General features: G+C 42.8%; 2 protein-coding genes and 2 long non-coding RNA genes across 4 annotated transcripts; 1 reads left to right on the top strand and 3 right to left on the bottom strand.

Annotated features, from left to right (window-relative positions):
• Positions 1-3,734: 3,734 nt before the first annotated feature.
• LOC135560370 (cilia- and flagella-associated protein 251-like) lies at positions 3,735-8,572 on the top strand. Its single transcript, XM_065002269.1, has 2 exons — positions 3,735-4,054; positions 7,159-8,572. Exon 2 carries the CDS (start codon positions 7,196-7,198, stop codon positions 7,775-7,777), a length of 582 nt encoding a protein of 193 aa, XP_064858341.1. The 5' UTR covers positions 3,735-4,054; positions 7,159-7,195; the 3' UTR covers positions 7,778-8,572.
• Positions 8,573-12,401: 3,829 nt separating this feature from the next.
• On the bottom strand, positions 12,402-19,754 carry LOC135559978 (uncharacterized). Its single transcript, XR_010458621.1, has 2 exons — positions 18,405-19,754; positions 12,402-12,808 (listed from the first exon to the last, which is right to left on the bottom strand). It is a non-coding gene; the product is annotated as an uncharacterized LOC135559978 (long non-coding RNA).
• Positions 19,755-20,867: 1,113 nt separating this feature from the next.
• LOC135559979 (uncharacterized) lies at positions 20,868-24,085 on the bottom strand. The gene is made up of 3 exons (XR_010458622.1): positions 23,839-24,085; positions 21,763-21,899; positions 20,868-20,958 (listed from the first exon to the last, which is right to left on the bottom strand). It is a non-coding gene; the product is annotated as an uncharacterized LOC135559979 (long non-coding RNA).
• A 10,862-nt stretch (positions 24,086-34,947) lies between these two features.
• On the bottom strand, positions 34,948-37,560 carry LOC135559977 (zinc finger protein 135-like). The gene is made up of 2 exons (XM_065000887.1): positions 37,269-37,560; positions 34,948-36,447 (listed from the first exon to the last, which is right to left on the bottom strand). Exon 2 carries the CDS (start codon positions 36,314-36,316, stop codon positions 35,039-35,041), a length of 1,278 nt encoding a protein of 425 aa, XP_064856959.1. The 5' UTR covers positions 36,317-36,447; positions 37,269-37,560; the 3' UTR covers positions 34,948-35,038.
• Positions 37,561-61,242: the final 23,682 nt, after the last annotated feature.

Here is a 61,242-nt window from a genome sequence, read left to right as displayed (position 1 = left end):
GAATACAGAGGTCATAACAGGGTTACTAAGTAGAATATAGAGGCCAACAGGGTTATCGGTAGAATATAGAGGTCATAACAGGGTTACTGTGAATATAGAGGTCATAACAGGGTTACTATAGAATATAGAGGTCATAACAGGGTTACTATGGAATATAGAGGTCATAACAGGGTTACTGTAGAATACAGGACTATAGAATACAGAGGTCATAACAGGTTACTGTAGAATACAGGACTATAGAATACAGAGGTCATAACAGGGTTACTGTAGAATACAGAGGTCAACAGGGTTACTATAGAATATAGAGGTCATAACAGGTTACTGTGGAATAAGCAGGACTATAGAATATAGAGGTGGTAACAGGGTTACTGTAATGCTGTTTTGTCACCTTGCATAAGAGCTACTAAATGACTCAAGTCTAAATTGTAACCCACCCCCTCTCTCACCCCCTCCAGACCCTACAGACCTCTTCTGACCACACTCCCCCACGCCACCCCCTTCCTTCCGCCCCCGGGCCCAGCCCTCACCTCTACCCGGGCCCTAACCCTACCACCCTCCCCAACCCCCACTCCATCCCGCCCCAGTCCTGCCCCCCTCCCTACTCCCCGGACCCCCTCCCCCTGTTAACTACCCCCTCATCAGCCCCTCTACCCACACGGCCAGATGCCCTCCGGGTTAATGCCCCTGGGTTCCTCCCAACACTCCAGCCCCACTTTTGGCCCCCCGCGCCTCACTTCTCCGGACTTCTCTCCAAGGAGGACTTCTACAGACAGAGGAGACCCAACAGGAACAGTGAGTTGCACCTGATTTCATTCATTGTAATGATGCTGTAGTGGGGGGAATGTGGGAATGTTACCCCGGGCTAGTAGTGGGGGGAATGTTACCCGGGCTAGTAGTGGGGGGAAATGTTACCCGGGCTAGTAGTGGGGGGTGTTACCCTGGCTAGTGGGGGGGGCAGTCCCACCCCGGGCTAGTAGTGGGGGGAATGTTTCCCGGCTAGTAGTGGGGGGATGTTACCCGGGCTAGTAGTGGGGAGGGGTATGTTACCCCGGGCCAGTAGTGGGGGAGTTACCCCGGGATGTTACCCCGGGCTAGTAGTGGGGGAATGTTACCCGGCTAGCAGTACCCCGGGTAGTGGGGGATGGGCTAGTAGTGGGGGGAGGGGATGTTACCCGGGCTAGTAGTGGGGGGAATGTGGGAATGTTACCCCAAGTAGTGGGGGAAATGTTACCCTGTGCTAGTAGTGGGGGGTGTTAGCCTTGCTAGTGGGGGAAGAATGTTACCCGGGCTAGGAGGGGGGATGTTACCTTCAGACATGTATTATGGGATGTGACCAGTCCTGTCTCTGTGTTACCAGGGTAACGTCCCAAGCTGGATGAGTTCACTAAAGACTTTGCCAAAGAGCTGATGGAATACAGACCTGCTCCCAAGAGACGGAGACGCTCCTACCCAGGTAACACGATGACATCTCATCATATTTCTGGATTAAACCTCTTGAACTGTTCATAGACATATCTTCTGACAGAGACATATCTAGGACAGAGATGATATGAATTGTGTAGAGATGGTAAACAGACATATCAAGTGTTTTATTTTCCTTTTTTTAGGTCTCGTTCCTACAGTCTCAGTTCCCGTTCAGCCGTTCCCCCTCCCGATCTCCTCGCTCCCGCTCCAGGTCTTACTCGTACACCCCCCGCTCGCGCTCCCGTTCCAGGTCTTACGGACGCTCCCCTTCTCCAGACGCAACGGAGGCCGGGAGGACGCAGCCGCTCCTACGGCCGCTCGCCACGGTCCCGCCACGCTCCCGTTCCTACGGCTACCGCCGCTCCGGCTCTCCTCGCTCCCCTCCGCCTTACCGAGGTGGTGGTGGTGGTGGTGGTGGGGGGCTGGGAAGGAGGAGACGGAGCTGAAGGAGGAGGAGGGGGGTATCGGCCCAGGTCTCGCTCTCCGGGGGGCTACAGGAGGAGCAGGAGTCCTGGAGGGGTTAGAGGTCACCATAAGCCCCCCTCGAGCCGGCTCCTTACGAGCCTAAAGGCGGACCTGACCTGTCTCCGGGGGGCAGGGAGCGCTGGGAGAGAGACAGCTACAGACAGTGGGAGAAAGAGTACAGGGACTGGTACAACAAGTACTACAAAGACTACAGTACCCAGCATGCCTCGGTGCACCACCGCGGTGGCCGGGGAAGCAGAGAGAGGGACCGCCTCACCCCTCCTCCCAGAGACTACTCCCCCCAGGGGCGGGTGAGGAGGGTGAGAGAGGGGACTCCCGGACCCCACAGAACTCACCACGCCTTGTCCGCTCTGCCTCTGTCTCCGTCAGGGGGCGGAAGTAAGGAACGCACGCAGGGGGAACCAAAACGTCAGAGGGCGGAACTAAAACTCTGAAAGGGAAGAAACTGAAGAAAAAGAAGAACGGGGAGGAGCTGGATTCAGCCGACCAATCGTTGGACAGGAGACGCCACACCCGTCAGGGACGAGCCAATGGATGATCTCCACACCCTGACCCCTAGCAAGCCCCACCCACCTCCACCAAGGTCTCGAGCAATAAGGCAGCGCTTCTAACCGGTAAAACCCTCCCACCTCGTCCGGCCAATCAGAGAAGAGCAGGAAGGAGAAGGGGGTAAGGTGAAAGTAAAGACGGAGGGAAAGGTGAAAGGAGAGAAGGTTAAGAGAAAGACTGGAGGAGAGGCGACGGTCACAACCTCTAAGAACAAAGAGTCTTCCGCCGCTAAACCAACCAAAGCATCTAAAGTCAAACCGGACGAGCCAATCAGGGAGAGAGAAGGGCGGAGCACCCCTACTGTTCGAGGAGGTTTGGCTAAACTCCCCTCCCCTGCCCCGCCCCCTCCCCCTCACCCCCACGACCTCCCTAAACACCTGGGCGACGCCCGGGGGAAGGAGAGATCCCATTCACAGTGTCGGGGTACGCCCCTGGTCGCCCCCACCAGCCTGCACCTCCCTCCCCAGCAGAGAAGAGGAGGAGAGTGGAGGAGAGGGAAAGGGGAGGGGATGGGGGCCCCCGCCTAAGCTCCGCCGCGCCGAGGGTCCGTACCCCAGAGAGGACTTCCTGCCAAGCCTTCCCTCCTCCTGAACCTGGCATGCAGAGAGTCGGGTAGAGGAGAGGGTCTGCTCCCCATCCCTGGTTCCTCACAGACAGGGAGGCTAGGACCGTTTTCCATCCCATCTCCATCTCCATCCCTGGTTCCTCCATGGACCTGGGGAGAGAGGGGAGAGGCGATGGCTGCTGCCCACCCCAGGGAGCTCTGAGGCGGGCAGAAGAGAGAGACCCCCTGTCAATCTGGCCTCTCATGGGTCTGCAGGTCAAACCCTTCCCCCAGAGGAGAATCAAACTGAACAGAGACCTGGGGAGGAACAGCAGTATGGCCCGCCCAGAGGAGAGACCAGCTCCAGCTGTTAATATCACCACCACTATCACTGGAGAGAGACCTGCTGGTCCTGAGAGAGGAGGAGCAGAGAGGGATGGAGGGACGGAGAGGGTGGCGGTGATGGTGGAGCCGGAGGTCGCCTGGCGAGAAGTCAGAGGTCAGGTCTGTTAGGTCCGAGAGGCCGTCGTCAGGAGAACGTTTGCCGGAGAGAGGGAGGGAGGAAGGTCAGTCTCTCTAGACCGCATGACCATCGCGGAACGCTCAGCCATCGCTAAGAAACCTGATGTCACCGGGAGAGAACAGAGAGCGAGTACACGCCGCCCGCTGAGAGCGAGAGACCAGCTGAGAGCTCCAAGGAGAGAGAGACCAGCTGAGAGCTCCAAGGAGAGAGAGAGACCAGCATCAGCCAAGACGGACAGGTCATTATCCAGGAGAAGTCAGCCACCAGGGATCAAAAGGAGAGAAGACGTCGTCCTCCGTAGACAGACCTGCCTCTACAGGAGAGCGAGCGGCAGGGTCCCAGAGAGAGACTGTAGCTGAAGACAGAGCAGCGGCGGTGGTGGTGGTGGTGAAGGAGGGTTCTGGTTCTGGAAAGACCAGAAAGATCAGCAGAAAGAGTTCTGAGCCCACGACCCACCACTCATCAGACCACTCTGTCACTTCAACTGGGTGAGTTGCCCTTTCGACCTCTGACCTTCCAACGGTTCTTTATTAGCCCGTGTTGTTAATCAACAATCATCATCAGCGTTCTAGAGCTTTCTCCTTTAGTTGACACTATCAGCGTTCTAGAGCTTTCTCCTTTAGTTAACACTATCAGCGTTCTAGAGCTTTCTCCTTTAGGTAACACAATCAGCATTCTAGAGCTTTCTCCTTTAGGTAACACAATCAGCATTCTAGAGCTTCCTCCTTTAGTTGACACTATCAGCGTTCTAGAGCTTTCTCCTTTAGTTAACACTATCAGCGTTCTAGAGCTTTCTCCTTTAGTTAACACTATCAGCGTTCTAGAGCTTTCTCCTTTAGTTAACACTATCAGCGTTCTAGAGCTTTCTCCTTTAGTTAACGCTATCAGCATTCTAGAGCTTTCTTCTAGAGCTTTCTCCTTTAGTTAACACTATCAGCGTTCTAGAGCTTTCTCCTTTAGTTAACGCTATCAGCATTCTAGAGCTTTCTCCTTTAGTTAACACTATCAGCGTTCTAGAGCTTTCTCCTTTAGTTAACACTATCAGCATTCTAGAGCTTTCTCCTTTAGGTAACACTATCAGCGTTCTAGTGCTTTCTCCTTTAGGTAACACTATCAGCGTTCTAGTGCTTTCTCCTTTAGTTGACACTGTCAGCGTTCTAGAGCTTTCTCCTTTAGGTAACACTATCAGTGTTCTAGAGCTTTCTCCTTTAGTTGACACTGTCAGCGTTCTAGAGCTTCCTCAAGTTAAAACAATCAGCATTCTAGAGCTTCCTCCTTTAGTTAACACTATCAGCGTTCTAGAGCTTTCTCCTTTAGTTGACACTATCAGCGTTCTAGAGCTTTCTCCTTTAGTTGACACTATCAGCGTTCTAGAGCTTTCTCCTTTAGTTGACACTATCAGCGTTCTAGAGCTTTCTCCTTTAGTTAACACTATCAGCGTTCTAGAGCTTCCTCCTTTAGTTGACACTATCAGCGTTCTAGAGCTTTCTCCTTTAGTTGACACTATCAGCGTTCTAGAGCTTTCTCCTTTAGGTAACACAATCAGCATTCTAGAGCTTCCTCCTTTAGTTGACACTATCAGCGTTCTAGAGCTTTCTCCTTTAGTTGACACTATCAGCGTTCTAGAGCTTTCTCCTTTAGTTAACACTATCAGCGTTCTAGAGCTTTCTCCTTTAGTTAACACTATCAGCGTTCTAGAGCTTTCTCCTTTAGTTAACACTATCAGCGTTCTAGAGCTTAAACAGTAAATCAGCCTTTAGTTAACGCTATCAGCATTCTAGAGCTTTCTTCTAGAGCTTTCTCCTTTAGTTAACACTATCAGCGTTCTAGAACTTTCTCCTTTAGTTAACGCTATCAGCATTCTAGAGCTTTCTCCTTTAGTTAACACTATCAGCGTTCTAGAGCTTTCTCCTTTAGTTAACACTATCAGCGTTCTAGAGCTTTCTCCTTTAGTTAACACTATCAGCGTTCTAGAGCTTTCTCCTTTAGGTAACACTATCAGTGTTCTAGAGCTTTCCTTTAGTTGACACTGTCAGCGTTCTAGAGCTTCCTCAAGTTAAAACAATCAGCGTTCTAGAGCTTCCTCCTTTAGTTAACACTATCAGCGTTCTAGAGCTTTCTCCTTTAGTTAACACTATCAGCGTTGCCCTCTACTGTGTGAATTGTGATCGAATATTCTGCACAGACCGGTGCAACAACCAATCAGAGCTGCAGTAGGCCTATATGCAAATAGCCATTGCCATATATGGATCTGTGCCATTCACTGAACAAATAACCACAGTAGCCTACTTGGCCACTGTCAATACTGGAACTTAAAGCAGGTAGGCCCTTCACAGTAAACGGGGTGGGGCCTTCACAGTAAACGGGTGGGGCCTTCACAGTAAACGGGTAGGGCCTTCACAAACGGGCAGGGGCCTTCACAGTAAACGGGTAACGGGGGCCTTCACAGTAAACGGGTAGGGGCTTCACAGTAAACGGGTAGAGCCTTCACAGTAAACGGGCGGGGCCTTCACAGTAAACGGGCGGGGCCTTCACAGTAAACGGGTAAGGGCCTTCACAGTAAACGGGTAAGGGCCTTCACAGTAAACGGGTAGGGCCCTTCACAGTAAACGGGTAGGGCCCTTCACAGTAAACGGGTAAGGCCCTTCACAGTAAACGGGTAAGGCCCTTCACAGTAAACGGGTAAGGCCCTTCACAGTAAACGGGTAAGGCCCTTCACAGTAAATGGGTAAGGCCCTTCACAGTAAACGGGTAGGGCCCTTCACAGTAAACGGGTAGGGGCCTTCACAGTAAACGGGTAGGGGCCTTCACAGTAAACGGGTAGGGGCCTTCACAGTAAACGGGTAGGGGCCTTCACAGTAAACGGGTAGGGGCCTTCACAGTAAACGGGTAGGGGCCTTCACAGTAAACGGGTAGGGGCCTTCACAGTAAACGGGTAGGGGCCTTCACAGTAAACGGGTAGGGCCTTCACAGTAAACGGGTAAGGGCCTTCACAGTAAACGGGTAAGGGCCTTCACAGTAAACGGGTAAGGGCCTTCACAGTAAACGGGTAAGGGCCTTCACAGTAAACGGGTAAGGGCCTTCACAGTAAACGGGTAGGGCCTTCACAGTAAACGGGTAAGGGCCTTCACAGTAAACTGCCGCCGGAAGTTGCACAGTATTTTCACAACATTCAAGTTTGACCTGAAATGTCTCAGTCCCGAAACAAATGAGGGAACATTGGTTAGAATGGTTTCTAACCCCTGATCCTAGATCTGTGGGTAGAATGGTTTCTAACCCCTGGTCCTAGATCTGTGTATATAACATGGGTATAATGGTTTCTAACCCCTGATCCTAGATCTGTGTATATAACATGGGTATAATGGTTTCTAACCCCTGATCCTAGATCTGTGTATATAACATGGGTATAATGGTTCCTAGTTGATGTTCTCTCTAACCCCTGATCCTAGATCTGTGTATATAACATGGGTATAATGGTTCCTAGTTGATGATCTCTCTAACCCCTGATCCTAGATCTGTGTATATAACATGGGTATAATGGTTCCTAGTTGATGATCTCTCTAACCCCTGATCTTGGATCTGTGTGTTCCAGCAGCAGCAGGTCTGACCCGAGCCAGAGCCAGGGTGCTATGTCAAAACCCCGGGACCTCCAGACCCAGAGGAGACCCAGTCCCGTCCAGTTCCCCAGCCCAGGCAGGGAGAGGAGGGACCGTGGGACCGGAGGAGTCCTCATCCAGCCTCCACCCCGGTCCAAGTGGGAGAGAGAGGAGGAGGAGGAGGAAGAGGAGCAGCACTCAGCGTCCAGGGAGAATGGGGCGTTGGCGGTTTCCTCCTCCGTGCCCAGAGACGCTCTGAGGAGAGAAGTCTCACCAGCACCGCCTAGTGGCCAAGGCAGGGAGGTGCAGGGTAGTGTCTCTAAAACAGCCAACACAGAGGGGAGGAGAGGGAGGGAGGAGGGGACTAGAAGGAGGGAGGAAGGCAGAGGGCTTAAAAAGGGGCAGGTGAACTTTAGAAAACCAGCTAAGACCGAATCCAGAGGAGTGAAGGAGGAAGGAAGAGGAGGGGTAGGGAGGGAGGAGAGTCGAGGGGCGGGGCCAGAGCCAAGGCGACAGCGTCTGTGTTCTGACCTGGGTAGAGAGACGGACGAGGCAGCCTTCGTCCCCGACTACAGCGAAGGGGAGGGGTCAGACGGGAGCGGGGCAGTGGCCTGAGCCATAGCCCCTCTCACAACACCCAGAGCCCCGCCTCCCAGAGCCCCGGCGGCTCCCCTAGCAACCACAGCGGCTCCACGGCGACGGACAAGAAGAAGAAGAAGAAACACAAGAAACATAAAAAACACAAGAAGCACAAGAAGCATTCTGCCGACGTTGAGCCTCCGTCGAAGGAAGGAAGGAACACAAACACAAGAACAAGAAGAAGAAGCACAGGAAGACTAAAGAGGAAGAGGGAGGAGGAGGGGAGGCAGAGAGAAGACCGGGCAGGAGTCAGCCACCATCTGAGACCCTGCTAGCTCCGTTAGCATCTAGCTCATGGTTACAACCTGAGTTTTTTTCCTAGTTCATGCTAGCTCTTTTAGCATCTAGCTAAAGACTACAACTGAGACTGCTAGCTCATGCTAGCTCCGTTAGCATCTAGCTAATGGTTACAACCCAATTTTGCTAGTTTATGCTAGCTCCGTTAGCATTTAGCTAAAGGTTAAAACTGGACAAAACCTTCTTGGGGGATACTTTGTCAAATTCTTTTAAATACTTAAGCTGAGCTGGATATTGTTTGTTTATCTATAATGGAACCACTGGAATAAGTGGAGCTCACCTCAGATATTTGTAAGTATTTTATGTTTTCTGTTAATGTGATGCTGTCTCTCTGATGCAGGTTCTCTGTGAATGTGTTTTTGTACAAAGATGATGCTGCATTATATTCAATTACCTGATCTATGACTATAAGGTGTCTGAAACTCTGAAGTGTCCCAAATTTAACCCTGTTCACTATATAGTACACTACGTTTGACCAGAAGTCTAGTCATTAGAGCCCTAGTCATTAGAACCCTAGTCTAATGGGCTAATGGGCCCTAGTCATTAGAGAGCCCTAGTCTAATGGGCCCTAGTCATTAGAGCCCCTAGTCTAATGGGCCTAGTCCAAGTCATTAGAGCCCTAGTCCTAGTCTAATGGGTCATTAGAGCCCTAGTCATTAGAGCCCTAGTCTAATGGGCCCTAGTTTATAGGACTCTAATGGACCCTAGTCATTAGAGCCCCTGGTCCAATGTAGTTCACTATAAAGGGATTAGAGGTTAATTTGGGAGTCATTAGACCTCCTGATGTATAGTAGGTTATATCATCATGTTCATATGAACTGATCTGCAGCCTAGTCATTAACTGATCTGCAGCCCTAGGCTAACTGATCTGTCAGCCCTAGTCTAATGGGCTAACTGATCTGCAGCCGGGCTAACTGATCTGCAGCCGGGCTAACTGATCTGCAGCCGGGCTAACTGAATAACTGTGACTAGTGGAAGTTACTGTTATATACTTTTTTTCCCCTTTAAACTTTCTGACTGTTGTCTTTTCATTTATAGTTTGGTGAATAAAACCTGTCTAATGTTTATTATCAGAATACCACAGTTCTTGTGTTTTATTGACTGTGACACATTTTTCACATGTTTAAATGGTTTATTTTCTAAACTCATAACACTTGTAAAACCTGCATTTATGTCCAGAACCCTTTTGATCAGCCATTCATTGGAGTTCAACACTTCTCTCATTAACGCAACATCAATGTTTTGGGAAACACCATATGTACATTTAGCTGAGTCACCAGTCCGTAATGATAAGCTGGTTAGTCACCAGTCCGTAATGATAAGCTGGTTAGTCACCAGTCCGTAATTTTTATTTTTTTATTTCACCTTTATTTAACCAGGTAGGCTAGTTGAGAACAAGTTCTCATTTGCAACTGCGACCTGGCCAAGATAAAGCATAGCAGTGTGAACAGACAACACAGAGTTACACATGGAGTAAACAATTAACAAGTCAATAACACAGTAGAAAAAAAAATGGGCAGTCTATATACAATGTGTGCAAAAGGCATGAGGAGGTAGGCGAATAATACAATTTTGCAGATTAACACTAGGGTGATAAATGATCAGATGGTCATGTACAGGTAGAGATATTGTGTGCAAAAGAGCAGAAAAGTAAATAAATAAATAAAAAAACAGTATAAAAACAGTATGGGGATGAGGTAGGTGAAATGGGTGGGCTATTTACCAATAGACTATGTACAGCTGCAGCGATCGGTTAGCTGCTCGGATAGCTGATGTTTGAAGTTGGTGAGGGAGATAAAAGTCTCCAACTTCAGCGATTTTGCAGTTCGTTCCAGTCACAGGCAGCAGAGTACTGGAACGAAAGGCGGCCAAATGAGGTGTTGGCTTTAGGGATGGTCAGTGAGATACACCTGCTGGAGCGTGTGCTACGGATGGGTGTTGCCATCGTGACCAGTGAACTGAGATAAGGCGGAGCTTTACCTAGCATGGACTTGTAGGTGACCTATAGCCAGTGGGTCTGGCGACGAATATGTAGCGAGGGCCAGCCGACTAGAGCATACAAGTCGCAGTGGTGGGTGGTATAAGGTGCTTTGGTGACAAAACGGATGGCACTGTGATAGACTGCATCCAGTTTGCTGAGTAGAGTGTTGGAAGCCATTTTGTAGATGACATCGCCTAAATCGAGGATCGGTAGGATAGTCAGTTTTACTAGGGTAAGCTTGGCGGCGTGAGTGAAGGAGGCTTTGTTGCGGAATAGAAAGCCGACTCTTGATTTGATTTTTCGATTGGAGATGTTTGATGTGAGTCTGGAAGGAGAGTTTGCAGTCTAGCCAGACACCTAGGTACTTATAGATGTCCACATATTCAAGGTCGGAACCATCCAGGGTGGTGATGCTAGTCGGGCATGCGGGTGCAGGCAGCGATCGGTTGAAAAGCATGCATTTGGTTTTACTCGCGTTTAAGAGCAGTTGGAGGCCACGGAAGGAGTGCTGTATGGCATTGAAGCTCGTTTGGAGGTTAGATAGCACAGTGTCCAATGACGGGCCGAAAGTATATAGAATGGTGTCGTCTGCGTAGAGGTGGATCAGGGAATCGCCCGCAGCAAGAGCAACATCATTGATATATACAGAGAAAAGAGTCGGCCCGAGAATTGAACCCTGTGGCACCCCCATAGAGACTGCCAGAGGACCGGACAGCATGCCCTCCGATTTGACACACTGAACTCTGTCTGCAAAGTAATTGGTGAACCAGGCAAGGCAGTCATCCGAGAAACCGAGGCTATTGAGTCTGCCGATAAGAATATGGTGATTGACAGAGTCGAAAGTAATGATAAGCTGGTTAGTAACCAGTCCGTAATGATAAGCTGGTTAGTCACCAGTCCGTAATGATAAGCTGGTTAGTCACCAGTCCATAATGATAAGCTGGTTAGTCACCAATCCGTAATGATAAGCTGGTTAGTCACCAATCCGTAATGATAAGCTGGTTAGTAACCAGTCCATAATGATAAGCTGGTTAGTCACCAATCCGTAATGATAAGCTGGTTAGTAACCAGTCCATAATGATAAGCTGGTTAGTCACCAATCTGTAATGATAAACTGGTTAGTCACCAGTCCATCATAAGCTGGTTAGTCACCAATCCGTAATGATAAGATGGTTAGTCACCAATCCGTAATGATAAGCTGGTTAGTCACCAATCTGTAATGATAAGCTGGTTAGTCACCAGTCCGTAATGATAAGCTGGTTAGTCACCAATCCGTAATGATAAACTGGTTAGTCACCAATCCGTAATGATAAGCTGGTTAGTCACCAATCCGTAATGATAAGATGGTTAGTCACCAATCCGTAATGATAAGCTGGTTAGTCACCAATCCGTAATGATAAGCTGGTTAGTCACCAATCCATAATGATAAGATGGTTAGTCACCAATTGATAAAGGAATTTATGTTTAAGATAATGACTAAAGTATTCCAGCCTGAAGCAGTACAAGAGTGAAATGTATTAGAATTATAAGAGTATAATTCTCTACTGTGTGTGTGCATAGGAAGACTAAGACAGTATGTTAGGCTACGTGCCAATGGATGATTTTCAGAACTCTGAAAAATCTCAGAACTCAGAACCTTTTTGCAGAATTCTGAGACTTAGTCTAATTCTTCTATTAGCCAGGGCCTTACAACCTCTGGGGAATTGGTCAAAGCTCATAGTGATTATTATCATCATTGGGATTAGATATTCTCCTGACACCAATCCATAATGATAGGCTCACTGGTTAGTCATTCAGTTTAGTCACCAATCCATAATGATAGGCTCACTGGTTAGTCATTCAGCTTAGTCACCAATCCATAATGATAGATAGGCTCACTGGTTAGTCATTCAGTTTAGTCACCAATCCATAATGTTAGGCTCACTGGTTAGTCATTCAGCTTAGTCACCAATCCATAATGATAGATAGGCTCACTGGTTAGTCATTCAGTTTAGTCACCAATCCATAATGATAGGCTCACTGGTTAGTCATTCAGTTTAGTCACCAATCCATAATGATAGATAGGCTCACTGGTTAGTCATTCAGCTTAGTCACCAATCCATGATAGATAGGCTCACTGGTTAGTCATTCAGTTTAGTCACCAATCCATAATGTTAGGCTCACTGGTTAGTCATTCTGACATTTAGGTGACCATTCAATCAGATCTAACCTGAATAATGGTGTAGATTATGTCAGACTCTGAGGTGTAGATTACACATAATTTAATTAATTAATTACACCGCAACTGTTGTGGAAATTCTAATCAGAAGGAAGAGGCTGCAGTTTCTTAAAACAACGTTTATTATAAGAATGACAATTCTTGAGGGGTTAACAATCACTCAGTGGTGCGGCGATAAGAGCCCCTGAACAGAGTTGGGTCTCAGGTTTAATCAAAAGCTCTTTGTCTACATAGCAGTCAGCAGAAGTGTGAAAGCATAAAAGGGTATATTGATATCAAGCAGGAACAACAAGATTAGCTCAGAGCAGGTGGAGTTTCTGTCTCCAGGTCATATTGCTGTTGCTATACAAAAGTAATATTTCAGTTCTCCTCCAATCAGCTGGAAGACAGGATGTAGCTGCACCCTCAGTGTCTGGAAGACAGGATGGAGCTGCACCCTCAGTGTCTGGAAGACAGGATGTATCTGCACCCTCAGTGTCTGGAAGACAGGATGTAGCTGCACCCTCAGTGTCTGGAAGACAGGATGCAGTATCACAAAGTTACACCCAATCGGCTGTCGGCTTTAAACCCAGAGGCCTACCTGTCGGCTTTAAACCCATAGGCCTACCTGTCGGCTTTAAACCCAGAGGCATACATTTAAACCCAGAGGCCTACCTGTTGGCTTTAAACCCAGAGGCCCACCTGTTGGCTTTAAACCCAGAGGCCCACCTTTAAACCCAGAGGCCCACCTTTAAACCCAGAGGCCCACCTTTAAACCCAGAGGCCCACCTTTAAACCCAGAGGCCCACCTTTAAACCCAGAGGCCTACCTTTAAACCCAGAGGCCTACCTTTAAACCCAGAGGCCTACCTTTAAACCCAGAGGCCTACCTTTAAACCCAGGGGCCTACCTTTAAACCCAGGGGCCTACCTTTAAACCCAGAGGCATACCTTTAAACCCAGAGGCCTACCTTTAAACCCAGAGGCCTACCTGTTGGCTTTAAACCCAGCAGCCTACCTGTTTCTAACTCAAGCCAAAAGACACAGAGTGGAAAAGAGCTGATCCACCTATTCAATGCATAAACAGTATAGAACATAATCTTGTAATTTTGCACCGTACAAGATATCAGGCTAATCGGGGTGTAGATTACAGCATTATATCAGGCTAATCGGGGTGTAGATTACAGCATTATATCAGGCTAATCGGGGTGTAGATTACAGCATTATATCAGGCTAATAAAGGTGTAGATTACAGCATTATATCAGGCTAATCGGGGTGTAGATTACAGCATTATATCAGGCTAATAAAGGTGTAGATTACAGCATTATATAGAGCTAATCGGGGTGTAGATTACAGCATTATATCAGGCTAATCAGGGTGTAGATTACAGCATTATATCAGGCTAATAAAGGTGTAGATTACAGCATTATATCAGGCTAATCGAGGTGTAGATTACAGCATTATATCAGGCTAATCGGGGTGTAGATTACAGCATTATATCAGGCTAATCAGGGTGTAGATTACAGCATTATATCAGGCTAATAAAGGTGTAGATTACAGCATTATATCAGGCTAATAAAGGTGTAGATTACAGCATTATATCAGGCTAACAAAGGTGTAGATTACAGCATTATATCAGGCTAATCGGGGTGTAGATTACAGCATTATATCAGGCTAATAAAGGTGTAGATTACAGCATTATATAGAGCTAATCGGGGTGTAGATTACAGCATTATATCAGGCTAATCAGGGTGTAGATTACAGCATTATATCAGGCTAATAAAGGTGTAGATTACAGCATTATATCAGGCTAATCGAGGTGTAGATTACAGCATTATATCAGGCTAATCGGGTGTAGATTACAGCATTATATCAGGCTAATCAGGTGTAGATTACAGCATTATATCAGGCTAATCGGGTGTAGATTACAGCATTATATCAGGCTAATCGGGGTGTAGATTACAGCATTATATCAGGCTAATAAAGGTGTAGATTACAGCATTATATCAGGCTAATAAAGGTGTAGATTACAGCATTATATCAGGCTAATAAAGGTGTAGATTACAGCATTATATCAGGCTAATCGGGGTGTAGATTACAGCATTATATCAGGCTAATCGGGGTGTAGATTACAGCATTATATCAGGCTAATAAAGGTGTAGATTACAGCATTATATCAGGCTAATAAAGGTGTAGATTACAGCATTATATCAGGCTAATCGGGGTGTAGATTACAGCATTATATCAGGCTAATAAAGGTGTAGATTACAACATTATATCAGGCTAATCGGGGTGTAGATTACAGCATTATATCAGGCTAACAAAGGTGTAGATTACAGCATTATATCAGGCTAATCAGGGTGTAGATTACAACATTATATCAGGCTAATCGGGGTGTAGATTACAGCATTATATCAGGCTAATCGGGGTGTAGATTACAGCATTATATCAGGCTAATAAAGGTGTAGATTACAGCATTATATCAGGCTAATCGGGGTGTAGATTACAGCATTATATCAGGCTAATAAAGGTGTAGATTACAGCATTATATCAGGCTAATAAAGGTGTAGATTACAGCATTATATCAGGCTAATAAAGGTGTAGATTACAGCATTATATCAGGCTAATCGGGTGTAGATTACAGCATTATATCAGGCTAATAAAGGTGTAGATTACAGCATTATATCAGGCTAATAAAGGTGTAGATTACAGCATTATATCAGGCTAATAAAGGTGCAGATTACAGCATTATATCAGGCTAATAAAGGTGTAGATTACAGCATTATATCAGGCTAATCGGGTGTAGATTACAGCATTATATCAGGCTAATAAAGGTGTAGATTACAGCATTATATCAGGCTAATAAAGGTGTAGATTACAGCATTATATCAGGCTAATAAAGGTGTAGATTACAGCATTATATCAGGCTAATAAAGGTGTAGATTACAGCATTATATCAGGCTAATCGGGTGTAGATTACAGCATTATATCAGGCTAATCGGGTGCAGATTACAGCATTATATCAGGCTAATAAAGGTGTAGATTACAGCATTATATCAGGCTAATAAAGGTGTAGATTACAGCATTATATCAGGCTAACAAAGGTGTAGATTACAGCATTGTATCAGGCTAATCGGGTGTAGATTACAGCATTATATCAGGCTAATCGGGTGTAGATTACAGCATTATATCAGGCTAATAAAGGTGTAGATTACAGCATTATATCAGGCTAATAAAGGTGTAGATTACAGCATTATATCAGGCTAATAAAGGTGTAGATTACAGCATTATATCAGGCTAATCGGGGTGTAGATTACAGCATTATATCAGGCTAATCGGGGTGTAGATTACAGCATTATATCAGGCTAATCGGGGTGTAGATTACAGCATTATATCAGGCTAATAAAGGTGTAGATTACAGCATTATATCAGGCTAATAAAGGTGTAGATTACAGCATTATATCAGGCTAATCGGGGTGTAGATTACAGCATTATATCAGGCTAATAAAGGTGTAGATTACAGCATTATATCAGGCTAATCGGGGTGTAGATTACAGCATTATATCAGGCTAACAAAGGTGTAGATTACAGCATTATATCAGGCTAATCAGGTGTAGATTACAGCATTATATCAGGCTAATAAAGGTGTAGATTACAGCATTATATCAGGCTAATCGGGTGTAGATTACAGCATTATATCAGGCTAATAAAGGTGTAGATTACAGCATTATATCAGGCTAATCGGGGTGTAGATTACAGCATTATATCAGGCTAATAAAGGTGTAGATTACAGCATTATATCAGGCTAATAAAGGTGTAGATTACAGCATTATATCAGGCTAATAAAGGTGTAGATTACAGCATTATATCAGGCTAATCGGGGTGTAGATTACAGCATTATATCAGGCTAATAAAGGTGTAGATTACAGCATTATATCAGGCTAATAAAGGTGTAGATTACAGCATTATATCAGGCTAATAAAGGTGCAGATTACAGCATTATATCAGGCTAATAAAGGTGTAGATTACAGCATTATATCAGGCTAATCGGGGTGTAGATTACAGCATTATATCAGGCTAATCGGGGTGTAGATTACAGCATTATATCAGGCTAATAAAGGTGTAGATTACAGCATTATATCAGGCTAACAAAGGTGCAGATTACAGCATTATATCAGGCTAATAAAGGTGTAGATTACAGCATTATATCAGGCTAATAAAGGTGTAGATTACAGCATTATATCAGGCTAATCGGGGTGTAGATTACAGCATTATATCAGGCTAATAAAGGTGTAGATTACAGCATTATATCAGGCTAATCGGGTGTAGATTACAGCATTATATCAGGCTAATCGGGTGTAGATTACAGCATTATATCAGGCTAATCGAGGTGTAGATTACAGCATTATATCAGGCTAATCGAGGTGTAGATTACAGCATTATATCAGGCTAATCGGGGTGCAGATTACAGCATTATATCAGGCTAATAAAGGTGTAGATTACAGCATTATATCAGGCTAATAAAGGTGTAGATTACAGCATTATATCAGGCTAATCGGGGTGTAGATTACAGCATTATATCAGGCTAATAAAGGTGTAGATTACAGCATTATATCAGGCTAACAAAGGTGCAGATTACAGCATTATATCAGGCTAATAAAGGTGTAGATTACAGCATTATATCAGGCTAATAAAGGTGTAGATTACAGCATTATATCAGGCTAATAAAGGTGTAGATTACAGCATTATATCAGGCTAATAAAGGTGTAGATTACAGCATTATATCAGGCTAATCGGGTGTAGATTACAGCATTATATCAGGCTAATAAAGGTGTAGATTACAGCATTATATCAGGCTAACAAAGGTGCAGATTACAGCATTATATCAGGCTAATAAAGGTGTAGATTACAGCATTATATCAGGCTAATAAAGGTGTAGATTACAGCATTATATCAGGCTAATCGGGGTGTAGATTACAGCATTATATCAGGCTAATAAAGGTGTAGATTACAGCATTATATCAGGCTAATCAGGTGTAGATTACAGCATTATATCAGGCTAATCGGGGTGTAGATTACAGCATTATATCAGGCTAATCGGGGTGTAGATTACAGCATTATATCAGGCTAATAAAGGTGTAGATTACAGCATTATATCAGGCTAATCGAGGTGTAGATTACAGCATTATATCAGGCTAATCGGGGTGTAGATTACAGCATTATATCAGGCTAATCGGGGTGTAGATTACAGCATTATATCAGGCTAATCGGGGTGTAGATTACAGCATTACATCAGGCTAATAAAGGTGTAGATTACAGCATTATATCAGGCTAACAAAGGTGTAGATTACAGCATTATATGTAGTTACACCTCGGACATCACCTGAATAAAAACAATGAAACGACTCTGCAGTTGTCGGATATCGCGGGTTAAGGTAGAATCTAGCCTTAATGTTTATCATTTGTATCCAATGAAACGACTCTGCAGTTGTCGGATATCGCGGGTTACGGTAGAATCTAGCCTTAATGTTTATCATTTGTATCCAATGAAACGACTCTGCAGTTGTCGGATATCGCGGGTTACGGTAGAATCTAGCCTTAAATGTTTATCATTTGTATCCAATGAAACGACTCTGCAGTTGTCGGATATCGCGGGTTACGGTAGAATCTAGCCTTAATGTTTATCATTTGTATCCAATGAAACGACTCTGCAGTTGTCGGATATCGCGGGTTAAGGTAGAATCTAGCCTTAATGTTTATCATTTGTATCCAATGACAAGTTGTGAGCATGTTGAGAAATGTGTCCGTTCTCCGGGCTGGATTCAATCAGATCCGTTCCCATCTGCATAGCGGTTGTTTTGGCGGAACTGCAATAGAGCTGTCCAATCCACAAGCGGCTCCTGGCATGATAAATAAAGCGGACATTGCCATTGACTGCACAGAGTCAATCCCATGAGGCCGTGTTTCAAAGTTCGAACGATGTTATTGACTACACACCTTGATAGAAATACTCATTTTGTTGAATGTTTATGTAAAATGTCGTTTATATATATATATTTACACTTTCTCATTTGGGAACTTCTAATGTGGGTGTGGCTTTGTGACAACGATGAAAAATCTAAAACTCACACTTTATAAAAGCCCTTTTTACATCAGCAGAAGTCACAATGTCCTTGGTACAGAAACCAAGCCGAAAACCCCAAACAGCAGGCATTGCAAACGTAGAAGCAACGGTGGCTTTAGTGAAAAAACTAACCGGTCGACCTCTCCACATGACGTGGATTTAATGGCCGTCGGTGATGAGACTGACCAGAGTGATGTAACAATGGAAACCAGAGTAGAAAAAAAAAAAAAAAACACAACGGTGGCTTTAGTGAAAAAACTAACCGGTCGACCTCTCCACATGACGTGGATTTAATGGCCGTCGGTGATGAGACTGACCAGAGTGATGTAACAATGGAAACCAGAGTAGAAAAAAAAACACAACGGTGGCTTTAGTGAAAAACTAACCGGATCGACCTCTCCACATGACGTGGATTTAATGGCCGTCGGTGATGAGACTGACCAGAGTGATGTAACAATGGAAACCAGAGTAGTTTGACAGAGGCTGTTGTATGAGGTGCAGTCATTGGTGTAGAGTGAGTAGAGGGGAGGGGAGAGTAATCCTTGCTGCTCTCTGGATGCTGAGGGACAAAGAGTCACGTTTTAGCCTAAATTAAAAACTATGGGTTTAGGTCAAATCCACGACACTGAGTGAAAGCCTGTGTGGTTTCAGTTGTGGGAATTGTCAAGGACAACCTAGAAGTGTTTCATGTTTCACAGTTGTTACTGTGTGTCCATGATGCTCATTCTATAAAATGTGTTCCATCATTTACAAAATTACATATTTGATCCAGGCATATCTATCAGTGTGTGTTATCTTGTGCACAGCCATTATAGGCCTCACTCCTGTGTGTGGTAAGGTTTCTCTCAGGTGTGCATTCTCTTGTGCGAAACTAGAGTTCCCGAATTAGTGAATCTCTTCCCACATTCATCACAGCTGTAAGGCTTCTCTTCTGTATGTGTCCGCTGGTGTGATTGCAGACTGCTCGTCACACTAATCACAGCTGTGAGGTTTCTCTCCGGTGTGAATCCTCCTGTGGTACGTCAAAACTACGGCCTGAGGGAATTCCCGCAGTCGGTGGTGCATATGAATGGTTTCTCTCCCGTGTGTGTCATCTGGTGGTACTTCAGATGCTGAGGGGAGCTGAAGCTGCGCACAGAGGGTGCAGTGGTAGGGTGTCCCACTATGTTTGCGCTGAACGTGGCATCTCAGGTCCATTAAACACTTGAAGCTCTTGCCGCACTCTGCGCAGTAGTGAGGTTTCTCTCCTGTGTGTCTCTGCTGGTGTCTTGTAAGGTGACTCTTCAAAGTGTATCTCTTGTCACACTCTGAGCAGCTGTATGGCCTCTCTCCTGTGTGGACTCTCTGGTGAATCTTTAAGTAATCAGATCTAGAAAAACTGAGTCCACAGGCTGTGCAGCAGTATGGTTTCTTTTGGAGTGAGTTTGCAAGTCACCTGACGTGACAAATCTGGCCTGGGCAAAACTCTTCCCACAGTCAGGGAAAGGGCATTGGTATGGCCTCTCTCCTGTGTGTCTTCGCTGGTGAATTCGCAAGGTTGCCATTGTGGCAAAGTTGTTCCCGCAGTCTGAGCAAGAGAACGGTTTCTCTCCCTTGTGACTACGCTCGTGTCCTTTGAGAGACTGTTGCCGAAGGAAGCTCTTGTCACAGTGGGAGCAGTGGTAAGGCTTCTCTCCAGTGTGTATAAGCTGGTGTTTCTTCAATGCGTCTGGCGTTGTGCAGCTCGACTCACACTGGGAGCAGTGGTACATCTTCTCTGAATGTGTGAACTTGTGATTTTTTAATGAGCAAAGTCTTGGAAAGCTCTTCTTGCAGTCAGAGCACTGATAGGGTTTCTCTCCTGTGTGTATTCTTCGGTGTGTCCCAAGATCGGCTCTATGTGCAAACTTCTGCCCACATTCAGAGCACTCGTACGGTTTCTCTCCAGTGTGAATCCGCATGTGTCCTTCCAGTGCCCTGGCAGAAGAGAGACTAGCACCGCACTGGGAGCAGCAGTGAGAGGCTTCTCTCCTGTGTGTATTTGTTTGTGTTCAGACAGTGCTGAGGCTTGTTTGAAACTCTTCCCACACTCAGAGCAATGGAAAGGTCTCTCTCCAGTGTGAATCCGCTGGTGAGCTTTTAAGCGTTGCGATGTAACAAATCTCTTCCCACAGTCAGAGCAACAGTGTGGTTTTTCGCCGGTGTGTTTTATTCTCTCGTGTAACCGTAAACCACTGGAGTCTTTAAATCTCTGCCCACATTCTGAGCACTGGTATGGTTTTTCTCCAGTGTGAATCCGCATGTGTCCTTCCAGTGCACTGGCAGAGGAGAGGCTAGCTCCACACTGGGCGCAGCAGTGAGGTTTCTCTCCAGTATGAATTCTCTGGTGTCCTCTAAGGTTTACTTTAGAGGTGTAACTCTTCCCACAGTCAGAGCAGCAGTGAGGTTTCTTCCGTGTGGGTCTCTGCTGGTGTTTCTTGAGGTGTTCTGATCTGGAGAGACTTTTCTCTGCTTCCTCAGCATAAGCCTCCCAAGTTGACAAGCCCCTTATACTGAGAGAGTGACGGTTAGGACTGTCCCCTGTGAAGCAAAGACAGACAGTTATGGTTCCTTCATATCGAAGACAGATTTAGGCCCAGCTTTTCACACTCTAGTAACCGAATTTAAGCATTTAAAATCTTCAAATGTAAAATCGTGTTAAATCTTCAAATTGTCAATATATCCAAGGGTGTAGGAGTGTTGTAATGATAAATTAAATCTAGAATCGGCTTCCTACTTTGCAACAAAGCCTACTTCACTCACGCACCCAAACATACCCTCGTAAAACTGACTATCCTACCGATCCTCGACTTCAGCGATGTCATTTACAAAATAGCTTCCAATACTCTACTCAGCAAACTGGATGCAGTCTATTACAGGTCTATCTGTTTTGTCACCAAAATCCCTTATACCCCCCACCACTGCGACCTGTATGCTCTCGTTGGCTGGCCCTCGCTACATATTCGTCGCCAGACCCACTGGCTCCAGGTCATCTATAAGTCTTTATGCTAGGTAAAGCTCCGCCTTAGCTCACTGGTCACCGTAGCAACACCCACCCATAGCCACTGTTTACAGACCTTTTTTTCTATTGGGTTATTGACTGTACACTTGTAAATTCCATGTGTAACTCTGTGTTGTTGTTTGTGTCGCACTGCTTTGCTTTGTCTTGGCCAGGTCACAGTTGTAAATGAAAACTTGTTCTCAACTAGCTTACCTGGTTAAATAAAGATGAAATATATACATATATTTTTTAAATTCTACATCTTTAAACAGATTGTATTTAGTGGTAATTAATGACATTCAGGCAGTGTCCTATAATAAATGTTTGTAAGATCATAAACCCACTTAGCACCGGTGTTTTCCTGCAGTCGACCAGCCGCACAGACCCTCTTCAGACCCAGCAGTAAGGTGTTACCAGGAGACGTACGACCCAGGGACTCCGGGAGGAGTAGGGGGGAGGAGGGTTGGAGGGAGAGTGTTTCCTGTTAATCCAAAAAGAGAGGAGTGTTGTCAAGTAATTTAAAATACTCAAATCATTCCAATCCCGTTTAAAAAGGCAAACGTTAACCTCTTTGGGATAGGGGGCAGCATTTTCACTTTTGGATAAATAGCGTGCCCAATTACAACTTCCTGCTACTCATGCCAAGAATATAAGATATGCATATTATTAGTAGATTTGTATAGAAAACACACTGACGTTTCTAAAACGGTTTGAATCATGTCTGTGAGTATAACATAACGTATGTAGCAGGCAAAACCCCGAGGACTAACCATTCAGAATGATTTATTTTTGAGGTCACTGTCTGTTCAATTCTATTTGGGAAACGATATTTCTTAGGAACTTGTTTTCAGTTCCTACCGCTTCCACTGGATGTCACCAGTCTTTGGAATTTGGTTGAGGTTATTCCTTTGTGCAATGAAGAAGTACGGCCATCTTGGACCAGGGTAACGTTATGTGTACTGTTGAGAGTTGCGCAAGACTTGAAAAGTAGCGTTGGTTTGTGATCCTCCTGCATTGAAAACAGATAGACCAGTCTTCAATTTGATCGATTATTAATGTTTAAAAATACCTAAAGTTGTATTACAAAAGTAGTTTGAAATGTTTTGGCAAAGTTTACAGGTAACTTTTGAGATATTTTGTAGTGGCGTTGTGCAAATCGGAAGCTGTTTTTTTCTGGATCAAACGCGCCAAATAAATTGACATTTTGGAGATATAACAACGGAATTAATTGAACAAAAGGACCAATTGTGATGTTTATGGGACATATTGGAGTGCCAACAAAAGAAGCTCATCAAAGGTAAGGCATGATTTATATTTTATTTCTGCGTTTTGTGTGGCGCCTGCAGGGTTGAAATATGCTATTGTCTCTTTGTTTACGGTTGTGCTATAATTAGATAATAGCGGCTTTCGCATAAGAACTTCTCCAGAGGAAGTTGACGCCAATATTTCGACCTAATTCCTCTCCTAGTGCAGAAATGCTAGTTTAGTTCCAACCTCTGAAAACCGACAAAATATGGATTAAATTCAGCACGTCACCTTCTGTGTGCACAGCCAAGTGGAACTTGTGGTCTTCTTTTATTAAAAGATACAAACTGTCGGTTTGCATTTCAGGCCTGGCGGGAAGCAAACATCATTCTGCTGACCAAGACTAGTAAAAACACCCTTTACTGGCTCAAACAGCCAGAACATGCTCAGAACATTTGACAGACTAACACCTCTCGATATTTCTCCTCTCTAAGCTTAAGAGCTTGAAACGGAGATATCTTTAGTTGTTCTCAAAACACGGTCTGGGCGTACTGCCAAATTGCAGATACTGATAGGTGATTTGTACAGTCAGCCACTTGCATGAACACAGAAATGGGTTTATAGAACAGCAGATGAATAGATCGCTGCAATTAGTTGTAAGAAAAGCACAAACATTAAAATGCCCATTACATTATGCTACAGTAGGTAACTAACTAGACTGTCCAACAAATACAAGCAGCAGCAACTCCTATGTCAAGTTGCGTTTACAACTATTATATATTTTCTTTCACTGTTATGAAATGAAGAGAGATAAAAAACCTTGATTGAGATATTCTGCAGACCAAATTAACCGTAACTGTGTCAGGAGCAGAAAAATATGCCCGGATCTCCAGTTGGTAGCTCGTTCAGGAAAATTCAAGGCTTTGCTGCGGCCTACGGCCTACTTTAGCAATCTTCCATTCAGCAATTCACGGCCATTATTACCGTTCGGGAGAGCAACGATATATTAACCTACGTAAACAATACTTAGTAAAGCGAAATTAATTAAACAAATAATGAAACTGTGCTATCAATTAAATAAATTTGTCACCACCTGACGGAGATCCGTGAAACTTGTTACCACGTTCGTGGTCGCCGACGTGTTTTTATTTATATTTTACATGCGTCTTACTCACCTGATTCATTGTAGACACTCGTTTACGGTCGGTCGTTTGCAGAGTTCAGGCCAAGTGAACCAGATGAGATGTTTATCCCTAGTCTGTTGAATTGTAGATTATGGAGGTAACGGTATATTCTAACCAGTGACTCTTTGCCTAAAGTCCCGAAAGAAAAGACAGATTCCGCCTTCACATCCGTTCCATTGAAAACATTTCCTTCACGTTACCGTTCTGCTGGTCGCAGATCATGAAATGGCCGCAGAAAGGCGGACATGTTTTTCAAAATAAGAGTCGTCCTCCAATAACAAGCGAATTTATAGATTTTGAAGCACTATCTTGCAGTACAACTGTACACAGCATTGCAACCACATAGAGGGGAAAAAAAACATAATTTGATGCATTTTTTAATTATTTTCATTACACTGAACACAAATATTAATGCAACATGTAAAATGTCGGTCGCATGTTTCATTCGCACAAAAAGCGTATTTCTCTCAGAAAGTTGTTTCCATCCCTTTTAGGGAGAATTTCTCCTTTGCCAAGATAATCCCTCCATGTTTAATCAGCTTTTTGATAAACCTGGTCATTCTGGGGGGGTATTTTTTGTCTGTAATAAAGTCGTGAGGATGGACTCAATTGTTGCTGACATCCGGATCAGGTTGACTGGGAGTTTTTTTCTAGTACTTTCTGCCGCAAGTAGTACATCCCCTGGATGACCGCTGGGACCTGGTCCTCCCGATAGAGGCCGGGACGTGGTCCTCCCGATAGAGGCCGGGACGTGGTCCTCCTGATAAAAGGTGGTGGGAGATGATGGCTCCCAAGAATTTGAATGATTCAGCCTTGCTAACAGCTAAGCCATCAATCTGGTTTTCTCTAGTCATGGGCTCATAGCCGTCGGTGAGTGAAATCCACAAATCCAATTGTATTTGTCACATGCTGTTACGTGTAAATGAGTGAAGAGGTGTGGAGTCAGGCGCAGAGAGCAAAGGATGTGGGAAAAACAACACGCTTTAATGTCCTGGAAACATAACATGTACAAAAGTGGAAACACAAATGAACAGAAATATAAACGGACAGCGTGAAACCCAAATGCCAACCAAATACACTCAAACAAAGAAACAGGAGAACAAGCCCGCACGAAACAGAAGCGGGCTGAACAGACTATATATAACCCTATCCTAACAACCAAACAAGAAACAGGTGATACCAATTAGACAGAACTAAACGAACACAGAACAACGGATAGTAGACCGGCGACGACGACCGCCGAGCGCCACCCGAACAAGAAGGGGAGTCACCTTCGGTAATATTCGTGACACATGCGCCGAACACAACAGGTGTTCAGCTTACAGTGAAATGCTTACTAACAAGCCCTTAACTATTAAGTACAGAATAGATAAGTAAAAAAAATTGATATAAATTAAAAGAGCAGCACTAAAATAACACTAGCGAGGCTATACACAGGGGGGCACCGGTTAGTCGAGGTAATTGAGGTAATATGTAGGTAGAGTTAAAGTGACTATGGATAGATTATAAACAGAGAGTAGCAGCAGGATTAAGGGGGGGTCAATGAAATGAGTCTTGGTGGCATTTTGACTAGATGTTCAGGAGTCTTATGGCTTGGGGGTAGAATCTGTTTTAGAAGCCTCTTGAACCTAGATTTCGCGCTCCGGTACCACTTGCGGTGCGGTAGCAGAGAGAATAGTCTGACACGGATGGATGGAGTCTGACAACTTATAGGGCCTTCCTCTTGTAACCAGTGTGAAATGGCTAGCTGGTTAGCGGTGTTGCGCGCGTTTCAATCAGTGACGTCACTCGCTCTGAGACCTTGAAGTAGTTGTTCCCCTTGCTCTACAAGGGCCGCAGCTTTTGTGGAGCGATGGGTAACGATGCCTCAAGGGTGTCAGTTGTTGATGTGTGCAGAGGGTCCCTGGTTCGAGCCCAGGTAGGGGCGAGGAGAGGAACGGAAACAATACTGTTACACTGACACCGTCTGGTATAGAGGTCCTGGATGACAGGAAGCTTGGCCCCGGTGATATATTGGGCTATATTGTCATGCCCTCTTCACAACTGTCATGGTGTGTGTGGACCATAAAAGTTTGTTGGTGATGTGGACACCAAGGAACTTGTAGCTCTAAACCTGCTCCACTACAGCCCCGTCGATGAGAATGGTGGCGTGCTCAAACCTCCTTTTCCTGTAGTCCACAATCTGCTTTGTCTTGATCACGTAGAGGGAGAGGTTGTTATCCTGGCACCACACGGCCAGGTCTCTGACCTCCTCCTTATAGGCTGTCTCATCGTTGTCTGCGTTCAGGCCTACCACTGTTGTGTCATCAGCAAACTTAATGGTGTTGGGAGTCGTGCCTAGCCATGAGTGAACAGGGAGCACATACACCCCTGAGGTGCCCCCGTGTTGAGGATCATTGTGGCAGATGTGTTTTTACCTACCCTTACCACCCGTCAGGAAGTCCAGGATCCAGTTGCAGAGGGAGGTGTTTAGTCCCAGGGTCTTTAGCTTAGTAATGAGCTTTGCGGGCACTATGGTGTTGAACGCCGAGCTGTAGTCAATAAATAGCATTCTCACATCGGTGTTCCTTTTGTCCAGGTGGGAAAGGGCAGTGTGGAGTGCAATAGAGATGGCATCATTTGTGGATTTGTTGGGGCGGTAGACAAATTGGGGTGGGTCTATGGTTTCTGGGATAATGGTGTTGATGTGAGTCATTACCTTAGTGTTCTTGGGCACAGGGACTATGGTGGTCTGCATGAAACATGTTGGTATTACATACTCAGACAGGGAAATTGAAAATGTCAGTGAAGACACCTGCCAGTTGGTCAGAGTTCACAATTCGGAGTTCACAGCCTTGTGAATGTTGACCTGTTTAAAGGTCTTATATCTGCTGCGGACAGTGTGATCACACAGTCATCCAGAACAGCTGATGCTCTCATGCATGTTTCAGTGTTACTTGCCTCAAAGTGATCATAGAAGTAATTTAACTTGACTGGTAGGCTCACAGTCACTGGGCAGCTCACAGCTGTGCTTCCCTTTGCAGTCTGTAATGGTTTGCAGGCCCTGCCACATCCGATGAGCATCGGAACAGGTGTAGTACGATTCCATCTTAGTCCTGTATTGACGCTTTGCCTGTTTGATGGTTCATCAGAGGGCATAGCAGGATTTTTTTTATAAGCTTCCGGGTTAGAGTCCCGCTCCTTGAAAGCAGCAGCTCTACCCTTTAGCTCAGTGCGGATGTTGCCTGTAATCCATGGCTTCTGGTTTGGGTATGTACGTACAGTCACTGTGGGGCTTCTGGTTGGGATGTGCATCTCAAAGCATTCTTAGCATAAATGACTACACATTTAGCGTAGTGTAGAGCTCAAAATCAACCTGATACCCCAAAATAAACTATTTCAAAATAAGGTCTAAATCAATTACGAGCGCAGTTGACCAAACCCCTCCCTTTCCCGGCACTCAAATCTTCTGGCATTTCTTCATGTTCTTCTTCAGATAGGTTCAGAGTTCAAAAGTGGATAGGCCATGATAATGTCCTAATGTCATCGTCTCCGCTGAGCCCCACCACAACTCCTACTAGGTCTTGTCCATTTGCCAACCAGTATACCAGCAATATGAGAGAAGTTTTGGAAACGGATCTCTCTCCATGCTCACTTCACGTGGACTCCTTTGGCACTCCTGAGAGGAAAAGGCAGTTGATACCTTCAACTGGACGCTGTACAACGGTTGCTGGGGCTCGGACTCAGGTCTCTCGTTAGAAGTGGCGCCAGGACAGGGACACAGCGCCTTTTCTTCAGCCGGGTTAGAGTTTTTTGAGGTCCGTTTGGTCAAATGATCCCTTCCATGCATCTAGATACACTCTGTAGTCACCTTTCTCAAAAAGAGGACAGATCAGAACAGTTCCGTTCATTTCTGACTCAGGAAATCCAGACAAGCTGACTGTTAATGACAAATTATTACTTAGGACCAATATTCTTAAAACACGTCAAAGAAAACACCACATTCTGTTGATACCATGTTTTTTCGAATTGGTTTATCCTCCCTTATAGTGTCAACCTGGTAGCAGAGCCACGGGGTCAGGAGGTTATGGCGATCATCCAGCAGACCCAATCTGGGGAGATTTGTATCGAAACAAATAACAAAACTATACACCCCTTAATTCCTACATATCACTTCTCACAGGGGTTTAAAAAAGGGCATCGACTGTCTACCGGTCATCAGTCCATATGTGGATTGTAAAGGGTTTTCCTATTAGAACTAAGCAAGCTGCTAAAATGTAAAAACATAAAACAAACACTGGCTGCTAGAACTTAAGAAAAACACAGGCGATAGTTGAAATGACAAATCAGAAAACTCAGGATTTCAGTCAGTAACACAGACCCAATGCTAATGAAATGACAATTAAATCCTGCAAATAACCCGGACATAATGGTCTGTAGTCCTTAACATCTGGGCACAACAATAAACAAGACAATTACCAGGTCATCAAAGTGTTCCTCCGTAGAGACTTCACACATGTGCAAAAGGGGATTTTAGCTTTTCAATCGGCTTCTATTACATCACATCGGCTTCTATTACATCACATCGGCTTCTATTACATCACATCGGCTTCTATTACATCACATCGGCTTTTATTACATCACATCAGCTCCGTAATGATTATTATCTTGATGAAAAAACCCTAAGTCAGGCTTTGTACTACTACGTTATTTAAGTCAGGCTTTGTACTACTACCTTATATAAGTCAGGCTTTGTACTACTACGTTATATAAGTCAGGCTTTGTACTACTACGTTATATAAGTCAGGCTTTGTACTACTACGTTATATAAGTCAGGCTTTGTACTACTACCTTATATAAGTCAGGCTTTGTACTACTACCTTATATAAGTCAGGCTTTGTACTACTACGCTATATAAGTCAGGCTTTGTACTACTACGTTATATAAGTCAGGCTTTGTACTACTACGTTATATAAGTCAGGCTTTGTACTACTACGTTATATAAGTCAGGCTTTGTACTACTACGTTATATAAGTCAGGCTTTGTACTACTACGTAGTACTTCCGCCTGGCTACTCCAACCTCGGCCAACAGCTCCGCCCCCGCAGCTCCTCGCCCAAGCCTCTCCAGGTTCTCCTTTACCCAAATCCAGATAGCAGATGTTCTGAAAGAGCTGCAAAACCTAGACCCGTACAAATCAGCTGGGCTTGACAATCTGGACCCTCTATTTCTGAAACTATCTGCCGCCATTGTCGCAACCCCTATTACCAGCCTGTTCAACCTCTCTTTCATATCGTCTGAGATCCCCAAGGATTGGAAAGCTGCCGCAGTCATCCCCCTCTTCAAAGGGGGAGACACCCTGGACCCAAACTGCTATAGACCTATATCCATCCTGCCCTGCCTATCTAAGGTCTTGAAAGCCAAGTCAACAAACAGGTCACTGACCATCTCGAATCCCACCGTACCTTCTCCGCTGTGCAATCTGGTTTCCGAGCCGGTCACGGGTGCACCTCAGCCACGCTCAAGGTACTAAACGATATCATAACCGCCATCGATAAAAGACAGTACTGTGCAGCCGTCTTCATCGACCTCGCCAAGGCTTTCGACTCTGTCAATCACCATATTCTTATCGGCAGACTCAATAGCCTCGGTTTCTCGGATGACTGCCTTGCCTGGTTCACCAATTACTTTGCAGACAGAGTTCAGTGTGTCAAATCGGAGGGCATGCTGTCCGGTCCTCTGGCAGTCTCTATGGGGTGCCACAGGGCTCAATTCTCGGGCCGACTCTTTTCTCTGTATATATCAATGATGTTGCTCTTGCTGCGGGCGATTCCCTGATCCACCTCTACGCAGACGACACCATTCTATATACTTTCGGCCCGTCATTGGACACTGTGCTATCTAACCTCCAAACGAGCTTCAATGCCATACAGCACTCCTTCCGTGGCCTCCAACTGCTCTTAAACGCGAGTAAAACCAAATGCATGCTTTTCAACCGATCGCTGCCTGCACCCGCATGCCCGACTAGCATCACCACCCTGGATGGTTCCGACCTTGAATATGTGGACATCTATAAGTACCTAGGTGTCTGGCTAGACTGCAAACTCTCCTTCCAGACTCACATCAAACATCTCCAATCGAAAATCAAATCAAGAGTCGGCTTTCTATTCCGCAACAAAGCCTCCTTCACTCACGCCGCCAAGCTTACCCTAGTAAAACTGACTATCCTACCGATCCTCGATTTCGGCGATGTCATCTACAAAATGGCTTCCAACACTCTACTCAGCAAACTGGATGCAGTCTATCATAGTGCCATCCGTTTTGTCACCAAAGCACCTTATACCACCCACCACTGCGACTTGTATGCTCTAGTCGGCTGGCCCTCGCTACATATTCGTCGCCAGACCCACTGGCTCCAGGTCATCTACAAGTCCATGCTAGGTAAAGCTCCGCCTTATCTCAGTTCACTGGTCACGATGGCAACACCCATCCGTAGCACACGCTCCAGCAGGTGTATCTCACTGATCATCCCTAAAGCCAACACCTCATTTGGCCGCCTCTCGTTCCAGTACTCTGCTGCCTGTGACTGGAATGAACTGCAAAAATCGCTGAAGTTGGAGACTTTATCTCCCTCACCAACTTCAAACATCAGCTATCCGAGCAGCTAACCGATCGCTGCAGCTGTACATAGTCTATTGGTAAATAGCCCACCCATTTTCACCTACCTCATCCCCATACTGTTTTTATACTGTTTTTTTATTTTATTTATTTATTTACCTTTCTGCTCTTTTGCACACCAATATCTCTACCTGTACATGACCATCTGATCATTTATCACCCCAGTGTTAATCTGCAAAATTGTATTATTCGCCTACCTCATGCCTTTTGCACACATTGTATATAGACTGCCCATTTTTTTTTCTACTGTGTTATTGACTTGTTAATTGCTTACTCCATGTGTAACTCTGTGTTGTCTGTTCACACTGCTATGCTTTATCTTGGCCAGGTCGCAGTTGCAAATGAGAACTTGTTCTCAACTAGCCTACCTGGTTAAATAAAGGTGAAATAAATAAAAAAAACGTTATATAAGTCAGGCTTTGAACTACTACAAGTCAGGCTTTGTACTACTACGTTATATAAGTCAGGCTTTGTACTACTACGTTATATAAGTCAGGCTTTGAACTACTACAAGTCAGGCTTTGTACTACTACCTTATATAAGTCAGGCTTTGAACTACTACAAGTCAGGCTTTGTACTACTACGTTATATAAGTCAGGCTTTGAACTACTACAAGTCAGGCTTTGTACTACTACGTTATATAAGTCAGGCTTTGAACTACTACAAGTCAGGCTTTGTACTACTACCTTATATAAGTCAGGCTTTGTACTACTACGTTATATAAGTCAGGCTTTGTACTACTACCTTATATAAGTCTAGTGGAAATTCCAACTTTAATTCGCTCGGATTTATTCAATACAGCAACTCATCTCTTACTGCAAAAAAAAAAAAAAAATCAGGCCTTTATGGGCAGTTCTCTATATGTATTACCTGGATGTAGAAAATCAAATAAGCGTTTAGACAGTCATCTAATGCTTTTAACCTTACCTCTATCATATGATCCTTTTAACCTTACCTCTATCATATGATCCTTTTAACCTTACCTCTATTTAACCTTACCTCTATCATATGATCCTTTTAACCTTACCTCTATTTAACCTTACCTCTATCATATGATCCTTTTAACCTTACCTCTATCATATGATCCTTTTAACCTTACCTCTATCAAATGATCCTTTTAACCTTACCTCTATCAAATGATCCTTTTAACCTTACCTCTATCAAATGATCCTTTTAACCTTACCTCTATCATATGATCCTTTTAACCTTACCTCTATCAAATGATCCTTTTAACCTTACCTCTATTTAACCTTACCTCTATCAAATGATCCTTTTAACCTTACCTCTATCAAATGATCCTTTTAACCTTACCTCTATCAAATGATCCTTTTAACCTTACCTCTATCAAATGATCCTTTTAACCTTACCTCTATCAAATGATCCTTTTAACCTTACCTCTATTTAACCTTACCTCTATCAAATGATCCTTTTAACCTTACCTCTATCAAATGATCCTTTTAACCTTACCTCTATCAAATGATCCTTTTAACCTTACCTCTATCAAATGATCCTTTTAACCTTACCTCTATTTAACCTTACCTCTATCAAATGATCCTTTTAACCTTACCTCTATCAAATGATCCTTTTAACCTTACCTCTATCAAATGATCCTTTTAACCTTACCTCTATCATATGATCCTTTTAACCTTACCTCTATTTAACCTTACCTCTATCAAATGATCCTTTTAACCTTACCTCTATCAAATGATCCTTTTAACCTTACCTCTATCAAATGATCCTTTTAACCTTACCTCTATCATATGATCCTTTTAACCTTACCTCTATCAAATGATCCTTTTAACCTTACCTCTATCAAATGATCCTTTTAACCTTACCTCTATCAAATGATCCTTTTAACCTTACCTCTATTTAACCTTACCTCTATCAAATGATCCTTTTAACCTTACCTCTATCAAATGATCCTTTTAACCTTACCTCTATCAAATGATCCTTTTAACCTTACCTCTATCAAATGATCCTTTTAACCTTACCTCTATCAAATGATCCTTTTAACCTTACCTCTATCAAATGATCCTTTTAACCTTACCTCTATCAAATGATCCTTTTAACCTTACCTCTATTTAACCTTACCTCTATCAAATGATCCTTTTAACCTTACCTCTATCAAATGATCCTTTTAACCTTACCTCTATTTAACCTTACCTCTATCAAATGATCCTTTTAACAATAAATACAGCAACTCATCTCTTACTGCAAAAAAATAATAATTTTTCAGGCCTTTATGGGCCGTTCTCTATATGTATTACCTGGATGTCATCTAATGCTTTTAACCTCTATCAAATGATCCTTAAAGGGACCGTGCTGAACCCCTCAGAATAATTTGTTCACCCCTGACGTATGGGTGTTCAGGGTTGCATATTATTAGTATTTCCATTAACAAATCTTTTATTATTAATATTCATCTCTAGTAATCAATTATATGCACATACAATTTTTTTGGGGGGGGGGAATTGTATCTATATTGTCACAGAATCAATACATAAATGTAGGAAATCTTAGTTACTCACATTAATTCAAGAGTGTTTCCAATGACTTCTCCCTTTATCCCTACGAATCAGCTCGCCGTATCGAAACTTATCCACATTTTAAATTTATTTTAGTCTAATTATGCACATTTCTATACTTTATCACAAACACTGGGAATAACACCTAAACAAACTTCAGATGAACGCGTATTTCCAACCTCACACATCACAAACACTTCTCCCTTTATCCCTACGAATCGAAACTGATCCACATTTTGTATTTTTTGAGTCTTATTATTACACATTTCTATACTTTAAATCACAAACTTCAGATGAACGCGTATTTCCAAACTCACACAACTGTCATATCACAAACACAGGGAATAACACCTAAACAATAGTAACCCAGGCCATACCGGTTACCTCATTTATCAAACATTTGATCAAAACATTACACGTTATAATTTGAACTTCACCAAGCAGAGTTCTCTCTCTCTCTCGCAAGATCACCCACACACACTAGTCCTTCACTCCACATGAACCTCACCAGTCCTACTGTGATCAACTCAGTACCACGGATCTGGACTTATTAATTAGCAACCATGCCCAAGGATACCACATTTAAGAACACTTATCAATGGAGTCCTGCTGGTTTACATCAGCTATGGCCCTCTGAAGGAAGACCTCGCTCTGAGCGTCAACAGGGGGCATTTATTTTTATAATTTCATCACTTATGGGACAGATAGTACTGAGGTAGGCTTGGACCATGTCGGAGATCTGGCATCCACCCGCGCACGCTACCTCTCAGATCTTAGGCGGATCCAACTGCTCAATAATGAGTATGGTTTTCCCTAAGATCCCAATTTCTGATTCCCTGTTTACCCAGATATTCAGGAGCGGTCAACAGGTGTTTCAGATCACCTCCTCGTCACCAAAAATATAAATGGTTCCCACAGTTTACCCAGATCTTCAGGAGCAGTCAACAGGTGTTTCAGATCACCTCCTCGTCACCAAAAATATAAATGGTTCCCACAGTTTACCCAGATCTTCAGGAGCGGTCAACAGGTGTTTCAAACAATCATCTTTATTTAATATTGATTAAATTATTGCAATAATGAAAGACTAATCAAGCCCAACACTCTTGACTGTTGGGCAGAGCAGCCAAAACTTTACAGGCAATGCTTTTTCCACCCCTCCCCTGGAGATTGGGTCACCATAAAAGCCACTTTGGGTTTATCCTGTGGTCATCTGCACTGGGGGGCGGGGGTTGTTCTACTCCCCTAGGTTCTCCTCATCTGGGTTACATCTAACCACATCTTATCTATTGGATTTTAGGCTCCTCTCAGTTCACACAGATATTTAAAAATAACATACATTTCTTACTATTAGTTAAGTATATAATCAAACTATTAATAACAAACTAAATCTGGTAAATATGTAATTTTTCTAATATACTCTAATATACTTTTTATCATTTTATTTAAAAAAATTAGATTTTTTTTTTTTTTTTTACATATTAGAAAAACAGTGGTAAAGCATTTCCCCACAGTCAGAGCAGTGGTGAGGTTTCTCTCGGTTAAAAAAAATGGGTTGCCTGAGAGAACAAAACTCTTCCTACAGTCAGAGCAGTGGTGAGGTTTCTCTGTGTGTCAGCTGGTGTCTAGTAAGGTGACACTTCAAGGTGTAACTCCTGTCACACTCTTAGCAGCTGTACGGCCTCCCTCCTGTGTGGACTCTCTGGTGAATCTTTAAGGAATCAGATCAAAAACTAAGTCCACAGGCTGTGCAGCAGTAAGGCTTCTATTTGGAGTGAGTTTGCTGGTGAGATTGAAAGTCACCCGACGTGACAAAACTCATCCCACACTGATCACAGTGGTGTGGCTTCTCTCCTGTGTGCCTTCTCTTGTGAACTTTCAAGGCGCTGGCCTGGGAAAAACTCTTCCCACAGTCAGGAAAGGGCATTGGTATGGCCTCTCTCCTGTGTGTCTTCGCTGGTGAATTCGCAAGGTTGCCATTGTGGCAAAGTTGTTCCCGCAGTCTGAGCAAGATTATGGTTTCTCTCCCTTGTGAAGACGCTCGTGTCCTTTGAGAGACTGTTGCCAAAGGAAGCTCTTGTCACAGTGGGAGCAGTGGTAAGGCTTCTCTCCAGTGTGAATAAGCTTGTGTTTCTTCAATGCACCTAGCGTTGTGCAGCTCGACTCACACTGAGAGCAATGGTACATCTTCTTCTCTGAATGTGTGAACTTGTGATTATTTAAAGAGTCAAGTCTGGAAAAGCTCTTCTTGCAGTCAGAGCAGTGATAGGGTTTCTCTCCTGTGTGTATTCTTCGGTGTGTCCTAAGATTGGCTCTGTGTGCAAACTTCTGCCCACATTCAGAGCACTCATACGGTTTCTCTCCAGTGTGAATCCGCATGTGTCCTTCCAGTGCCCTGGCAGAGGAGAGACTAGCACCGCACTGGGAGCAGCAGTGAGGTTTATCTTCTGTATGTCTGACCTCATGTTCTTTCAGAGATCTGTTGTTAGTGAAACTCAGCTCGCACTTAGAGCAGTGGTATGGCTTTTCTCCCGTGTGAATTTGCATATGATTTTTCAGGTGATCCGACCGTCCAAAACTCCTCTGGCAAACATTGCAGCTGTGTGGTTTCTCACCTGTATGAATTCTCTGGTGTGTGCACAGGGCTGAATTAGTGGCAAAGCTCAACTTACAGTGGAAACAGTGGAAGGGTTTCTGTCCAGTGTGTGTTCGCTTATGCTGCTCTAGAGAATTAGATGATCCTAGCTTCTTGCCACACTGTGGACATTGGTAGCCTTTCTCTCCAGTGTGCACTTTCTTATGTCGCAAGAGTCCAGTCTTAACAGCAAACCTCTTCCCACACTCAGTACATTGGTGGGGCTTCTCTCCAGTATGTCTTAGCTGGTGACATCTTAAAGAAGATATAAATCTGAAGTTTTTCCCACAGTCAGTGCATTGGTAAGGTTTCTCCCCTGTGTGAATCCTCTGGTGTAGTCTGAGTAATTTAGAAGAGGAATAGCTTCCCCCGCACAGCTCACAGTGATGAGGCTTCTCTCCTGTGTGTATTCGTTTGTGTTCAGACAGTGCTGAGGCTTCTGTGAAACTCTGCCCACATTCTGAGCACTGGTATGGTTTTTCTCCAGTGTGAATCCGCATGTGTCCTTCCAGTGCACTGGCAGAGGAGAGGCTAGCTCCACACTGGGCGCAGCAGTGAGGTTTCTCTCCAGTATGAATTCTCTGGTGTCCTCTAAGGTTTACTTTAGAGGTGTAACTCTTCCCACAGTCAGAGCAGCAGTGAGGTTTCTTCCTCATGGGTCTCAGCTGTTGTTTCTTGAGGTGTTCTGATCTTGAGACACTTTTCTCTGCCTCGACAGCATCATGATGTTTTGCCTGCCCAGATGACAAGCCCCTTCTACCGAGAGAGTGACAGATAGGACTGTCCCCTGTGAAACAAAGACAGACAGTTATGGTTCCTTCATATCGAAGACAGATTTAGGCCCAGCTTTTCACACTCTAGTAACCGAATTTAAGCATTTAAAATCTTCAAATGTAAAATCGTGTTAAATCTTCAAATTGTCAATGTATCCAAGGGTGTAGGAGTGTTGTAGTGATAAATTAAATCTAGAATCGGCTTCCTACTTCGCAACAAAGCCTACTTCACTCACGCTGCCAAACATACCCTCGTAAAACTGACTATCCTACCGATCCTTGACATCATTTACAAAATAGCTTCCAATACTCGACTCAGCAAACTGGATGCAGTTTATCACAGTGCCATCCGTTTTGTCACCAAAATCCCTTTATACCACCCACCACTGCGACCTGTATGCTCTAGTCGGCTGGCCCTCGCTACATATTCGTCGCCAGACCCACTGGCTCCAGGTCATCTATAAGTCTATGCTAGGTAAAGCTCCACCTTAGCTCCCTGGTCACCTATCCCTCCAGTGTTAATTTTCTAAATTGTAATTACTTCGCTACTATGGCCTATTTATTGCCTTACCTCCTAACGCCATTTGCACACATTGTATATAGACTTTTTTCCTATTGTGTTTTTGACTGTACTCTTGTTTATTCCATGTGTGTTGTTGTTTGTGTCGCACTGCTTTGCTTTATCTTGGCCATGTCGCAGTTGTACACTAGCCTACCTGGTTAAATAAAGGTGATTTATTTTAATTTGACATCTTTTAAACAGATTGTAGTTAGTGGTAATTAATGACATCCAGGGAGTGTCCCAAAATACATTTATATAACAGCATGAACCCACTTAGCGCCGGTGTTTTCCTGCAGTCGACCAACCGCACAGACAACCTCTTCAGACCCAGCAGTAAGGTGTTACCAGGAGAGGTACGACCCGGGGACTCCGGGAGGGGTAGGGGGGAGGAGGGTTGGAGGGAGAGTGTTTCCTGTTAACTCAAAGAGAGGAGGAGTGTTGTCATATTGGTACAAAACAATAATAGATATATAGATAATATATATAGATAATAGATAATGATCTAAAACAAGTCTTCAAATAGTAAACCTTTGTCCAGAAAACTGTTCCTAATGTCCTATTTATAGTCTAGTGTTGCATTATGGGAACGGTGTCTCCACGTATAGTCTAGTGTTGCATTATGGGAACTGTGTCTCCACGTATAGTCTAGTGTTGCATTATGGGAACTGTGTCTCCACGTATAGTCTAGTGTTGCATTATGGGAACTGTGTCGCCACGTATAGTCTAGTGTTGCATTATGGGAACTGTGTCTCCACGTATAGTCTAGTGTTGCATTATGGGAACTGTGTCTCCACGTATAGTCTAGTGTTGCATTATGGGAACTGTGTCTCCACGTATAGTCTAGTGTTGCATTATGGGAACTGTGTCTCCACGTATAGTCTAGTGTTGCATTATGGGAACGGTGTCTCCACGTATAGTCTAGTGTTGCATTATGGGAACTGTGTCTCCACGTATAGTCTAGTGTTGCATTATGGGAACTGTGTCTCCACGTATAGTCTAGTGTTGCATTATGGGAACTGTGTCTCCACGTATAGTCTAGTGTTGCATTATGGGAACTGTGTCTCCACGTATAGTCTAGTGTTGCATTATGGGAACTGTGTCTCCACGTATAGTCTAGTGTTGCATTATGGGAACTGTGTCTCCACGTATAGTCTAGTGTTGCATTATGGGAACTGTGTCTCCACGTATAGTCTAGTGTTGCATTATGGGATCTGTGTCTCCATGTATAGTCTAGTGTTGCATTATGGGAACTGTGTCTCCACGTATAGTCTAGTGTTGCATTATGGGAACTGTGTCTCCACGTATAGTCTAGTGTTGCATTATGGGAACTGTGTCTCCACGTATAGTCTAGTGTTGCATTATGGGAACTGTGTCTCCACGTATAGTCTAGTGTTGCATTATGGGAACTGTGTCTCCACGTATAGTCTAGTGTTGCATTATGGGAACTGTGTCTCACGTATAGTCTAGTGTTGCATTATGGGAACTGTGTCTCCACGTATAGTCTAGTGTTGCATTATGGGAACTGTGTCTCCACGTATAGTCTAGTGTTGCATTATGGGAACTGTGTCTCCACGTATAGTCTAGTGTTGCATTATGGGAACGGTGTCTCCACGTATAGTCTAGTGTTGCATTATGGGAACTGTGTCTCCACGTATAGTCTAGTGTTGCATTATGGGAACTGTGTCTCCATGTATAGTCTAGTGTTGCATTATGGGAACTGTGTCTCCATGTATAGTCTAGTGTTGCATTATGGGAACTGTGTCTCCATGTATAGTCTAGTGTTGCATTATGGGAACTGTGTCTCCATGTATAGCTCTTACACACCGAGGACTTGAAGAGCACAATCAACAACCTCTGCATCATCATCATAGTTGCTTTGAGAAGGTGTTATTAATCCATGTCAGTAATTTAAAATACTCAAATCATTCCAATCCCGTTTAAAAAGACAAATATAAAGGACCCCTCCCCTAGAGGAAGTTGATGAGGTTAGCTGAACTATTAAAGGACCCCTCCTCCAGAGGAAGTTGATGAGGTTAGCTGAACTATTAAAGGACCCCTCCTCCAGAGGAAGTTGATGAGGTTAGCTGAACTATTAAAGGACCCCTCCTCCAGAGGAAGTTGATGAGGTCAGCTGAAATATTAAAGGACCCCTCCTCCAGAGGAAGTTGATGAGGTTAGCTGAACTATTAAAGGACCCCTCCTCCAGAGGAAGTTGATGAGGTTAGCTGAACTATTAAAGGACCCCTCCCCCAGAGGAAGTTGATGAGGTTAGCTGAACTATTAACGGACCCCTCCTCCAGAGGAAGTTGATGAGGTTAGCTGAACTATTAAAAGACCCCTCCCCTAGAGGAAGTTGATGAGGTTAGCTGAACTATTAAAGGACCCCTCCCCCAGAGGAAATTGATGAGGTTAGCTGAAATATTAAAGGACCCCTCCCCCAGAGGAAATTGATGAGGTTAGCTGAAATATTAAAGGACCCCTCCTCCAGAGGAAGTTGATGAGGTTAGCTGAACTATTAAAGGACCCCTCCCCCAGAGGAAGTTGATGAGGTTAGCTGAACTATTAAAGGACCCCTCCCCCAGAGGAAGTTGATGAGGTTAGCTGAACTATTAACGGACCCCTCCTCCAGAGGAAGTTGATGAGGTTAGCTGAACTATTAAAAGACCCCTCCCCTAGAGGAAGTTGATGAGGTTAGCTGAACTATTAAAGGACCCCTCCCCAGAGGAAATTGATGAGGTTAGCTGAAATATTAAAGGACCCCTCCCCAGAGGAAATTGATGAGGTTAGCTGAACCATTAAAGGACCCCTCCTCCAGAGGAAGTTGATGAGGTTAGCTGAACTATTAAAGGACCCCTCCCCAGAGGAAGTTGATGAGGTTAGCTGAACTATTAAAGGACCCCTCCTCCAGAGGAAGTTGATGAGGTCAGCTGAAATATTAAAGGACCCCTCCTCCAGAGGAAGTTGATGAGGTTAGCTGAACTATTAAAGGACCCCTCCTCCAGAGGAAGTTGATGAGGTTAGCTGAACTATTAAAGGACCCCTCCCCCAGAGGAAGTTGATGAGGTTAGCTGAACTATTAACGGACCCCTCCTCCAGAGGAAGTTGATGAGGTTAGCTGAACTATTAAAAGACCCCTCCCCTAGAGGAAGTTGATGAGGTTAGCTGAACTATTAAAGGACCCCTCCCCCAGAGGAAATTGATGAGGTTAGCTGAAATATTAAAGGACCCCTCCCCCAGAGGAAATTGATGAGGTTAGCTGAAATATTAAAGGACCCCTCCTCCAGAGGAAGTTGATGAGGTTAGCTGAACTATTAAAGGACCCCTCCCCAGAGGAAGTTGATGAGGTTAGCTGAACTATTAAAGGACCCCTCCCCAGAGGAAGTTGATGAGGTTAGCTGAACTATTAACGGACCCCTCCTCCAGAGGAAGTTGATGAGGTTAGCTGAACTATTAAAAGACCCCTCCCTAGAGGAAGTTGATGAGGTTAGCTGAACTATTAAAGGACCCCTCCCCAGAGGAAATTGATGAGGTTAGCTGAAATATTAAAGGACCCCTCCCCAGAGGAAATTGATGAGGTTAGCTGAAATATTAAAGGACCCCTCCTCCAGAGGAAGTTGATGAGGTTAGCTGAACTATTAAAGGACCCCTCCCCCAGAGGAAGTTGATGAGGTTAGCTGAACTATTAAAGGACCCCTCCTCCAGAGGAAGTTGATGAGGTTAGCTGAAATATTAAAGGACCCCTCCTCCAGAGGAAGTTGATGAGGTTAGCTGAACTATTAAAGGACCCCTCCTCCAGAGGAAGTTGATGAGGTTAGCTGAACTATTAAAGGACCCCTCCTCCAGAGGAAGTTGATGAGGTTAGCTGAAATATTAAAGGACCCCTCCTCCAGAGGAAGTTGATGAGGTTAGCTGAACTATTAAAGGACCCCTCCCCCAGAGGAAGTTGATGAGGTTAGCTGAACTATTAAAAGACCCCTCCCCTAGAGGAAGTTGATGAGGTTAGCTGAACTATTAAAGGACCCCTCCCCCAGAGGAAATTGATGAGGTTAGCTGAAATATTAAAGGACCCCTCCCCCAGAGGAAGTTGATGAGGTTAGCTGAACCATTAAAGGACCCCTCCTCCAGAGGAAGTTGATGAGGTTAGCTGAACTATTAAAGGACCCCTCCCCCAGAGGAAGTTGATGAGGTTAGCTGAACTATTAAAGGACCCCTCCTCCAGAGGAAGTTGATGAGGTTAGCTGAAATATTAAAGGACCCCTCCTCCAGAGGAAGTTGATGAGGTTAGCTGAACTATTAAAGGACCCCTCCTCCAGAGGAAGTTGATGCCAATATTTCTACCCAATTCCTGTCCAGGTGCAGAAATGCTAGTTTAGTTCCACCCTCCGAAAACCGACTAATTATTGATTAAAATCAGGGGTGCACTTCTCCACCTTCCTCTGTGTGCACAGCTAATATAGTTTCTGGCACAGCCCACAATCCGCGATTTGTAAACAAACCAACAAGCCAAGAGGAGGACCCTTCACTCTCCTCCTTCCTCTTCTGCAACGGAATGGAACGATCAAGGATGAGTACAGAGTTTAGTGGTAATACTGCAGTAATACCAGCTAACCTCCATGGACCAATAAAGGAATGGAACGATCAAGGATGAGTACAGAGTTTAGTGGTAATACTGCAGTAATACCAGCTAACCTCCATGGACCAATAAAGCCAGCCAGTTAACTATTCACAACTGTGGATAATTGGTTCCAAAAGATGTATAATAGAAGTATAATAGTACCTGTAACTATTCTGGCTAGCTACCATTGATCCGTTTTTCCCGATAGCCTAATTATCTGTAGGTTAGGTAGCTAGTAGCTAGCTCCAAATGTAGCTAGCTTGTAACTAAAATAACAACTGGAACGACCTAGCAGTACTGTTTACAAGTATCCCATTAGCTGGCTACGAGAGGACCAACGAATTCATTAAGTATTCAGACGCCAGACTTGGCCACATTTTGTTAGGTTATTATTCTAAAATAGATTAAATTAAAAATGTTTTCCTCATCTACACACAATAATGACAAAGCAACAGGTTTTTAGAAATGTTTGCAAAAGTATTAAAACATTTAAACAAATACCTTATTTAAATAAGTATACAGACCCTTTGTTATGAGTCTCGAAATTGAGCTCAAAATCAAATCAAAATGTATTTATATAGCCCTTCGTACATCAGCTGATCTCTCAAAGTGCTGTACAGAAACTCAAGTGCATCCTGTTTACATCGATCATCATTGAGATGTTTCTACAACTTGATTGGAGTCCACCTGTGGTAAATTCAATTGATTGGACATGATTTGGAATCGCAAACACCTGTCTATAAAAAAAAAATAAAGTCCCACTGTTGACAGTGCATGTCAGAGCAAAAACCAAGCGTTCCGAGTCAGGACAGGATTGTGTCGAAGGCACAGATCTGGCGAAGGGTACCAAAACATATCTGCAGCATTGAAGGTCCCCAAGAACATAGTGGCCTCCATCATTCTGCAGCATTGAAGGTCCCCAAGAACATAGTGGCCTCCATCATTCTGCAGCATTGAAGGTCCCCAAGAACATAGTGGCCTCCATCATTCTGCAGCATTGAAGGTCCCCCAAGAACACAGTGGCCTCCATCATTCTTAAATGGAAGAAGTTTGTAACCACCTTGGATGTCAAGCGTCACAGCTGAAGGAAACCTGGTACAATTCCCTACGGTGGAGCATGGTGGTGGCGGCATCATCCTGTGGGGATGGTTCTTCAGCGGCAGGGACTGGGAGACTAGTCAGGATCAAGGGAAAGATGAAACGGAGCAAAGGACAGAGAGATCCTTGATGAAAACCTACTCGAGTGCTCAGGACCAAATTGTTAACAGCATTACAGGGTGCAAAACAGCTGGGAAGAGACTTCGATGTACTGATTCCATGGCACATAGTGAACCGATACAACAAAAAAACAACAACACTTGATTCAACACTTCCACTTTATTTAAATTCTTAAACAAAATTATTGCGACTAACAACGTTATATGTGTGTATATATACAGTGGGGCAAAAAAGTATTTAGTCAGCCACCAATTGTGCAAGTTCTCCCACTTAAAAAGATGAGCGAGGCCTGTAATTTTCATCATAGGTACACTTCAACTATGACAGGCAAAATTAGAAAAAAAATCCAGAAAATCACATTGTAGGATTTTTAATGAATTTATTTGCAAATTATGGTGGAAAATAAGTATAAATTAACAACTGACTTTCAGCACGCTTACAGGGAGGGTCATTCAACATTTACAGCACTGACACAAGTGACTGATGATTGGCTGAAGCAAATTGACGATAAGAAGCTTGTGGGAGCTGTTATATTAGACTTTAGTGCAGCTTTTTCCATTATCAATCATAATCTTCTGCTGGGAAAAGTCTGTTATGGCTTCCCTGCTATATTGTGGATCGAGAGTTCTGTCTAACAGAACACAGAGAGTGTTCTCCCTCGCCAACATAATCCAGGTAGAATTCGGAATTCCCCAGGGCAGTTGTCTAGGCCCCTTTGAAAAAACGGTCTTTACTAGTGACCTGCCACTGGACCTGAGTAAAGACTGTGTGTCTATGTATGACAACACTACACACGTCCTCTACCAACGGGAATTGAAATCGCTGCTACACTTTTTTTTCCACTTTTGGATAAATAGCTTGCCCAATTTCAACTTCCTGCTACTCATGCCAAGAAATATAAGATATGCATATCATTTATATATTCGGATAGGAAACACTCTGAAGTTTCTAAAACTATTTGAATAATGTCTGTGAGTATTACAGAACTTATGTAGGAGGCAAAACCCAGAGGACTAACTGTTCGGAATTATTATCTGTTCCCTGATTTGTCATTGCCAAGGGATATTTCTTAGGAACCTGTTTTCAGTTCCTACCGCTTCCACTGGATGTCACCAGTCTTTGGAATTTGGTTGAGGTTATTCCTTTGTGCAATGAAGAAGTACGGCCATCTCGAAACTGGGTAACACTGTTGAGAGTTGCGCAAGACGTGAAAAGTATTGCTGGTTTGTTTTCATCCCTGTATTGAACACAGAAAAGACCAATCTACAATTTGATCGATTATTAACGTTTAAAAATACCGAAAGTTGTATTACAAAAGTAGTTTGAAATATTTTGGCAAAGTTCATAGGCAACTTTTGAAATATTTTGTAGTGACGTTGCATTTTTTGTAAGCTGTTTTTTCTGGATCAAACGTGCTTTATAAAATGGACATTTTGGACGGAATTAATAGAACAAAAAAGACCAATTGTGATGTTTATGGGACATATTGGAGTGCCAACAAAAGAAGCTTGTCAAAGGTAATGCATGTTTTATATTTTATTTCAGCGTTTTGTGTAGCGCCTGCAGGGTTGCAATATGCTAATCCCTTTGTTTACTGCTGGTGCTATCATCAGTTAACCTCTTGAAGCTAGGGGGCACTATTTTTATGTTTGGAAAAAACAACGTTACCAAAGTAAACAGCCTATTTCTCAGGACCAGATGCTAGAATATTTGACAGATTAGGATAGAAAACACTCCAAAGTTTCCAAAACTGTCAAAATATTGTCTGTGAGTAAAACAGAACTGATATAGCAGGCGAGAGCCTGAGAAAAATCCAATCAGGAAGTGACTCTTATTTTGAAACCCCTGTTTTCCTATGCATCCCTATTGCCCATTGAAAGGGATATCAACAAGATTCCTTTTTCTATGGCTTCCCCAAGGTGTCAACAGCCTTTAGACATAGTTTCAGGCTTTTATTTTGAAGAATGAGCGTGAGCGACCACATTGCGTAAGCGGACAGGTGGGGGCTCTCAGAGTGATTTGTGCGCAAAAGAGAGAGGCGGCCATTGTTACTCCCGGTCCTAGTGAAAAACCAACTGTCCCGGTTGATATATTATCGAATAGATATTTGAAAAACTGCGTTGTCGTGACCGCTCTTTCTGGTGGATTCCTGGGCATAACACACCAAACTAACGGAGGTATTTGGATATAAAAAATATCTTTATGGAACAAAAGGAACATTTGTTGTCTAACTGGGAGTCTCGTGAGTGAAAACATCCGAAGATCATCAAAGGTAAACAATTAATTTGATTGCTTTTCTGATTTTCGTGACCAAGTTACCGGATAATAGGTGTACTTATTGTTTTGCTCTGCTATCGATAAACTTATACAAACGCTTGTATTGCTTTCGTTGTTAAGCATAATTTCAAAATCTGAGACAACAGGGTGATTAACAAAAGGCTAAGCTGTGTTTCGCTATATTTCACTTGTGATTTCATGAATATTTTCTAGTAATATTATTTGACTGTTGCGCTATGTTATTCAGCGTTGCTGATGACAAATATACCGGATTCGGTATAACACAATCAACAAGGTAGGTCGTACAGACCTTAGTTATGTTGCATCTGGACTGCTGTCCAGTCATGTGGTCAGGTGCCACAAAGAGGAACTTAAAGTTACAATTGACTCAGAACAGAGCAGCACAGCTGGCTCTTAAATGTACACGGAGAACTAACAATGATATGCATGTCAATTTCTCCTGGCTCAAAGTAGAGGAGTAGATGCATCACTGCATGTATTTGTGAGAGGTGTTGACAAGCTGAATGCACGAGCTGTCTGCTTGAACTACTGGCACACATCTCAGACACCCAATCATACCCCGCATACTAGAGGTCGACCAACTATGATTTTTCAACGCCGATACCGATTATTGGAGGACCCAAAAAGGCCAATACCGATTAAATCGGCCGATTATTATTTATTTATTTGTAATAATGACAATTACAACAATAATTACAACAATACTGAATGAACACTTATTTTAACTTAATAGAATACATCAATAAAATCAATTTAGCCTCAAATAAATAATGAAACATGTTCAATTTGGTTTAAATAATGCAAAAGCACAGTGTTGGAGAAGAAAGTAAAAGTGCAATATGTGCCATGTAAAAAAGCTAACATTTAAGTTCCTTGCTCAGAACATGAGAACATATGAAAGCTGGTGGTTCCTTTTAACATGAGACTTCAATATTCCAAGGTAAGAGGTTTTAGGTTGTAGTTAATATAGGAATTATAGGACTATTTCTCTCTCTACCATTTGTATTTCATATACGTTTGACTATTGGATGTTCTTATAGGCACTTTAGTATTGCCAGTGTAACAGTATAGCTTCCGGCCCTCTCCTCGCTCCTACCTGGGCTCGAACCAGGAACACATATAGGACTATTCGGAATCGAATGCTGTGCATTGAGCTGTTTATGACTACCATCGCTCAGTCAGGACTGCTCTATCAAATCAAAAATCATAGACTTAATTATAACATAATAACACACTGAAATACGAGCCATAGGTCATTAATAATTAATAATCGATTCCTGAAACTATAATTTCGAAAACAAAGCTTTTATTATTTCAGTGAAATACGGAACCGTTCCGTATTTTATCTAACGGGTGGCATCCCTAAGTGTAAATATTGCTGTTACATTGTACAACCTTCAATGTTATGACACTGGTGTGGTGTGGGGGCTGTGCTTTGGCAAAGTGGGTGGGGTTATATCCTTCCTGTTTGGCCCTGTCCGGGGGTTTCCTCGGATGGGGCCACAGTGTCTCCTGACCCCTCCTGTCTCAGCCTCCAGTATTTATGCTGCATTAGTTTATGTGTCGGGGGGCTAGGGTCAGTTTGTTATATCTGGAGTACTTCTCCTGTCCTATTCGGTGTCCTGTGTGAATCTAAGTGTGCGTTCTCTAATTCTCTCCTTCTCTCTTTCTTTCTCTCTCGGAGGACCTGAGCCCTAGGACCATGTCCCAGGACTACCTGACATGATGACTCCTTGCTGTCCCCAGTCCACCTGGCCATGCTGCTGCTCCAGTTTCAACTGTTCTGCCTTACTATTATTCAACCATGCTGGTCATTTATGAACATTTGAACATCTTGGCCACGTTCTGTTATAATCTCCACCCGGCACAGCCAGAAGAGGACTGGCCACCCCACATATGCTCTCTCTAATTCTCTCTTTCTTTCTCTCTCTCTCGGAGGACCTGAGCCCTAGGACCGTGCCCCAGGACTACCTGACATGATGACTCCTTGCTGTCCCCAGTCCACCTGACTGTGCTGCTGCTCCAGTTTCAACTGTTCTGCCTTATTATTATTCGACCATGCTGGTCATTTATGAACATTTGAACATCTTGGTCATGTTCTGTTATAATCTCTACCCGGCACAGCCAGAAGGGGACTGGCCACCCCACATAGCCTGGTTCCTCTCTAGGTTTCTTCCTAGGTTTTGGCCTTTCTAGGGAGTTTTTCCTAGCCACCGTGCTTTTACACCTGCATTGTTTGCTGTTTGGGGTTTTAGGCTGGGTTTCTGTACAGCACTTTGAGATATCAGCTGATGTACGAAGGGCTATATAAATAAATTTGATTTGATTTGATTTGATTTGACACTCTAGACCCAAACTGCTACAGACCTATATCTATCCTACCCTGTCTTTCTAAGGTCTTCGAAAGCCAAGTTAACAAACAGATTACCGACCATTTCGAATCCCACCGTACCTTCTCCGCTATGCAATCTGGTTTCAGAGCTGGTCACGGGTGCACCTCAGCCACGCTCAAGGTCCTAAACGACATCATAACTGCCATCGATAAGAGACATTACTGTGCAGCCGTATTCATCGACCTGGCCAAGGCTTTCGACTCTGTCAATCACCACATTCTTATTTGCAGACTTGATAGCCTTGGTTTCTCAAATGATTGCCATGCCTGGTTTACCAACAACTTCTCTGATAGAGTTCAGTGTGTCAAATCGGGGGGCCTGTTCTCTGGACGTCTGGCAGTCTCTATGGGGGTGCCACAGGGTTCAATTCTCGGGCTGACTCTCTTCTCTGTATACATCAATGATGTCGCTCTTGCTGCTGGTGATTCTCTGATCCACCTCTATGCAGACGACACCATTCTGTGTACTTCTGGCCCCTCTTTGGACACTGTGTTAACTTTAATTTTTTTTATTTTATTTTTTATTTTACCTTTATTTTACTAGGCAAGTCAGTTAAGAACAAATTCTTATTTTCAATGACGGCCTAGGAACAGTGGGTTAACTGCCTGTTCAAGGGCAGAATGACAGATTTTGTATCTTGTCAGCTCGGGGATTTGAACTTGCAACCTTTCGGTTACTAGTCCAATGCTCTAACCACGAGGCTACCCTGCCGCCACACTAACCTCCAGACGAGCTTCAATTCCATACAACTCTCCTTCTGTGGCCTCCAACTGCTCTTAAACACAAGTAAAACCAAATGCATGCTATTCAATCGATCACTGCCCGAAACCTGCTCGCCCGTCCAGCATCACTACTCTGGACGGTTCTGACTTCTACAAATAAGTGGGTGTCTGGTTAGACTGTAAACTCTCCTTCCAGACTCACATTAAGCATCTCCAATCCAAAATTAAATCTAGAATCGGCTTCCTATTTCACAACAAAGCCTCCTTCACTCATGCTGCCAAACATACTCTCGTAAAATTGACCATCCTACCGATCCTCGACTTCGGTTATGTCATCTATAAAATAGTCAACACTCTACTCAACAAACTGGATGCAGTCTATCACAGTGCCATCCGTTTTGTCACCAAAGCCCCATACACTACCCACCATTGTGACCTGTACACTCTCGTTGGTTGGCCCTCGCTTCATACTCGTCGCCAAACCCACTGGCTACAGGTTATCTACAAGTCTCTACTAGGTAAAGCCCCGCCTTAAATCAGCTCACTGGTCGCCATAGCAGCACCCACTCGCAGCACGCGCTCCAGCAGGTATATCTCACTGGTCACCCCCAAAGCCAATTCCTCCTTTGGTCGTCTCTCCTTCCAGTTCTCTGCTGCCAATGACTGGAACGAACTGCAAAATCTCTGAAGCTGGAGACTCATATCTCCCTCACTAGCTTTAAGCACCAGCTGTCAGAGCAGCTCACAGATCACTGCACCTGTGCACAGCCCATCTGTAAACAGCCCATCTATCTACCTTCTCTCCCCATACTGTGTTTATTTACCTTGCTCCTTAGCACCCCAGTATCTCTACTTGCATATTCATCTTCTGCAAATCTACCATTCTAGTGTTTAACTGCTATATTGTAATTACTTTGCCAACATGGCCTATTTATTGCCTTAACTCCCATATCTTACCTCATTTGCACTCACTGTATATAGACCTTGTTTTCTTTTGTTCTACTGTATTATTGACTATGTTTTGTTTTTTCCATGTGTAACTCTGTGTTGTTGTCTGTTCACAAATCAAATCAAATCAAATCAAATTTTATTTGTCACATACACATGGTTAGCAGATGTTAATGCGAGTGTAGCGAAATGCTTGTGCTTCTAGTTCCGACAATGCAGTGATAACCAACAAGTAATCTAACTAACAATTCTAAAACTACTGTCTTATACACAGTGTTAGGGGATAAAGAATATGTACATAAGGATATATGAGTGAGTGATGGTACAGAGCAGCATACAGTAGATGGTATCGAGTACAGTATATACATATGAGATGAGTATGTAGACAAAGTAAACAAAGTGGCATAGTTAAAGTGGCTAGTGATACATGTATTACATAAGGATGCAGTCGATGATGTAGAGTACAGTATATACGTATGCATATGAGATGAATAATGTAGGGTAAGTAACATTATATAAGGTAGCATTGTTTAAAGTGGCTAGTGATATATTTACATCATTTCCCATCAATTCCCATTATTAAAGTGGCTGGAGTTGGGTCAGTGTCAATGACAGTGTGTTGGCAGCAGCCACTCAATGGTGGCTGTTTAACAGTCTGATAGCCTTGAGATAGAAGCTGTTTTTCAGTCTCTCAGTCCCAGCTTTGATGCACCTGTACTGACCTCGCCTTCTGGATGATAGCGGGGTGAACAGGCAGTGGTTCGGGTGGTTGATGTCCTTGATGATCTTTATGGCCTTCCTGTAACATCGGGTGGTGTAGGTGTCCTGGAGGGCAGGTAGTTTGCCCCCGGTGATGCGTTGTGCAGACCTCACTACCCTCTGGAGAGCCTTACGGTTGAGGGCGGAGCAGTTGCCGTACCAGGCGGTGATACAGCCCGCCAGGATGCTCTCGATTGTGCATCTGTAGAAGTTCGTGAGTGCTTTTGGTGACAAGCCGAATTTCTTCAGCCTCCTGAGGTTGAAGAGGCGCTGCTGCGCCTTCTTCACGACGCTGTCAGTGTGAGTGGACCAATTCAGTTTGTCTGTGATGTGTATGCCGAGGAACTTAAAACTTGCTACCCTCTCCACTACTGTTCCATCGATGTGGATAGGGGGTGTTCCCTCTGCTGTTTCCTGAAGTCCACAATCATCTCCTTAGTTTTGTTGACGTTGAGTGTGAGGTTATTTTCCTGACACCACACTCCGAGGGCCCTCACCTCCTCCCTGTAGGCCGTCTCGTCGTTGTTGGTAATCAAGCCTACCACTGTTGTGTCGTCCGCAAACTTGATGATTGAGTTGGAGGCGTGCGTGGCCACGCAGTCGTGGGTGAACAGGGAGTACAGGAGAGGGCTCAGAACGCACCCTTGTGGGGCCCCGTGTTGAGGATCAGCGGGGAGGAGATGTTGTTGCCTACCCTCACCACCTGGGGGCGGCCCGTCAGGAAGTCCAGTACCCAGTTGCACAGGGCGGGGTCGAGACCCAGGGTCTCGAGCTTGATGACGAGCTTGGAGGGTACTATGGTGTTGAATGCCGAGCTGTAGTCGATGAACAGCATTCTCACATAGGTATTCCTCTTGTCCAGGTGGGTTAGGGCAGTGTGCAGTGTGGTTGAGATTGCATCGTCTGTGGACCTATTTGGGCGGTAAGCAAATTGGAGTGGGTCTAGGGTGTCAGGTAGGGTGGAGGTGATATGGTCCTTGACTAGTCTCTCAAAGCACTTCATGATGACGGAAGTGAGTGCTACGGGGCGGTAGTCGTTAGTCCACACTGCTTTGCTTTATCTTGGCCAGATCGCAGTTGTAAATGAGAACTTGTTCTCAACTAGCCTACCTGGTAAAATAAAGATGAAATATATATATATTTTTTAAATGCCATAATTGCGTAAATTTCTGGCAAATTAGTTCGCAGCGAGCCAGGCGGCCCAAACTGTTGCATATACCCTGACTCCTCGTGCAATGAATGCAAGAGAAGTGACAATTTCACCTGGTTAATATTGCCTGCTGACCTGGATTTCTTTTATCTAAATATGCAGGTTTAAAAATATATATTTCTGTGTATGGATTTTAAGAAACGCATTGATACTTATTTTCCACCATGATTTGCAAATAAATGTATTAACAATCCTAAAATGTGATTTTTCTGGATTTTTTCTCTCTCATTTTGTCTGTCATAGTTGAAGTGTACCTATGATGAAAATTACAGGCCTCTCAACTTTTTAAGTGGGAGAACTTGCACAATTGGTGGCTGATTAAATACTTTTTTGCCCCACTGTATAGTATAATACAGTAGGTCTAACTAACCAGACTAATTATAGTATACTACAGTAGACCTAACTAACCAGACTAATTATAGTATACTACAGTAGACCTATCCATTCAGGCTAATTATAGTATACTACAGTAGACCTATCCATTCAGACTAATTATAGTATACTACAGTAGACCTATCCATTCAGACTAATTATAGTATACTACAGTAGACCTAACTAACCAGACTAATTATAGTATACTACAGTAGACCTAACTAACCAGACTAATTATAGTATACTACAGTAGACCTATCTAACCAGACTAATTATAGTATACTACAGTAGACCTATCTAACCAGACTAATTATAGTATACTACAGTAGACCTATCTAACCAGACTAATTATAGTATACTACAGTAGACCTATCCATTCAGAATAATTATAGTATACTACAGTAGACCTATCTAACCAGACTAATTATAGTATACTACAGTAGACCTAACTAACCAGACTAATTATAGTATACTACAGTAGACCTAACTAACCAGACTAATTATAGTATACTACAGTAGACCTATCCATTCATACTAATTATAGTATACTACAGTAGACCTATCCATTCAGACTAATTATAGTATACTACAGTAGACCTAACTAACCAGACTAATTATAGTATACTACAGTAGACCTAACTAACCAGACTAATTATAGTATACTACAGTAGACCTATCTAACCAGACTAATTATAGTATACTACAGTAGACCTATCTAACCAGACTAATTATAGTATACTACAGTAGACCTATCTAACCAGACTAATTATAGTATACTACAGTAGACCTATCCATTCAGAATAATTATAGTATACTACAGTAGACCTATCTAACCAGACTAATTATAGTATACTACAGTAGACCTAACTAACCAGACTAATTATAGTATACTACAGTAGACCTAACTAACCAGACTAATTATAGTATACTACAGTAGACCTATCTAACCAGACTAATTATAGTATACTACAGTAGACCTATCCATTCAGACTAATTATAGTATACTACAGTAGACCTATCTAACCAGACTAATTATAGTATACTACAGTAGACCTAACTAACCAGACTAATTATAGTATACTACAGTAGACCTAACTAACCAGACTAATTATAGTATACTACAGTAGACCTATCCATTCAGGCTAATTATAGTATACTACAGTAGACCTATCCATTCAGACTAATTATAGTATACTACAGTAGACCTATCCATTCAGACTAATTATAGTATACTACAGTAGACCTATCCATTCAGACTAATTATAGTATACTACAGTAGACCTAACTAACCAGACTAATTATAGTATACTACAGTAGACCTATCCATTCAGACTAAATATAGTATACTACAGTAGACCTATCTAAACAGGCAGGCTACTTATAGTATACTACAGTAGACCTAACTAACCAGACTAATTATAGTATACTACAGTAGACCTATCTAAACAGGCAGGCTAATTATAGTATACTACAGTAGACCTATCTAACCAGACTGATTATAGTATACTACAGTAGACCTATCTAAACAGGCAGGCTAATTATAGTATACTACAGTAGACCTAACTAACCAGACTAATTATAGTATACTACAGTAGACCTATCCATTCAGACTAATTATAGTATACTACAGTAGACCTATCCATTCAGACTAATTATAGTATACTACAGTAGACCTATCCATTCAGGCTAATTATAGTATACTACAGTAGTCCTAACTAACCAGACTAATTATAGTATACTACAGTAGTCCTAACTAACCAGACTAATTATAGTATACTACAGTAGACCTAACTAACCAGACTAATTATAGTATACTACAGTAGACCTAACTAACCAGACTAATTATAGTATACTACAGTAGACCTATCTAACCAGACTAATTATAGTATACTACAGTAGACCTATCCATTCAGGCTAATTATAGTATACTACAGTAGACCTATCCATTCAGACTAATTATAGTATACTACAGTAGACCTATCCATTCAGACTAATTATAGTATACTACAGTAGACCTATCTAACCAGACTAATTATAGTATACTACAGTAGACCTAACTAACCAGACTAATTATAGTATACTACAGTAGACCTAACTAACCAGACTAATTATAGTATACTACAGTAGACCTATCTAACCAGACTAATTATAGTATACTACAGTAGACCTATCTAACCAGACTAATTATAGTATACTACAGTAGACCTAACTAACCAGACTAATTATAGTATACTACAGTAGACCTATCTAACCAGACTAATTATAGTATACTACAGTAGACCTATCCATTCAGGCTAATTATAGTATACTACAGTAGACCTATCCATTCAGACTAATTATAGTATACTACAGTAGACCTATCCATTCAGACTAATTATAGTATACTACAGTAGACCTATCCATTCAGACTAATTATAGTATACTACAGTAGACCTATCTAACCAGACTAATTATAGTATACTACAGTAGACCTATCCATTCAGACTAATTATAGTATACTACAGTAGACCTATCCATTCAGACTAATTATAGTATACTACAGTAGACCTAACTAACCAGACTAATTATAGTATACTACAGTAGACCTATCCATTCAGACTAATTATAGTATACTACAGTAGACCTATCCATTCAGACTAATTATAGTATACTACAGTAGACCTATCTAACCAGACTAATTATAGTATACTACAGTAGACCTAACTAACCAGACTAATTATAGTATACTACAGTAGACCTAACTAACCAGACTAATTATAGTATACTACAGTAGACCTATCCATTCAGACTAATTATAGTATACTACAGTAGACCTAACTAACCAGACTAATTATAGTATACTGCAGTAGACCTAACTAACCAGACTAATTATAGTATACTACAGTAGACCTATCTAACCAGACTAATTATAGTATACTACAGTAGACCTATCTAACCAGACTAATTATAGTATACTACAGTAGACCTAACTAACCAGACTAATTATAGTATACTACAGTAGACCTAACTAACCAGACTAATTATAGTATACTACAGTAGACCTAACTAACCAGACTAATTATAGTATACTACAGTAGACCTAACTAACCAGACTAATTATAGTATACTACAGTAGACCTATCCATTCAGACTAATTATAGTATACTACAGTAGACCTATCCATTCAGACTAATTATAGTATACTACAGTAGACCTATCCATTCAGACTAATTATAGTATACTACAGTAGACCTAACTAACCAGACTAATTATAATATACTACAGTAGACCTAACTAACCAGACTAATTATAGTATACTACAGTAGACCTAACTAAGCAGACTGTCCAACAAATACAAGAAGAAGCAATTCCTATGTCAAGTCGCGTTTACAACAATTATATATTTTATTTAAGGTTAATTTGGTCTGCAGAATATCAGAATCAATGTCTTTCAGGAGCAGACATATGTCCGGGTCTCCAGTCGGTAGCTCGTTCAGGAAAATCCAAGGCTTTGCTGCGGCCTACTTTAGCAATCTTCCATTCAGCAATTCACGGCCATTATTACCGTTCGGGAGAGCAACGATATATTAACCTACGTAAACAATACTTAGTAAAGCGAAATTAAACAATAAATGAAACTGTGCTATCAATTAAATAACGTGTGTCACAACCTGACGGAGATCCGCGAAACGTGTTACGTAGTTCTTGGCCGCAGACGTGTTTTTAAATATATATATTACATGTAACTCACCTGATTCATTGTAGACACTCGTTTACGGTCGGTCGTTTGCAGAGTTCAGACCAAGTGAACCAGATGAGATGTTTATTCCTAGTCTGTTGAATTGTAGATTAGGAGGTAGAGTTTATTCCTGTGACTGTGGGACTATGGTTCCATTTCCATTATTAGCAGCATCTAGGCTGTCCACTTTGAAGAGCTGAGACAGAATGGCTATATAAGGAATGGAACGTATAGGACCAGGACCCCGCTACCATTATAACCTATACAGCAGTCAGATGTGGGCGTTAACAAGCAAGAACTGAGATGGAAAGATGATGGTGGAGAAAGGTCAAGGAAAGCTATTTTTACAGAGGAGGGGGCTCTATACGTTAGCAAAGACAGAATCCTATAAAGGCAGGACTCTATGGAAAGCTATTTTATACAGAGGAGGGGGCTCTATACGTTATGCAAAGACAGAATCCTATAAAGGCAGTAATATGGAAAGCTATTTTCAAAGACAGAGGGATCCTATAAAGGCTATAAAGGACTCTGTAATATGAGAATTTTGTATTTTTCATGAAAGGGTTCGGCTCTGTTAAGTTTGTAATAAAGTCTATATTGAATTCACAAGTTCTAGAAAGAGTGGTATATTTCTGAGTCAATATTCCACCACATGACTCTCTGCCTAAAGTCTCGAAAGAAAAGACAGACTCCGCCTTCACATCCGTTCCATTGAAAAGATTTCCTTCGCGTTACCATTCTGCTGGTCGTAGATGATGAAATGGCCGCAGGAAGGCGGATATGTTTTTCAAAATAAGAGTCGTCCTCCAATAACAAGCGAATTTATAGATTTCTATATTGCAGTACAACTGTACACAGCATTGCAAACACATAGGAGGAAAAAAACACAGATCTTTTGATGCATTCTTAAATTGTATTTTATTACACTGAACACAAATATTAATTCAACATGTAAAGTGTTAGTCCCATGTTTCATACGAACAAAATGCTTATTTATTTACTTCCCTGTTAGGGAGCATTTCTCTTTTGCCAAAATAATCCATCCAGGTGTTTTTTTTATTATCAAAAAGCTGATTAAACAACATGATTATTACACAGGTGCACCTTGTGCCGAGGACAATAAAAGGCGGCTCTAAAATGTGTAGTTTTGTCACACAACATGATGCCACAGATGTATCAAGTTTTGAGAGAACCTGCAATTGGCATGCTGTCTGCAGGAATGTCCACCAGAGCTGTGGCTTGATAATTTAATGTTAATTTCTCTACCATAACCTGCCTCCAACATCATTTTAGTGTATTTGGCAGTATGTCCAACCGGCCTCACAACCACAGACCATCCTAGGATATATGGTATATTCTAGAATTCATCCATGATGTCATAATGACAGTTTAACCAGGTTTCTAGGATATATAGTATATTCTAGAATTCATCCATGATGTCATAATGACAGTTTAACCAGGTTTCTAGGATATATAGTATATTCTAGAATTCATCCATGATGTCATAATGACAGTTTAACCAAGTTTCTAGGATATATAGTATATTCTAGAATTCATCCATGATGTCATAATGACAGTTTAACCAGGTTTCTAGGATATATAGTATATTCTAGAATTCATCCATGATGTGATAATGACAGTTTAACCAGGTTTCTAGGATATATAGTATATTCTAGAATTCATCCATGATGTGATAATGACAGTTTAACCAGGTTTCTAGGATATATAGTATATTCTAGAATTCATCCATGATGTCATAATGACAGTTTAACCAGGTTTCTAGGATATATAGTACATTCTAGAATTCATCCATGATGTCATAATGACAGTTTAACCAGGTTTCTAGGATATATAGTATATTCTAGAATTCATCCATGATGTCATAATGACAGTTTAACCAGGTTTCTAGGATATATAGTATATTCTAGAATTCATCCATGATGTCATAATGACAGTTTAACCAGGTTTCTAGGATATATAGTATATTCTAGAATTCATCCATGATGTCATAATGACAGTTTAACCAGGTTTCTAGGATATATAGTATATTCTAGAATTCATCCATGATGTCATAATGACAGTTTAACCAGGTTTCTAGGATATATAGTATATTCTAGAATTCATCCATGATGTCATAATGACAGTTTAACCAGGTTTCTAGGATATATAGTATATTCTAGAATTCATCCATGATGTCATAATGACAGTTTAACCAGGTTTCTAGGATATATAGTATATTCTAGAATTAATCTATGATGTCATAATGATAGTTTAACCAGGTTTCTAGGATATATAGTATATTCTAGAATTCATCCATGATGTCATAATGACAGTTTAACCAGGTTTCTAGGATATATAGTATATTCTAGAATTCATCCATGATGTCATAATGATAGTTTAACCAGGTTTCTAGGATATATAGTATATTCTAGAATTCATCCATGATGTCATAATGATAGTTTAACCAGGTTTCTAGGATATATACTATATTCTAGAATTCAGCCTCATCGCTGCTCCCTCCCCTCAGACTGACTTTTAGATGCCATCAAGTCCAGTAATAATTTATAAAAAATAAAATTATAAAAGCTGTCAAGTAATACAACAAATTATATATTACCAGTGCGATCATATAACTCAAATTTCAAAATATAATGTCAACATGGTCTGAGAAGAACAACACTGGCAGGACAATTCAAGCAGAGCCAATACGCCCAGTGTCAATGTATTGGGTCTATAGCCCAGTGTCAATGTATTGGGTCTATAGCCCAGTGTCAATGTATTGGGTCTTTAGCCCAGTGTCAATGTATTGGGTCTATAGCCCAGTGTCAATGTATTGGGTCTATAGCCCAGTGTCAATGTATTGGGTCTTTAGCCCAGTGTCAATGTATTGGGTCTTTAGCCCAGTGTCAATGTATTGGGTCTTTAGCCCAGTGTCAATGTATTGGGTCTATAGCCCAGTGTCAATGTATTGGGTCTTTAGCCCAGTGTCAATGTATTGGGTCTATAGCCCAGTGTCAATGTATTGGGTCTTTAGCCCAGTGTCAATGTATTGGGTCTATAGCCCAGTGTCAATGTATTGGGTCTTTAGCCCAGTGTCAATGTATTGGGTCTATAGCCCAGTGTCAATGTATTAGGTCTTTAGCCCAGTGTCAATGTATTGGGTCTATAGCCCAGTGTCAATGTATTGGGTCTTTAGCCCAGTGTCAATGTATTGGGTCTTTAGCCCAGTGTCAATGTATTGGGTCTTTAGCCCAGTGTCAATGTATTGGGTCTATAGCCCAGTGTCAATGTATTGGGTCTATAGCCCAGTGTCAATGTATTGGGTCTATAGCCCAGTGTCAATGTATTGGGTCTTTAGCCTAGTGTCAATGTATTGGGTCTATAGCCCAGTGTCAATGTATTGGGTCTTTAGCCCACTGCACAAACCTCATTGATACAGAACTGTTTTTAATTGGTTAATGTTGCATAGGCTTATGTTTTTTTAAAGTCATGTTTAAAAACAAAATCTGAGTGGTAGGTCTTAGCTTGCATTTTGACTCGGGAAAGAGAGGTTTGTGACCACTGTACTAAGTAAATGACCTTTATAACAGCATTTTCAGGATGTTATGTCACAACAATATATATATATTTTTTTACAAAAAGCAATCTATTATTATGGTTTTTGAACACTATAAATTTGCATCATAGCTGTACTTTTAGATGATGGTTGACGCGGCTTGTTTGCCATTAGCCAATCAGCGTTTCTCAACGAGTTCAAAGCACGTGAAAGCGTCCAACTCGTTACTCGTGATCCAAAAGGTTGGTAACCACTGCATTTGCTGAATCAATGTATCCTGTTGGTGGCTAATTGCCTCCTAAATCACGTTAGCCTGTCTTCTATGCTAATATTAGCTAGCTAGATAACTTATAGCTAGCCAACTTGAACCTGCCAGTCGGTGACGGATTGCTAAAATCAACATTCGCTAGAACAGTTTAAACTATTTTGATGAACTTACAATGTCCGCAACACCGAGGAAATCGTGACAGGTGGGTGGAGTTATATGGATGAGATGTGTGAATACAAAGTACATTTACATTTACATTTAAGTCATTTAGCAGACGCTCTTATCCAGAGCGACTTACAAATTGGTGCATTCACCTTATGACATCCAGTGGAACAGTAGTGCATCTAAATCTTTTAAGGGGGGTGAGAGGGATTACTTTATCCTATCCTAGGTATTCCTTAAAGAGGTGGGGTTTCAGGTGTCTCCTGAGTATATAGTACACTATATACACACACAACAGTACACGGAGACCCCTTCAAATGAGTGGATTCGGCTATTTCAGCCACACCCGTTGCTGACAGGTTTATAAAATTGAGCACACAGCCATGCAATCTCCATAGACAAACATTGGCAATATAATGACCTTACTGAAGAGTTCAGTGACTTTCAACGTGGCACCGTCATAGGATGCTACCTTTCCAACAAGTCAGTTTGTCAAATTTCTGCCCTTCTAGAGCTTCCCTGGTCAACTATACGTGCTGTTATTGTGAAGTGGAAACATCTAGGAGCAACAACGGCTCAGCCGCGAAGTGGTAGGCCACACAAGCTCACAGAACAGGACTGCTGAAACGCATAGCGAGCAAAAATTGTCTGTCCTCGGTTGCAACACTCACTACCGAGTTCCAAACTGCCTCTGGAAGCTACGTCAGCACAAGAACTGGTCGTCGGGAGCTTCATGAAATGGGTTTCCATGGCCGAGCAGCCTCACACAAGCCTAAGATCACCATGCGCAATGCCAAGCGTCGGCTGGAGTGCTGTAAAGCTCGCCACCATTGGACTCTGGAACAGGGGAAATTAGTTCTCTGGAGTGATGAATCACGCTTCACCATCTGGCAGGACAATCTGGTTTTGGCAGATGCCAGGAGAACACTACCTGCCTGAATGCACAGTGTCAACTGTAAAGTTTGGTGGACAGAGGAATAATGATCTGGGGATGTTTTTTCATGGTTCGGGCACCTTAGTTCCAGTGAAGGGAAATCTTAGTGCTACAGCATACAATGACATTCTATACGATTCTGTGCTTCCAACTTTGTGGCAACAGTTTGGGGAAGGCTCTTTCCTGTTTCAGCATGACAATGCCTGTGCACAAAGCAAGGTCCATTCAGGAATGGTTTGTCGAGATTGGTGTGGAAGAACTTGACTGGCCTGCACAGACCCCTGACCTCAACCCCATTGAACATCTTTGGGATGAATTGGAACGCCGACTGCGTGCCAGGTCTAATCTCTCACTAATGCTCTTGTGGCTGAATGGAAGCAAGTCCCCGCAGCAATGTTCCAACATCTAGTGGAAAGCCTTCCCAGAAGAGTGGAGGCTGTTATAGCAGCAATGTTCCAACATCTAGTGGAAAGCCTTCCCAGAAGAGTGGAGGCTGTTCTAGCAGCAATGTTCCAACATCTAGTGGAAAGCCTTCCCAGAAGAGTGGAGGCTGTTATAGCAGCAAAGGGGGACCAACTCCATATTAATGCCTTCCCTGAAGAGTGGAGGCTGTTATTACATTTTTTTACATTTATAGCAGCAAAGGGGGGACCAACTCCATATTAATGACTTCCCAGAAGAGTGGAGGCTGTTATAGCAGCAAAGGGGGGACCAACTCCATATTAATGACTTCCCAGAAGAGTGGAGGCTGTTATAGCAGCAAAGGGGGGACCAACTCCATATTAAAGATGTAGTTCTAGCCATCACTCTGGATGTAGTTCTAGCCATCACTCTGGATGTAGTTCTAGCCATCACTCTGGATGTAGTTCTAGCCATCACTCTGGATGTAGTTCTAGCCATCACTCTGGTTGTAGATCTAGCCATCACTCTGGTTGTAGATCTAGCCATCACTCTGGATGTAGTTCTAGCCATCACTCTGGATGTAGTTCTAGCCATCACTCTGGTTGTAGTTCTAGCCATCACTCTGGATGTAGTTCTAGCCATCACTCTGGATGTAGTTCTAGCCATCACTCT

The sequence above is a fragment of the Oncorhynchus nerka genome, linkage group LG15 (genome assembly GCF_034236695.1).
Source record: "Oncorhynchus nerka isolate Pitt River linkage group LG15, Oner_Uvic_2.0, whole genome shotgun sequence".
NCBI classification, from domain to species: Eukaryota; Metazoa; Chordata; class Actinopteri; order Salmoniformes; family Salmonidae; genus Oncorhynchus; species Oncorhynchus nerka.
This window is presented reverse-complemented; position numbering and strand designations above follow the sequence as displayed.

Coding starts and splice junctions, on each gene's coding strand:
- LOC135560370 (XM_065002269.1), top strand. CDS start 7,196: ATGTCAAAACCCCGGGACCTCCAGACCCAGAGGAGACCCAGTCCCGTC.
- LOC135559977 (XM_065000887.1), bottom strand. CDS start 36,316: ATGAGGAAGAAACCTCACTGCTGCTCTGACTGTGGGAAGAGTTACACC.